This window comes from Glossina fuscipes, unplaced genomic scaffold (genome assembly GCF_014805625.2).
Source record: "Glossina fuscipes isolate IAEA_lab_2018 unplaced genomic scaffold, Yale_Gfus_2 26, whole genome shotgun sequence".
NCBI classification, from domain to species: Eukaryota; Metazoa; Arthropoda; class Insecta; order Diptera; family Glossinidae; genus Glossina; species Glossina fuscipes.
Genome location: NW_023998421.1, coordinates 3,513,521 through 3,585,609, shown reverse-complemented (window position 1 = coordinate 3,585,609; position 72,089 = coordinate 3,513,521). Strand labels below are relative to the sequence as shown.

Genomic DNA, 72,089 nt, shown 5'->3' with positions numbered 1-72,089 from the left:
TTCTCAATTACGGAATAATACTTATTGCTGGCCGTGCTATTGACTTGGAATGTTGGGTCGTTATCGTTTTTTGGTGATACGTTTCTCGATACGATCTCTGCTACAGATTCTAAATTTATTGGGGTAGATAGATTTTTTTACATTCTAAGCAGAGTCATCGTTAACTAAGAACATATCAATCATGTACTTCGACTTTCTGTACGAGATGATTTTCCCACATAGCGGACGAACGATTGAATAGATATCCGAACTTATATTGACATTGGTGCTCGATCTCACCCTAATCAAGATGACATATGTTTTCTTCATAGGAGCCTGGTAACCGTTTCTTTTGAAGTTACGTCGCGCTATATGTTGTAAATCCAAAATTTCCAATTTAATTTTTAAACAAGATACTTCTTCTTAATGTTAGCAACTTATCTACACTTTTTTTTTTTTTTTTAAATAAGAACACGCTTTCGATAACGCCTTATCAAGGTTTATGTATATGTAAATTATTCGATTTTCCCCTTTGGAATTAGGTGACACTCGACTAATATCACCAAATTATATTTCTGGAGACAATTAGCAGCCAGTCTTCAAGCACATGTGTTCTCTTTTTGTTGTAATATGACCAATCATTTTAGTCAGAAAATAGACAATTCCATTACTAAATATTATCTTAATCTTAGCCCAACCGTGAGCGCGCTAAAAATAGCTGAGTATATTTTCCCCTTTTGCCCTAGTTGTTGTTCTTGGTAATGTTCTTCAATGATGATTTTGTTTACTTGGAGAAACTCACAACGCTGTACCTATATGTCGTTGATGCTAATGATTTGTGTAGCCTGAATCAATTTGCATTTCAAATATTGTATCGTGTCCCTTTTTCTTAACTTCCCTATGGCCCAACTTTCGTCTTTCTTTTATGATCAAGTAGATTTTAAGCATCTATTTTCTACGTAAATGTAAGGAGAGGCTTTTAATGGCAGATTAAGAACAGCGCAAAATTGATTCGATAGCAAGTAAGTAAAGAAAATTATGTTCGTCTAATTATGGTTGTCCAGCCCTTTAATCAAATAAAATACTTCAAGCAAACTTTAACATTATTATTGGGTTGAGCGCAAACCTCTTTGCACAGAACATATACAGATTTTTTTTACCACATGACCAACCGTCTTCGGGCATGCCATATTCGTGTAACACGTCGCAACAACCGTCAGAAAGAAGTGAGGAAGCAAGAGAAAGGGATAGGAAGGTTTTGGTCGCTGCCTACTGGCTGTGTGCCCAATCGGTAAGCATTGTGCTCTTATCGATTAAGCATTCATTATAGCTACAATGAAAATAAAATCTACCGCGGACTTGCGATTTTTATCTACTCGAATCTAATGCACACATATGAGGCATGCCTCTGATGGACATACGTATCGAATTTTCGATGTATATGCTGAGCGATTTAGAGGACTTCGTAATCCGTATATAACGGCTCGCTTGGCGGTAGCCACCATCTCCCTCTGTCCTATTTTCTTTCTCTTTCCTCACTTTTTTTAACCGTTGGCGTATTACACGAATTGAGGACATCCGCTGAGTGATTGGTCACAAAGAAAGCTGTACCGCATTTGAGATTTGCACTTCGCTAACACTGACATGGGAATGATTGAATTTCCCTGGCATCAAATTTAATGTGGCATCATTTTTCACAAAGCCTTTGTAGAAATCGTATTATGAAAGCTGTGACGCTTATTTCTGGGATAACGAAATTATATCTCGGTGCTGCATGTACACCCTTCCAAGCGTCATTGTCGCTTGGGATTTCTGAATTTCGGAATTATATTGGGAAAGTGTATTATGAATACCTTGTCTTTTTACTCAAACACGGCTAAGGGCAATTTATATAGACTGAAAGAGAGATAAAAGAACTGGCGTAAATGTATTGACGCAGAATTGGCTGCTAATTAGTAATACTTTCCAAGTTATTCAAGAAGTATTTAATTGCACTTTTAGATTTACTTATGAACTCAGAACTACTTAAGGCTCAAGAAATTTTAGACTGTCTAATAAGAATTCGGAAGGTTATCTAGAATGAGTTTCTTACTTATGTCTTGTTGGTAAGCGATATGAGAAAATGATAATACTTTCTAGTGTGAAGGGCAAAAAGACGACTACCAGAGCTTATTTCCAAAAATTTTGGCATTTTGTTTGCATGAATTGATTATTTCTCTTTGTGCGCATTCCGATATAAATATGAATATAATAGGTGTACAAATAAGTTGTGTCACTTGATATTCGTTGCTTGATATTGACGCTTGTGCATTTATGTGTGCATAAGTTCCAAGCTGTCATTCATTGTACATCAGAGTGTTAAGAGATGGCTATCATTTACGGGACTACATATTTCTTATTTTTAACTGGATTAAACTGGAAAAAAACGCAGCTAAAGGAATTGGAAGCGACTAAATTGACTGGGTGTGAAAACGTGGTAAGCCGCCAATTAATTAAAAAGCGATTTCCGAGATTTCGTGCCAAAAATTTTAACTTCGAAAACAATGAAAATTCGCATGTGATCGCCCATTTACAGCAAAAGAAACCTGACTGACCTTCAAATTGGTTCAGAAACATTTTTCGATTGTATTCTACAAACAAACATTCGCGACGGATTCGGCAAACAAGTCTCCTTTTGATTAGCTTTGGCTCAGATCGATGCAGTGATAATTAGCGTATCAGCAGTCGCGCAAACTTGGAAAAATTACGAATATAGGCCGATGAGAATTTCGTTTCGGAACCACGGTGTTTCTACCGTGAGGTGACCCGCTAACTAATCGATAAAAGATCGTAGATAATGATGATAAATATTTCGATTGTTAATCTTTGCTTTATCTTAACTTTATTTTATATAAAGTTTATTTTATCTAAAAAGTGGCAGAGTTTATTTGCACACCTAATAATTACGTTGCTGGTAAGCGCTTTTCTTTACTTTCTGTTCTGGCTTTTTCACTTTCGCAGCTTTTTTGGTTTGTTTTTAGAAAAATTATTTTGCATTAGCCTTAAATTTTCTGAGCAGATTTTTCATGGTTTCATATCTTTAAATAAATTTTGTTATTTTTAGATAATTTTTTTTTCATTTATTTTTATTTGAATTTTTGCTATCTGCTATTATATATTTGATTTTCTTCAAGTTTTTTTCACACATAAGAATAAAAAGTACGCGCTACGTTGTTGCCTTTTTTTTCCTTCAAATAATTTTTGGAAAATACAAGTACCGATTTATATATATATATATAAACGTACATTGAAAGCGTACACATGGGCATCGTGCAACATATCGGTATCGTGTGTATGTTATTGATCAGCGTGAATCTCGCTCAGTCTACTTGCTAACATTGTTAAATATAAAGTCTATAAAGAAGTTGAAATAAAGATTTTTATACCCTACAGCACTTGTGGTAGAGGGATATATTAAGTTTATGCAGCACTTGACTTGAGTAAGACCCACCTTTTATTATGCCAATCGATTCGGAATCAATATGGTCTGTTTTGGCCATTGAAAATAATTCGGATCGAACCACTTTTTCGCCAACTACCCATGTAAAGGGCCATTTTATAATGTCGTTATACGAATGATTGCGTTTGACGAAGTGGTGTGGGTATTTAATGGTATACCGCCTATAGTGTTCCGATTATAGCGTTTTCACTTTCAATTATTAAAATGGAACATTAATGATATCTGCTTTCAGTTACATGATAACTTCATTGGCCGGTTGACGGGATGAGAAAGTCGTGCGAAGAAATACCCAATTCTTCCAATTTATCTTTTAACGAGCAGTTACGTACCGTAGCGGTTAAAGTGGTCATTGATTATTTCGGTGAAAGAGTTTACGACCTAATAGCACCGTCGAAAGTTTTTGTGGGTATAATTGCAGTTCATGTACATGAATCCATATTCTTTGACTTAATAAGACGGATTAAACTTGCGATCCTAATCACCCAAAAATTTGCCTCGTCTTTGGCAATGATTTTGTGATGTACATATTTCTGATAACGTCATTGAAACTCAAAAAGATGCAAAAAAAACGAGAAACAACATTGCAAAAACAACGTATCTAAAACTGATAATTGGCGCATGTAGTTTTAAATACGCACGCAATGAGCGAGGTCAACAAATGTTTAGCATACAGGAGCCGCAGCATTAATCTACAAAGATTGCCGTAATGAGTTAATCATAAGCATTTTATTATATTTCTCTTTTAACTTATAGAGTAATTTAACACATTTATTCGCACACGATCAATATTTTTTACAAACGTTTAATTTTTATCAAAGCATTACGCTGACTTTCATTAGTTTCGGTAAGGAAATGTATTAATATCTAAGTTCAGAGCGCAGGTTAACTTTCGGATTTTATGTATCCACAAGCGGCTCTAATATAACGCAGAGAAAAAACTGAAATATTCAGAAATAAAAACATTACACTGCTTCGCGGGGCCTCAGTAGATACCGTAAACCACCCTACAGTTACTCATGTAACGATTTCTCAAAATAGGACCTTGTATAGGAGGTGGTCGAAAAAATAGTCCGCTTCGAACTATTTTTAATAGTGTTCGTCCTTGGGGGGAAAAGACGTCAATGAACTAAATTTCTAAATGTCTCAAAATTCTCGACCTGTAGTACGGAAACAAGAAAACAAGGTGGGCAGGGAGGCAGACAAACTTAAACAGAAATGAACAAACTTAGAAATTAGCTCATTTTACAAGTGGCATGGGATAAAAAGAATCTTTGTTCATATTAAATCCTCCGGAGTGGATAGTTGATATACACATTTAATCTACTCATCACGCAGAGGCATTGACGTTACCGAACATATGCCCTATTGTCGGTATTAAGACCAGGATTTTGACGCTTAGTCCTAAGCTAAATCGACCGATTTGTTACATAACAAAGGTTCATTAACACGTTCATGAACGCGTACTTGAATGCTAAAGCGTCCAGCGCCTGACTGTTTACTACATGTTAAAAGCGAAAAAAGCGAATGAAAATACAGAACATCGGGGATTATGCCTTAGAAATTTTAATTTGTATGTAATGTTCAAAATCAAAAAACTGTTCTATAGTTAAACGTTCAAATTTAGCTCTTTTTACTCATATTAATAAAACAATAGCCGAAAAAGGCCAAGTATTAAAAGATAGCTTACTATGACGTCAACTGAAAAGTTAGTGGACGAGTAGAAGTAATCATATTCCATTCCAAATTATTATTATTATTATTATAATTAATTAAACCAGCGAAATAAATTCGAAGACTAAAGAGTTAAAACACCAGCATCTAAGGGTGTTATTGAAAAATTTACCGCACTTGAAATGTGAACCCTGGCCATTGAATTGTTAGTCGAGATTCTTTGGCTACGCGGCAATTTAGGCGTACACCTTTCGAATCAAATGCAGGGAGAGTAAAAAAGAAAGAAAGATGGCTTACGCACGAGAAAGAGAGAGAAAGAGAGAGAGAGAGAGAGAGAGAGAGAGAAAGGGAAGAAAGAAAAGTAAAGAAAAGAAAAGTAAATAAAAGAAAAGGGGGACTGAGGGAAATGACCCTACAGAACTTGATTTGGTGATTGCGCAGATGCATAAATGGTTGGTGGTGTAATTCCTTCTAAGTGCAAAATCTTCTTTATTCTTTTCACTAGCATCTCTATTTTGGCCAGATAACTTATCTCCACTTTGTTCTTGATCAGGATACAAAAAGTGCCAAGAAACTTCCTCAAAATAAGTTTCTTTTTGAAGGCGCGATAGCGTTGAAGGATTCGTATGTTAGTTCAGGATCAATACGTATACTCTACTTGGTTCTTGATCATAACATAACACATAACTTAACATAAAGCCATAAAGCCAAGAAACTTTCTCAAGAATCGGCCGTTTTTCAGACGTGATGGTATCCATGGCATTAGCCATTTCCTCAAAACTAAATTAAATAAGTTAAAATAACTGCGATGGGCCACCATTAAATATCATATACGATCGTACAGTTATTCATATAACGACTTTTTAAAAGAAGACGTTACATGGGAAGTGATCGAAAATACAGTCCGACTGGAAAAGCTTTAAATCAATTAAAAATTGCTGCCTGCAGGCGAAACACAAGAAAGTAAGACGAACATATGGATAGAAAAGCTTAAATTGATAAATATAATAAAATGTGGATTCACCTCAAGTCTGGATTTTACATAGGTCCGTCAAACTTAATGCGCCCGCGTACATGTACTTTAAATATAAAATTGGTTAAGCTTAGCTTTTCTCTTTGGTTTTTGCGATATATTGCCACGTCCTTATATACAAGAGGAGGACACAAACCTCCTTAAATTAATGGCCTTAGGATCCGATTGCTTACACTTTCTGTGCACAGTAAGCTTTTGCGTGGATAATTGGCGTAAAAAGCCGAATGTTCAGCGAGAACATTATCAATACTTATACAATCGTCTTCAATTGTAGTGATAAATGTTAATTAGATGTAGGATATTAAAATAGCCCTTACGTCAATATATATATGTATATACATACATAAGAGATATATATTAATCTAACGTAACTGTTTGGATGAGTTTGATTGCATTTGCTCTATGTATGAAAATAAAATTAGCTTATTAGGTTTGTTGATAACATTAAGAAAATGAGAAAATTATTTTTGGCGACAATAGAACCTTATTTACTCACTATCTTTGCTATCGTTACCAAACCATAAAAAAAAAAAAAAATATTGGATGTGATCGAATCTATTATACCAATCACTTTAATGAATGAAAAAACTACATTGTCACACTCTATAAAGTTGGAGGGCCGATTATTTCCGTGATAGTGCCATAGTAAATACCTAGATCAACCATAGAAAATACCTGCAAATTGTTAAAATTTTGATTTGTGTAGTTCTTGAGTAAAGACAAAAAACACAATATTTTCCTTTTGAAAGGTATTCTCAGTAGGGGTATCCTTCGACAAATATGGCCTATTTTTAATATCAATCAAGGCTTTTTCTAAGTATGAAGCCGATACCTTCACATTTGTCGCCAGGAGAATTTCTCCCAAAAACGTTACATAGGCGGACAAGCGGACCGACTTATAGTCGAGCAGACATCGATTCACAATTTAATGGTAATCCAGAGTGTACGTACTCTATACGATGTTTGAAGTCCCTAAGGGATGTTGCAAACGTCTTAACAAATTGAATAAACCCTTCCAATCTGGTAATGGCAAATATAAAGATTTCGTAGATCTTATTTAAAATGCGGAAAATAAAAAAACAATTACGTATTTTTTTTGCTGAAGGACTACTGAAAACGAAATTAATCGCCTATTTTTTGTTTACGATAATATTATAAATGAAAGCAGTCAGCTATTTTTTGTTGACAACGTCACGGAAAGCGAAATTGGTCAACTTTTCTTTTTATTTGCGACAGTTGCGATAAGCTACCCGTTCAATTGTTTCGCAATGCAGTAAATGAAGCGAACCCGTTACTTAATTTTTACCATACCAATGAAAGCTACACAGATAATAAATTCTTTGGGATAAAAAATAAAGATATGGCTTTCTTTCCTTCATATAGGAAATGGAATCGATTATCTTTCTCTATTTAATAAAAAAATTGATATAAAATTTTGCTTTGTGCTTTAATTTCTCACAACTTAACGGTTTTTGTTTTTTGAGTTCTCCTGAGCTCCCTATGTAACATATATCACATACGAGAATGTGTAAAGGCGAAGGCGAATTAATTCCAAATTTTGGTGTAAATCTGTAAATGTTGGCATTAAACACCTTTCAAAACAAAATTAATATAGACGTTGCCCGCTTAACATGGTTAATTCGTTCCGTGTTGTATCGAAATCGTGTTATACGAATTTTTTCGATTTTTATATCCGCACCCATGTAGAATGAGGGATATATTCGTTTTGTCAAAACGTTTCCAATGGCCAGAAGGAAGCTTCATAGACCCCAGAAAGTATATACAGTAAAAGTTCCTTATTCGCGCTTCCTTCATTCGCGGTTTCCCATTCCTCTATTCTCGGCTATAAATTTCTTTATTCGCGGATTCTAATAAGTACGTACATAAGAGTAAAAGGATTCTAATAGGTACCCAAATTCCGTATTCGCGGTTTCTGTATTTTACTGTATATAGTGTTGATCAAATCTTTCATTAAATTTTGAGACGACTTAAGCATATCCGTCTTGCCGTGTGTCCGTCGATGTAATGTCTATTGTACACATCCTTCTGACCGCAAAAATGAAACTATGAAATTCAGTGCTTGCTTGGAAGTGCTTGCACGCATATTGATATTGGAAAAGGCCCAAATCGATCGAAGGACACGCCACGCAAAGTAGGAACGCCTTTGTTTTTCAAAAGGAATAAAAAAAAGGATTTTCTGATCGTTACTCATAAACTATAGTAGACAAATCTACAAAAATTTAGACGCCTATTCTGCGGGAAATGCTGTAGCGTTTGTACAAAATTGGGTAAAGCGACCACGCCTACATAGTGTTATAAGTGATTTTTTCACTTTTTGGTTTTTTCTTCTTATTACTTGTAACATAAAAGATATATCATATGTCTAAATATGAGTTATTTCTAAAGTAAATATCGTGGACGAAGCGGTTTAATATTTTCTTCACAATCCCGTCAATATGGATATCAAAGAAAAGAGACATGTAGAGTAGAAGGCGAACAGGTAAGTGTGTTAATTCTAAATTAAACAGCGCGGACGTTACGGCGACCTACAATACATAGCGGCGTTGAGTCTAAAAGCTTCGGTCGGTGCCATATATAATTTTCTTACTTGTTTGAAATCGCGTTGTATCGAAAGCCTTTTATAATATTCGCAAATTTTGTGATTGATTGTTTTGGCAGCCCCCCCACCGCGTCAAGTGGGTAACGCCATTGCAACAATTCTTAGTTGTTTAGTGTTCTTCTTCTCTTTATTTGTGGTGCAGGGTATATTAACTTTGACTAAATGCATGCGATTCCTCAAAGGACTGAAGACAGACTCGCCTTTTACTGATCATTCATCGGTTTCTGCATCGATCTAAGCTTGTCTACCTGCCTGCTCGCTTGTCTGTCTGTCCATCCATGAGTTTTCCCGATATTTGGTACGTTGTGGTTCAAGAACGAACGTTGATGGAGATGGTGCGGATTGGACTACTTTTTCGAATACTTCCCGTACAGAGGCATATTTTGAAAAGTCGATGTATGCATAAATGTAAGCGGTGCTCCATTATAATGTTTTTAGTTTGTTTTTTAGATGTTATTTTTTTCATAGTAACAGTGAGTGCTTGGTCGGTAAAGGCATAAGTCTTTCTGATTAGGCGCACACCCACTATGCAGATCACTATGTTTGCAATCACCATCTCTCTATATCTTTCTCTTTCTACAGCTCTTTCCGATCGTCGCCGTGTTGCATAAAGAGAGGTGATTGGTCATATAAAAGGAAAAAAAAAATACATTAGTATATGAAAGAAGTGCAATAGGAAAGGCATTGCGCAGTATGGTTTCACATAGCGCAATGAATCTTTTCAGAGCGCTTGGGGAACACTTCAAAGCGTAAAATTTCTTACGGTCAATGCATATTTTCTACTTATCCTAGAAGGTTCGCAGCGTCTATTAAGCCATTAAAAAGTAAAATAGTGTCCTAACTGTTGTTACAGTCACTTTATCCCACAATATTAGACGTGACAAAAAACTTATTTGTTAAATTTGCATAAATTCTTATTTCTTTGAAAAACAATTTGCTGTTTTATTGACTTATTTTGATTAACGTTTTTTCAACCTTGTGAGTTTTTAATTCCTTTTTTTTTAAATAATATGCTTATAAGTTCGTGCATACTTTGCTTGGATGAGAAATTTTCTCATTATTTATTAATAATTTTGCTATGAAAAATATTATGTTAAAGTAATGTTCAGACGCGAAATAATGATTATAATGGAAACGCAGTTTCATGGCAAATATGTGCGATGGCACGTTTAAGCGACCAAATGATTTTAAATGGATAACAAAAATTCTATACGCGACATTAATAATAATAATAATCCTGGGGAAAAAAATGTAAAAATTTTTCTTGTATTCTTTGCTTTGTAATCAAAGATCATCTGTATCAGTTATCGATGTGTGAATGCATTAGCATCAATTATTCCGCCGTAGCGTCCAACGCATCGTGTGAAATACTTGTTCTCCCCTATGTCGGAGCATATCAGAGTCGATGAAAGTATTCTCAACTACGCAACATTCTTTTCTAAAACTTTTGAAAACTTAAAAAGGATTACTTGCCGAGTAGCCGAGTAGATAAGAGTCGCAACTACCCAGATGATGCTTGCCGACTTGAATGTGATTTCTTGGTTGTAGCTATAGTGGTCGTAGCTGCAGCGAGCATTCAGTCAGACTAGCCGACTGATAAGAAAATAGATAGAGTCGCGCCTACCTAGTCAGCGCCTGTGCATTCAGAAATTAATGCTCGATTGTATCTGCAGCGGTAGCTATAGGGTGCGTGACTGGGCAAACATCCACAAAGTTTTCCATTTTTTTTTTACAGGTGTGGTTTAACCTTACGGAATATACTAAACTTGTCATTCCATATGCAACATTCAAAAGGTTGATTAGCTAATGCTTTGATTGCGGCTCTGCGCAGCCGAACAGGTAAGAGACGTGACTACCAAGTGCACCATACTTGGTCGAAGCCTATAGAGTGTAGCGCTCCGTCGGCACAGGCACAATAGCCCTTATCGATCAGACGCAGTCGCACACATCCACTAGTTTGCTTCTCTCTTCCCCTGCTTTCTAACGTGTTACACGTATAGGGGACATTACTTGCCTGGTTGATAAAAACCAAAGCCTATATATCAAATTTGTCTTTGCTATTACTGCACACAATTGCAGTATTATAATTTCTAGCTTGAAACTTATTTATATATTCATTATAATAAATTAAAACAACTCTGATGAAAACTGCTTTCAAACAACTAATTTGACCCCTTTGGAGTATGTTATTCCATTTGAAACCTTAAATGTATAACAAATAGTCATTTTCAACAATATGAAATCGAATAATAATACGAAATACCGTAGGTATACCGACGATTAACGGTAATCATTAATTATTTCGTTCTATTTCGTGAGTCATCTGCCTTTAGAATGTAATTTAGACCGATAACAACTACTTTTGCTTAGGTCACGAGTAAACATACTGAAATTTACAATAAGATATGACTAATTTTAACAGAGACAGACAGATGGATCGATGCAGGTGCTTTGGGTATTTATTGTAATCAATAAACCATGTACACTTTACGAGACTTCCGATGTATGTGCATATATATATATATATATATATATGTATATATTTTGTGCTATATTTACCTTATAAACTTATCATACCTTTTGTGGTGGCTATAATAAGCATAAAATAAAACTAACCTCGATTATAGTATTTCAATTAATGTTAATGTAAAATTTATGTCATTTGTCTATCGCTTGCTGACCATAAAAGGCATTTTACAAGCAAAAAAAAAATAATTATAACGCTTAAGCACATTAAATCACAATTTTATACATATTTTTAGCTAAATGTAACACAGACGTTACCAATAAATGGCTATAGTGGGTGCCCCAGTGGGTGCATCAGTAGGCCGTGAATGTGTTGCAATAGTTTTTAATTTGCCTATGTTGCTATTCCTATATTCAAGTACGTAAACATTACTTGTTTATCTTAAAATATTTGTTTGGAATTGTTTGCACGAACCTGAATAATGAGTAGTTTTTGTGCCAATCAATCAACGGTATAGTAATAAAAAAGATTTAGATCGGCTAACTGATATGCTTATGGCTGAAAAATCTTTGCTTTGCCTTTTTATCGTCTTTCTTTGCCTTCTTTTTATGTCTCACCAATGATGGATTTGTAACGGTAGAGGCCATGAAATGAAAAAGATGGATTCTTAATCGCAATAAAATTTGGAGCCGACTTTGTTTTGGTCATCCGTCCATCTGTATGCTAATTATATGCCATATATACGTGTTTTCTTAGTTGCTAATCACAGATTAAGTGGGAAATGTAGCCATCGATCATGACTGCAAGAGATATCAAAATCACTAAAAATGCTATAGCGAGCCACGATCCACCGTCAAATACCCTATCTCGCTCGGCTTAATAAACTTTTTAATATGCTAACTATTCAAAATAAGGCGTTAGATGCGGGGTGGTTGAAAAGGTGGTGTCATCCGAACCTTTGCCAATAGTGCTCGTCCTTGGGCCATCTTTGATTTGGAGTACCAAAATTGCGACCCATAGATTGAACATGAAAAAATAAGACGCGCAGACGGGCTAGCAGACCGGCAAAGTTAGGCCGGAAAGATAGGTCTGTCTCGAGCACCTTTGGGTGCGGTGGTGTACAGTATAACAATATTTTGGGTAAAAACAGAGCAATAGGGCAATTCGAGTAAAAAATTGGCTTGACCTGCCTGGAAACAATAACCGAAAGATATTTTGAAAAAGACAACAAGTACAACTATTTACGTCTAAAATAACGTCTAAAATTAGTGGTAGTGTTTATCAAGGATCCGTCATAAGGCAAAAAAAAGCTTCCCACTTGCGTTGTATGTAATGTCTTGAGCTTTAAGGGCTGTAAACCTATCCCAGAGCATAAAAAGTGACAGTAGCAATAGTAGTAGTTTTATAATGAATCCATCAATAGTTTAAGTGAACTTACTACCATAGAATTGGTCTATGGGCTACCATATAAATAAGTGATTCTCCTACTTTGCAACATTGAATTTTTTGAAGCGTTTGAAATTTTATTTTTTATATTAATTTCTCTCACATTGATAGAGTTGCATTGACTTGCCGAATCCTTTCAGTTAATCTGCAAAGAGAAGAGTAATTATGCAATTTCTTCTTTAATTGTTAAAATTTTTATTTGAAATTGAATTTGTTGCAATAACTGCATGTGTTGGCGATAATAATTTTTAGATAAGGTTTAAAGCGTTTTCAAAGCAACAAATAAAAATTTTATAAAATTTCTCTTATCTTCTCTTAAAGTCCCATTCTCTATCTATTCGATTTTGATCTCTTTATCAATTTGTTTGTTTCTTTTTTCTTTTTTTTTTTTGAGATCGCAAAGAAATCGTTTCTCTCATTTTATACTTTATGCGAAATTTATTTTTACTCTCCTTCATAGATTGTATGCGTCATAGTTTATAAATACAATCAACAATATCAACAAAAATTATATCTTTTAGTAGATTTGAACATATAGATATATATATATATATATATATATATATATGGATATATATATACATGGATATATATATACATTTATGCACATATGTATATTGTGTGCAGCAAAAATTATATGAATTATTTGTATTTCTTGTTGATGCACTTTTGTCCGTCTCAATGCTAAGCGATGCCAAGATTGTAGTAAGAAAAGCGAAAAAGTAAAAAATGCAGGCTTCTCATACTTGTTCTTATCTTCTGGAAATTTTGTTGTCACCGCTGTTTTCCAATAAACATGTCTTGCCATTTGTTCGAGGCCAACTATCTATTAATATAAAATGATTGCGATTTTCCTTTCATTACATTAAAGTTACGAGAGTCGGTTGATGATCTTTTTCCTGAAGATTTATTATATCCATTTATTTTTACCTGAATCGATTATGCCATTCACGACGACTAAAAGCACATAATTCTATTTGGCTATGATAATGATTTAAATGGAAAGGACAGTTACGGTCCTTTTCTTTGTTTAAGAGCGGCAATTGTCGTTTGTATTCAAAGTTTGGATGGCTCCTATGTCTAATATAAGGTGCAACAATTCGACTTTATGTACAAAAACCCCTATTTGCTACATGTGAAGATTATGCATATAATTCGCCAGGTTGAAATGTATGCCGCACGTTTGATAATAATTTGAATATTTCGCAAGCCATCTAGAAGCTTAGTCCGTCCAAAGCGTAACATAAATATAAGAAGATAAATGTCACAACATTACTTGAGCAGACGCAACGGGGAATGAAGCGCATCGAGACACCTTTTTGTTATAAATCAAAATTTTTTCAAGGAGTAAAATTTTTTCTTAGTAAAAATAATTTTTTTTCGGAAGAGACGAGAGTAAACAGAAAGAATTTTAAAAATTAACTTTTCCTATAAAAGCAAATATTTCGAGTTTCCTGATAAGTTATCGGCATTTGCCTGCTATTTCGACTACTCTTGACTGTTAAAAGGGGAAAACAAAAAATGTGTTTCGCTAAAAAAAGCTGTCACCGCCAGGAAAGAGGAGAGAGAAAACTAGCAAATAACAAACATCTTCACTAGTCAAGAAACTTAGCGCAGCAAAAACCGGAAGAGAACGGAAAGAAAATTTGAAAAGAATATAATCCAAGAGAAAAGATTGTGGCAAAATTAAGTTAGTCTATCATCTATCCAGCCAGGGATTGTCTACTTTAAAAGGAAGAATTCGAAAATTTTAACAGTTGTCAGAAGTTGCAGAACGAAAGCAATTACAACGAAATGTTGAGCTGAACGAGTTTTCAGATATATTCTCAAAACATTTACAAACAAGATGAGTTTCTTATCAAACAAGCGGGGACAAAAGGGGATTTTAGTCTCAATCAATCAATGATTGCAAAAAATTGTCTAAAGAAAAATGAGCTCAAGTTCGCGTAAGAGACTAATTTCGTAACGGTGCTTGCCTTAATTTGCCTTGAACTCTGCACTTGTAAATTTTATAGTCACTTGAACCCGCCGACGCCTAATTTTATTTTCTATAGCAATTCATAGCTACTACAGCTTTACTTGAAGTTGTTCAGTTTTGTCCCATCATCTTTTTGTTTTCATATTTTCCGAATGAGAGTGAAAGCATTGTACAAGGCTTTTCGTCTTCCTCGAATCATAAGCTCCCGTCACGACGCAGGTTATAATTGCTACTGGATGATATTGCAGTAACTACTTCCATTGAGACTAAGATATATATATTTGGTTCATTGTATGAGTGATACCTCCTGCAGGAAAAGCAGATCTTTCGAAAATTAGTGCCGACGATTTACCCAACTCGTGGCAAATTTTGTTATAAAGATTGTGGCTATAACAGTTGTTATAGTTTATATTTGAAATTCTCAAAGAGAAACAGAGGAAGAGCGACATGGGCCGGCAACGATTTTTGTGCTTCCATGGACAAACACTGGCTGCTTTCTTCAGAGAATAAAGCGAAAATAAGTCAAAGCCTCAAGAGAATGGGATGAGATGCCCTTAAAACGTGCAGCAACGATTGCGATGGCAATCAGTAGTAATAACTTATCAATCGATTAAATTGAAAAGACTTTGTGAAGCGTTCATTCGAATTCGGAAGATATGAATACAACAAGATGAGAGGACAAGAGAAGAGCGTTTCGATAAGGTAAATACTCCTATCGGGTAACTGGCGAACAACTCTCTTATGAAAATTTAGTTAAATTTTATAAAATAACCTACACACAATGTATTTTTTATCTTTTTAACTTAATTTTGAAATAAAACAAAAAAGACAAAAAAAAAGTTATGCAATTATCGTAATAAACTTTTGAATCGAAGGCTTCTTTGCTTAGTTAGATATTTGCAATTATAATTGAGTACAAGAAAGTATGCAAATTTTATAATGTTTCGACTTCGAGTCCATTCCTGGTAACTTTAGTTTGGAAAAGCTCGTCACATGCCTTGTGCAACTTGGCAATAAGTAAAGTTAAGCTGAAAACATTAAGCAAAAATAGAGATTGTTTCAATTTTTGGCAGATGAGAGACAGAAGTTTCAATGCCTTCCAATATACTAAGACGAGGCGACAAAAAATGATTGGAAATAGGAATCAAAGTAAATTGTACACTTTTTTATAATAGGACGAAGCTTAAGTTTAATTTTTCTAATACTACATGCGCATTTTATTTAACCTGATGAGAGTGATAAGAAAAAATTGAAATAAATTTTTCGCCTTTCGAGGCAATTTCGGGATTGTAATCATAACTCCAAAGATTGACACATGTAGGGGCAACTACGTCGACTTCGCTTTTCATGCTCATAAATATAGATAAATATAGACTACTTAAGTTCCCATATCTTCATAATTGTTACTCTTAAAACTTATTTCCTATTTTTGATACAGGAAGTGATGCGTATCGAAAATCCGACTGATAGCAAATGTGTTTTTATAATATTACTATTATTGTAATTCATTTAACCAAAGAAATATAGTTTAGGACTTAGTCGGAAGAAACCTAGCAATTAAGATCATCGGCTCTGATAAACTATACGGTTAGTGCAGATGCAAAAGCGAATACAACTTTCTCGTTAACTCTGCCTAAGTCATTTCGTACGCGTTTTAGAATCAGAAAAATCCCAAAATTTGTGTGCTCCATTTTACTTGTGGTTTGTTTTGTATTTTTTTATTTAATATGGATCAATCATTCGCTTTTTTCTGCATGCAAATTATGTATAAATTATCAGAAGTCAGATATATACAGGGTCTCCCCAAGTCGAACTCAGAATGACTTTATGACTCTGTGTGCACTTATAAACATATAAGCGAATGTAGATAAAAATATACAGTGAAAAATTTTATATATTCTAAGTATAAAATTATATACTACGTATATATGTATGTACAAACGCTTATAGCCATGATAATAACAATAAATAAAAAAAGAAAAATTAAAAAAATAGATGCAATGAAATATGGAATATTTTAATATGCCTGCATGTGCACACATAAACACACATTGGCATGCAAATAAATAGGAAATATACCACATGGCTACTACTTTTGTTTTTTTTTTTTTCTTTTTGTTTCCAATGAACTTGATTTTTGTTATTGTGTTCGATTTAATGCACATATACGTATAAATTGTTAATGTCCTTGCATTGCGAATTAAATTTTAAATATATATAATAATAATTGTTTCAATTGTCATGTGAAATTTCTATGCATTCATAAACAAAGGATGGAGGCATGTTGATTTTGTTATTCTATCTGCAAGCTTCTGACTTGCTCATCAAAGATGCTACGCGTGAGTATAACTATTTGGGTTGGAATAATTGAAGCTGCAAAGATAGATACAGAAAATTGAAAATCGCTTAATAAGTTCTTAATTAAAATCTCATGTCATGTTTTTTTAAATCTCAAAAAAAAAGAAGTGGGATTAATTCACAATAGCTGATCAATTAAAGTGAACGTAAGAAATACTGGCTTCTCAATAATCTCTTATTTGCGGAGATCGTAGATTTAAAACTGGCAAAAATTTTTACGAGCAATATGTAAACATTTTTTGCACAAATGATCGATAATTAATTCACGGTAGGAGGTAGATAATTTCATCAAATTTTTGTAAGGCATAAAGACGCTCATTGGAAATCTGTAGAGTATATATACTTTTATTGTATTTTTTGACCTGAACAATCAAATGAAATGTATTAAGCTGTATACGAATGGTGAGTAAAATCCCTATAATTCACTGTAGAAGGTATATAATGTTATCAATTTTTAAAAGGAATAGAAGAACTCTGTGGAAGCCTGTATAGTGTTCATACCATTATTTTTTAACGTAATTAAAGAAAAGAAATTTAATATTTAATCATATCTGTATATGAAAATCATGAGCAACATTGTGTTGTCCACAGTATTCTATACATCAAAATTTTATAACGCGTAGAGGAGCCCTCTTGAAATCTGTGGAATATGCATATTTTTATTTTGTGCTTCGTGGTGCATAACGAATCGACTTCGCTTTAGCCGTAGCTACGTGTGGAAGTCGTCAGTAAAATTATAATGAATTCGTTAAAAATTTATTTCCTTTTTCTTTTGTGACTTTGAAAACGAGATAAACGATTAGTACGACACATAGAGATTTTGAATTAGGTCACCAAAATTAGGTCGCAAGTGTTAGGCTTGATAGTCATACAGGTCAGATAAGTTATATCGCCCTACGAATGCGCATACAATGTTCTAATATAGTAATAGATGCGCTTTCTATTTGACTTAGTTGACTTTTCAAGAATTGTATAAAAATATGATTATGTAATAACACATCTCCACCATCCGTTCAAAGGCGCTTAAGTATATGCAACGATTAAAATTAATTGAAATTGTCCCAACACAAGCTAATCGTATATAATTTTTCTCTTGTCTACGGATTTGAACCTGAAACGCGTTTACTTAAGAGCTAAGATCACTGCAACAGCTTAAAAAAATGTCGTTCGTTTTTTTTTTTTTTTGAATTGGAAAAATAGACAATAGTATAATTGTATTCGAAAGGCCCATTAAGCGTATGTTTAAATTTAAAAAAATATATTTTTGAAAAATATTAAAATGGGCAACCCTGGCATCATGCTCTCAAGATTCTGGGGCAAGCAACAAAATCATTCAATCGTTGTGACTCTAGCTAGACATATGCGTAGAATTTTGAAAAATATTCATTTTCGTGCGGCTGGCGAATATTTAAACGAAAATTAAAATATTCGTCCATTTTCCTGAAAGGTGTTATGTTCGAAAAAATTTCTTTTGCTGCATCTGCCAAAGATGCAGGGGCCATAAATTTCATACTTTACGACTAAGGAAATGACGTAGAGAGCATTAAGAAAGTGTACAATGCTATAACTGACTTCATAATGAACACCAAAACCTTCGTTCTAAACCTTTAATTTTTTGACGATAGCCCTGTGAGCTTTCGAATCACTTTAGCCTTTATAAGGCTACGCCAACACATTTCTGTTTGAAAATATCTTCGCTAGGAGAGTACCCGAAGGCAAAAATTGGAATAGAAAGTTAAAATGGACTCTTAATATATACTGACGCGCAGAGTTTGAAAAAGGAAAGTGATCCGTGCTTATCTACGGCTATAATAAGCAAAAGACCGCAACTTACAATTCGTGGCATATAACTGCAGCTTCAAACATATACGCATAACACAGTAGTAAAAAAGCTGGCGTGATTTGCCCGCAACTTTGATCTTATGTGATTTATTGATCCAAACTTTTATGCATATAGGACGGTACAAAAATCGTCCTCTTTTATCCGACACAACAAAATTTGCTGGGATATATATTTATTAAGATGCGTTCATTTGAGATGGTCGGAGGTGGCCCCATGCACCTTCCAATATAATAACATAACAAATTTAGTTAATAAGGTGAAGAAATGTTCATTAATTCCTTTTAAAGATTTTTCATTAATAATGCCGGCTACGCGTTGCTGCTCATTGTACTTCCATTTATTTAGTTACAAATTTTTTGTAGACTTTGATAATTATTACTTATAAATCGCCAATCTTCACCGCGGAGCAATTTAGATAAGGAACCTCTTACATATCGAAAGTCCGCCCTATTAGCGGAGTTATGGGTATTTCGAATCTATGTGCACTTCTTTGTTTTAAATAGTAAGGAAGCCGAAGCGTTTGTCAATAGATTTGTCTGTCGCACATACAACATTAATCATTGCTATTGACATGTTGCCGGCGCCTGACAGCTGACAATGTACTATTCAATTTAAAACAAATAAATTTATAATGTCTACGTAAGCAAAAATTTGGTAAACAATCTTTAAGTGAGCTTACATGCAAATAGAACTCTTTTACCATAAACACTTAAACGATTTCTTAAGCAATATAAACTTGTCTTGTTTCTTGGGTGTTTATCAAATCGTTAACTTATGTTTTCAACGAATAAGCAAAAGCAAAAAGTAAATAACAAAATAGAAGACAGCGAGCCATTAGGCTTGCAGTTTATAAAGCTTTTATTGTATTACCAAACAGATACGGAAAAATTTGTCATTTAAAAGTCATAACATGTTAGAGGGAAAATAGTTAACTCTATATATTATTTTATTAAATTAGAGCTTTATCGCTTGTAACAGCCAGAAAGACACACTAACGATTCTTAAGCGTTACGGTGTAAAACTTTGCGTTGATTTGACGGTGTCCGTCCGTCCGCCTAAAACTCCTGTTCATCTGCCAGTCTCTTCGGCGCCTGCCATTAGGCTTTTTACAACTAACAAGAATTGAGTTGAAACTTGAGCCTCCGAAAATTAGGTTTAAAATCAGGCATCTCATAGCAAACCGTTATTGATCAAAATGACATATTTGTTTTAACATAGTTCACCAACAACCTAAGAAAAATGTGAAAAAGGCCAAGAACTTGTTCCTTATCTATTATCGAACATATATTTCAAAGAACCGGCAACAAGTTTGGTGTGAAATACTTCATAGACTCGGCAACCAAGTTAGTATGAAAATAGGTTCGCATGTCTTAGATTAAAAAGATTTTTCGCAAGGTTTTTATCTATTTAAATGGATTCTTGTATATTCAAAAATAACATCTTAAAGTTTCAAAATTCGACGTTTCGAATGAAATCATTGTTAATACGTTTCCGCTCGTCGGAATTATTTATTTTATGCTGGCCGCGTTTCTTGAATTTTCAATTCTCAAACGATTGGCTTCCAATTTCAACTATTCCTTTATACCAATATTCTCTATTGAAGGATCTTCTTTTGGTTTACTAAAATCGATTTCAAATGCGGTTCTTCGACGAAAACTTTTTTAACATAAAATTGAATACCATTCTAATACCTTACACCACTTGTGGTCCTGTAGCATATTAAGCTAGGCTGAATGTATGCGAACGGAGAGGCTTGAGACTTTATTATACCGGTAGATTCACACTCATTTTCTGAAGCCTTCAAAGTCACTTTAGGAATCGATAAAAGCTTTTCTGTCCATATGATCGTATTGTTTTCTGGCGTTCAACCTACAAGCCGCAATTTTTGAAATATTTCGACAAGATTTGGTACATCGACATCTTCTCACCTGAGGATGAACGCTATTGAAAAGGCTTCGGATCGGACAATTTTGTTGATTAGTTTTCTTATGACGTTTTATTTTCAAAAGTCGTTTGATTAATCGCCATAGGGTGGTATAGAGTATTTAAAGGTGAAAATAGTTTTTTTGGCTCGGTGTTTCCTCTTGTCCCAAAATAAAACTTTAAAAAAAAATCCTACCCCGTTATTTACTAGATATACTAACACACTTTCAGGAACCTTTCTAGTTTCTTGTTTTAAATAAAGAACAGGAACCAACGAAGTGCTATAAGAAAGCAGTTTGTTTTGCAAGAGCCGCGGCGTCCCTTTGGATCTTTAGTAAAATGTTTTTCGAAAAATGTTGTTAGTTTCTTCATGTGCCCTGTGAAAATTCCAGAACGTGGCTCATAATTTCGCCAGTGTTAACTCCCAAGTTATCGCGAGTATCGAGAGTTCGCTTTAGTACCATGTGACTTCGTATCTTCTTTCTTAGGGTTGCCAACCTCATTAACGCAAAATGTACTTTAACAGGCTTGACATGAAAATTTTCACACATTTAGAGGAATAAAGCAAAGGATTGGCTGCTAACGAATATTCATCGCCTGTTCAAGGGAACTAGGGATATGTCTCTACAAATATGAACAAATTTTATTTATTTATATACATTCAATTTTACCTAGTAAACAGTCAATACAGAACAACGTTGGACTATGCCGTGTAAATAAAGGTTATCCGCATTAGTAGCTAAGTTAATAAAGAATCTCGACTACCAAGTTCGCGAGTTCGATTCTCAATGCGGTTGAGTTTATTTTGGTCATACCTATAGTGAGCGTCCAGCCGGCAAGCGTTTTGCCTTTAGACTGCTGACGTTTCCCTTTCTCCTTCTCTTTTCGCACTGCTTTGCGTCCCTCGCCGTGCTACAGGAATTGGTGACATCCCCTGAATGATTGGTCATATAAAAAAAAAAAAACAAAAAAAAAATATATATAAAGACTATACGTACAGCAACTAATAACGTAGATAATGAAGAGTAGAAATTAGGTCTCGTAAACAATGAAGAGTATAATGAAGGTTCTTCCATTACAACGGCCCTTTAGGATGGGATTAGCAACTGAATAAAAGACAAAAAACATTAAGAGAGTCGTAAAAATATCGTAAATTCCAAAGATTCGCCTTATGATGAATTGAGCTGCTTTGAGTGGCACTTTAAGTCGTGTAGGTAAAGCAACAACGATTTCATCGCACAACAAGTAGTAAACATCACTAAATTATTTATATATAATGACTTAAAAAAGAGTTTATAATTAGTCCTACGAAAGGGAAGGAAATTCCTTGTGACTCTAAACAGAATGTCAAAATCAAACTTACTAAGCAAGAATTTCCATTAGCAAGCTTATTCCAATCAATTGCGTGCGCTCGCAATAGTTATACCAACGTATCAAAAAATATACACATCGATATAATAGCGCGGGTATTTAAAAAAAAAATACAGTCTCATTGCTTTTTGTCCACAGTTATATGTTAATGTAAACAAGATCAACTTCTCAAGTTTGAAAAATTTGGAATTTACAAGGGTTGATAGTTTGTACATTACGGGAAAATAAATAAACATCCGCACAAATATTTGCCGAATCGGTATTTATATGGAATCGAGTAAATGGATTGAGTGAGTGTTAAATTTTCGATGTTTTGTGTGTTCGATGATTTTTTTTCAATTCTCTTTCTTCGATTTTTCTGACGTATGTGCATATGTTCATGAGCATATTATTATTATTTAAAAATGAATTAAATCTTCAGTGAAGAAATTTGTGATAAGTTGTTGTCATCCATTCATATTTACATACATATATTCAAAGATATTTTTTGTTTTTTTTTCTCCCATTTTGTTTTCTTCATTTGGAAAAGTTTAACCATTGAATATATTCTTGGTTTTTTTTAACAAAACGTAAAAAATTGTTTTCGTTTATATTCTTTATGTTTATCTTGTGTTTTCAGTTTTCGAAATAATAGCTACCGAACAGATATTTAGTCAATTGTTTGCTGGAAAATGTTAGTTATTTTGGACAAGGTTTCGAGTAAAACAGGAAAATTTCAAACGCCTATATAAACGAATTAATCTATAAATTAAATCAGTTACAAAAAAAAAAAAAAAAATTGAAAAAAAAAAATTGCCAAGGATTCTGCAAATTTCGTAAAATCATTAAATTCGTAAGTTTTTGTAGATATGAAGAATAAATTGTAAATAATTTTGTTTCCTATTTTAATCTTAATTTAAGTTTTTACTTACTTTTTTTTTTGTTTTTTAGGAAATATAAGAAATAAATTTACCATTGATCGGTCAAATATTACGTGATAGAGTTACATCCAAGAAGACGCAGAAAGGCAAGCATTTTCTTCTAATCTTACTCTGTGTAGCATTGCTTGCTTAACATCGATTTGAGTAAAACATGGGCAAAGATTATTACAAAATTCTGGGTTTACCTAAAACGGCCACTGATGAGGAAATTAAGAAAGCTTATAGGAAGCTGGCACTGCGTTACCATCCTGATAAGAATAAAGCGGCCAATGCCGAAGAGAAATTTAAAGAAGTAGCGGAAGCGTACGAAGTGCTTGCCGATAAAAATAAACGCGAAATTTACGATAAATATGGTGAAGAGGGTTTGAAAAGTGGGGGTAAGTCTTAGACAGCTTAAATGATAGCCTATTGAATTTTACATTATTATTGATTTGTTCCTATTTACGTAGGCGTTCGTAATGGTGGTAACACGAACGGAACATTTACATATCAATTTCATGGTGATCCCCGAGCTACGTTCGCCCAATTTTTTGGGTCTAGCAATCCGTTTGCTTCATTCTTCGATATAAGCGATAATCTTTTCGATAAGAATGTTTTCGATGTGGATACGGATCATGATTTTTTTGCATCACCTTTTGCCGGTCTAGGTCCACGGCAAGGTTTAGGTGGCGCTTTTAGGTAGGTTTACATATTATTTACTTATATTAATAATTTATGGATATATAAAAAAGTTAAAAATATTAAGACCTACTTCATTCAGATCGCATTCGTTTAATGTTCACACGCCGTTCAAAAAAGAGAAGCCGCAAGATCCGCCCGTTGAACATGATCTCTATGTGATGCTTGAGGAAATCTATCATGGTTGTGTTAAAAAAATGAAAATCTCACGGCGTGTTCAATTACCGGACGGTACATCAAAAAAAGAAGATAAATACGTAAGCATATCCATAAAGCCAGGTTGGAAGTCAGGCACAAAAGTAACGTTTCAGAAGGAAGGCGATCAAATACCGGGCAGAATACCGGCCGATATTGTGTTCATAATACGTGATAAGCCACATGGTATGTTTAAGCGGGAGGGCAGCGATTTAAGATATACGGCCCGCTTAACATTAAAACAGGTTAGTGCCTTAGAATATTGCAAAAAAAAAAAAAAAAAAAAAAAAAAAAAAACCAGAGATTAAGCATTGTATTCTCACGCCGAAAAAACCCGTGTATACTTTTTGATTATAATCACATCGTATTTGAGAAAAAATGGCCGGTTCGGTCCATATTAGCTTATCTGTGACAACCGAACAATACACAACATACACAAATATATTTAATTAAATTAAAACACATTTTTGTGTTTGACTTTTTTTCTTCGCGTTCTTCCATATTAATCAATAATAAACACTGTATAACATTTTGTCGTCAATCTGTGCTGTGTTGTTATTTCCACAAATTTTTTTAAAATTTTTTTTATTGGTTATACGGTCAATACACAATGCACAAGCGCGTATACAAACTATTTATGAGAATTTTCCCATAGTGCTAGCTAGCAAGCAACTGGTAATGACATAAACTACAGACTCATGTATGCAAAATGCAAAAAAAAAAAAAGAAAAGAAAAACACATCCTAGATACGTACTGTGCATATACATGCATATAGACATAGATAAAAACATGCTAATCTGCATAGTTATATATGCATATTGATTTAACTAAAGTGACATGTTTGCTTTAGCTCTCTTTATATTGATCAAAGGCAATCAGAAATTATTGTTGTTGTTCTTGTTTTTGTCGCTATTGGTGTTTTCATTTTGTGACTTCTTTTTTTTTTAATCTACCAGCGAAAGGAATATAAGGGTTCGATAATTTTGTTAATCTGTTTATCACTCAAAAATCATTGTCGGAGCATTTGAAGGAATTTATAAACATCAAAAAGAGGAGAATTCGCAACAAGTTAGTTAGACATAATTTATCCAGCCGTTAGTCTATATGAGGCTCGAAATGAAAAGACGTGCTTGACTTCTTGGCATTACTTCATCAATGTACAAAGGGGATTGTTTCAAGAACGACTATCCTGTAATTTGACGAAAATCCTTGCAATTTAGACTAACTAGTTGTGTTTGATTGGCTAAAGGACATGCCCATAGGACATAATACGCAAGGGTAGCCGAATTTCATAAAAATATCTCCAAATTTGCGACCTGTAGGTTAAATATAAAATTATAAAACGGATAAACGGATGAAAAAGCTTAAATCGGTTCAGAAAGTAAATCTCAATTGATCCGTGCAGTAAATAGTAGCTCTATCTCAAGTACTTCCGGCTGTTGCTGTTGTACATTTAGACAAGCTTAATATATCCTTGTACCCGTATGAGTAATTGGTACGAACCGTGATTACCAATATCTCAGAGTTTATTTTGGTCGTGAGTGTCATGGCGAGTGCCTAATCAGTAAAGGGCATAACATTAGCCGATTGAGCACGCACGCCATCGCCCATCTCTGCCTTTTTCTACAGCCCCATTTCTCTCTGACCATAATCCTCTTACACGCGTAGAGAGCATCCCTTGGGTGATTGGTTGTATCGAAAAAAAAAAAAAAAAATAAAATGAAAAGAAAAGAAAAAGTAAAACCTATCCTTGATGATGCAAATCTAAAAGACTCGTCCGTCATAAGGCGACTGAAACGTTTTTTTTTTCTTTGTTTACAAATTTTATTTATTGCGTAGTTTAGCTGGGTGGCATATGCACGTACGTCCTCTTACATGTCCAATAAATGTGCATACAAGCACCTTCTCTATTCGAATACGTAAAACAACATGACATACAACTCAACGTTCATTCATTCATGTTTGAAAAAGATGTTAAATTTTTCACACTTTACTTATTTTGCTATTAAATCAAGCTTCAATATTGGAGATACTGGAAAATTGTTAGCTATAAATGTTTTTAAAACTACTAACTAACATTTATAACTATGTTTGCAGCATATATATATATATATACACATATATTTGTGTGTGCATCCATGTGTCCAATAATAGTTCGCTACGAGAGAAGCCAATTGTGTTTTTCTGTATTTCTGCTTTTTGTTTCGAATTTTATTTTTGGTTAGTTTGTTTCGCTTTTTGTTTAAGTGGAAAAGTTAATTTGATTTATATCGTTCATAACGCTTGTTTTAGTAGCAGGTATATATGTATACGTACATAGACAATTATGTACTTATATGCATACATATCAATTTGATCAGCTTTTTTATTTATTTATTTATTTGTTTTTTTTGGTTTTTTTTTTTTCTTAATTATATTTACGGGTGAGAATTTTAAAATTTGAAAAATAAAATATTTTCTAAATTGTGTAATTAATTAACGGTTTACTTAATGGGGAAACTAAACATTGCCATAGTAATTTTTGCATTTTTAAATGTTATTATAGCTAACAGCATTATGGAGAAGTAAAATTCATTTAATTAAGAACTCATTTAATTTGTATCAATTTCTTCCAAGTTTAACTAAGTGAAGCGCGTTACCCCTTTTTTACATTCATCACAAAATGAATTGCTGGTCTTTAATATGCTGGTAAGAGATGTAACAATTTGTGAAGATGCAATTCTTGCTAAGAAAAAATATGCTCACAGATGAAATTAAAATAAAGCTGGATAAGTGAACTTGTTCATATGAAGTGGTGGGAGTAATAAGTTTGGAAAACTGAGAATCTAAAGCAGCCCATATACGTCTTGAACTAGAATAAAAATAGGGTAATCGTTTTGCATGAGATAACACTAGTATTTTGTTCCAAATAAGTTTAGTCGTGCTAAAGTAGTCCTAAATTTGCAGCCCCGTATTAATAAATGCCTTTCTTAACATTATGTTTTCTGTTGTTTCGTGATCTTGCCAAAAATCACGAGGTACTGATTGCTGGTACAAGAAATTCATTTCCATTGTTCTTGTCGGTCTTTTCGTGCGTGGAATAACGCACCATACACTGCATTCAGATGACGACCCTAAATGATGATAATATTCAGCTATGTCGTCGATGCTAATAATTTTCTTGATTTTGATCTTGCTTTTTTGCTGCTTCCCTGTAGTTTCATTTCGCTTTCTCGCCGACGGTGTGGACTCGATTTCTTTGCAAGTTATACAGTGTTTTGGGTATCCATCGCTTTAAGCAAATATAAAATTAAAAAAAAAAGCCTAAGGATTATCATTCGATTGACAGGAAATATTTTTGCACAGAACAAATAGATGGGACCTCTAGTAAAGAAATTCTGGTATTAAATTTTTGAACAAGATTATATTTGGTTTGGAGAAGTTCGTAATCCTCATACTGACTATTTTTGCTATTAACCTTTATTTTGAAAAAGTTCATGGGAGTACATTTCATCCAAGTTAATGTATAGATATAGCAGGTGACGAGTAAAGTACAATGGATAGACTGAAATCATATTAAGGCAGAGTAGTCTTTGTTAAATTGGTTTTATCCTTATATAAAACCAAAGCAGTAATCTTCACACAGTTTTCTACATCTTATGTAATTTATTGACAGTAATTTATATGTTTATTTATTTACTTTAGTTTACACTTACTAGCTACATTAGAAAATTCAAATAACAGAAAGAGCAAGGAAAAGAAAAAAAACAAAAAAACAAAAAATAGTTATAATATTACACTTTTCCTGATAAGATCAGAGGAGAATAGTGATAATATATTATATAACCAAATGGTATATGCGAATAAATAATTAATTAATATTTAAATATCAATTTATTATCAATTAATTAATTATTCTAATAATATAACTAACCAATTAATAGCTAAGTTTGACCGTCGATCACTACAAATAATGCATTTAATGGGACAATATGGCAATCAGAACTATGATCAGATAAATAGTTTTATCGTTAAATACTTTACATAGTACACACAAATGGAATGTATACAGTTTTTGTAGTCTTATGGATATACACACTCTTTGTAGTATTTGTAAATAAATGTGTTAACATTCAGATAGATTAATCTTAAATAATTGACATAGTTTGCACAAACGGAAAATGCATAATATTTATATGCTTATGGAAATATGTATTCTATATAATACTTATAAATGTATGTGTTGCTATTCAGATAATCATACTCGTATGAATTGTAAAGTATTGAATGACTGCTAGCTGCTGCCAACAAATGTGAGTGCATCAACACTACAATCGGGAAAGGATACCGTTGATTGGATGCATTAAACCCGAATCTTGACCGAACCATAGGTATGACTCATTATGAAGAGGCTGAGACTCATTTGGGAAGAGGCTGAGAGAGGAATCGAAGCTGCTATAACTAATAATTTGTGCGGCATTGAGAAAAGTTAATGCGATCATAGTTTCTAGTGCGTCTGTTAGGAACGTGAAAACCCATCACGCCAAGTAGAACTGGCGAATTCAAATGGCGTATTATCATGTTAGAGAGGAAGGTAACTGCTAATACTTTGTGTCTTGTCTGCAAAGATGGTAGGTTAACCAGTGTAACCCCGCGCTCATATGTAGGCAGCATCACCGAGGTATTGCAACGCAAACTAACGAGAGCAAATAAAAAAAATACAACACAGTCGACGTTTGACTTGTAAGTCGGTAATTAACCCATGAGCAAGTATTCTACACACAAGCGTACAGATCGTTAAATTCCTTAGCTCAACGTTTCATAAAACCAAAACGCTTTATTAACACAGACAGTTAATATAAAGGTGGATTCGCAACTTAGGATCCAGTAGAACAACAAAGTTACTAAAGAACTGCGCGTTAACTAGGCTGCAGTTATCAACAACGTAATGCGAAGGCAATTGATTAAATCACGCAAATGAAAGCGTTCGTTAGATTAAGTGACATGCCATTGGTGGCATATCGGACGTGCAATGCGTTTGAGCCCCACTGAAGGAGTACACGATTTTCAGTTGAATTAACTGAGCCATTATTGGAACTTCTAACTTTGTGGATTTTTTTACTAATTTTATAGACAGACAGTGCGCATAAGGAAATTAAAGGCGACATGGGTACTGCGAAGGGACATTGGATCCCATCACTTATGTTAGTGAAATTTCAGGCAATTAAGTCGAAACCTGTCCATAGCAGTTACGGTGATGTGGAACGTTCGGCAGGCGTAGAAAGTGTAGCCAGTGAGAAAAACGCCGACCAAGTTTACCGCCGAACTGAGTTTACGTATATAATAGAGGCAATGAACATGACCAAAGGACGTGCTTGCCACATTTTAAATCAAGTTTTAGGCGTGGGAAAGTTGTCAGGGCATTAGAGGAGATGTTTGCTCGCAGTGGAGTGTGACCACCAAGTGATAGTTAAAACCTCGAAATTGCATAAATGGAGGCTCGATTTGCTGTTCTACGCACCGAATTAAAATAATTCTTTAGAAGTGATTTGCGTCAAAAGATCGGAAGAAATTTTGGAGAATTGTGAGACCGACGGCACCATTGATAAAAGAGATCATGTTGACTGCTTAGATTGGAAAGCCTTCCGATAACATTCGCATGTTCTACCCTATTAAATCAAGAAAATATAAATCGTGAGCGTGGACTCATAGGATTTTCGCCCTCGCCGCTAATATTGATGTTCCGCTTCATTCTCTCATAATTTTTTACAATTTATGCTATATACTACCTATTTTTTATCACCACCTGTTATACCACGGAAAAGATTTATTTGTTTTTAATCAGCTAACTGTATCGACCTCTTCAGCGATGTACTTGTCAAGCGCAGAATATACATAAGGTGAAATTAATGAAACGATTTGACAAAATGGCAAAAATACTTCCTAAAATGCATTTTTATGGCGAATAGACATTTACAGTGAACAGTTGTGTTAAAAAATCCGACAAGGATGGATGGACGAATGACGTGTATTTTCGCCATACTCAGTTATTTGGTTAAAACAATAATTCACAAGCGAATAAGACAGTTTCATCGACTTTATTTCGAATGGCTCCAATGTCCGCCTACTGTTTGCTTAATTGCTCAAGTGATTTATTATGAAGCTCTTCTCGACTTTCATGTTCCTGGAAAGCAACTTTTAGGCTTCGTTAGGCCGGCTAAGCCTTCCTTGTCTTTCGTATTAAAGTTATAATTATGTTATGTTTTTGTTGAAGAGCAGTGTAAACAGCTAAACAGCGCTGAATGCGAAAGCGAAAGATAACTTTGAGTTACGTGATTGTCCCCCGGTTTTGGTATTCGCCGCAACAGTCTCATCTACACTGTCTCACTCTCACTCTCACTCTCACTCTCACTCTCACTCTCTCTCCCTCTCTCCTGACCTCCCTCTCTCCATTTTCTCTATTAGAATAAGTGCTTTTCATGCAAGTGGAGACTCAATAGCTTTTTTGAAGAGACAAACATCTCTGTCGACGAAAACTTCTTACATTTTTTCTCGTTTAAGAAGTCTCGGTAAAAGATGAAATTTAAAAAAAATTTGACAAATGTCTGCCAAGAGCCGAAAATACGCCCTCGTAGTAAATCTTGAAGAAAACACTTTACCGCAGCTGTAATATTACATACGACTTCTTTTAAAATTTCTTCAAAATTTATTTATATGCTTAATAAGTGCGTCATTTTTGGCACGTTCATCATTTTTTCGTGATTCTTTTTAGTTTTTATTTTTTTTAATTTTAATAAATGCCTTTCATACGCACCTCAATGTCATGTATATATGAATGAATGAATGAATGAATACATGACAAAGTCAATCAATATTCAACAAAAATTGTTTTTCGGACAATTTGTTGCGGCCATAAAATAAATAGAAAATTAAATAAATGCAATAAAAAGGAGAATAAAAAATTATTTAACACCATAAATAATTTCGAAAACGATCAAAAAAAAAAAAGATTAAATAAATATTAATGAAATTTACAGATTTATGACAATAAATTAAGGTTATTTAGAGAATGTGTAATGAATATAGACAACAAAAATAACGCGAACAGAGAGAGATACAAACTGGCAGACAGATCCAACTATGTAGTTGGGCACAGTGTGATTAATAACACAGCGATTTGTACAATATCTTGTTATAGGAGTTGTTAACGCAGCACAACAGCAATCTACAGTTTATTTTTGAATAAAATGTTAAAGAAAAAAATAAAAAAAAATGGGCAGAAAAAATGTGAATATAATGACGTGATCACATTAATGTGTTACAACGTTTTAAAGTAGTTCGCTTTTATGTATGTTCGTTGTTCACTATTCGCTTATGTTATGTTGTGGCCATGTGTGGCAGACTAGCTAACATGTAACTGCAGTCACATATAGAAAAAGACAATGCAAAAAAAAAAAAAAAAAAAAAAAAAAAATACATTACATTTTGTCTTCGCCTTAAGGCATTAAGAGTGCAAAAAATAAAAAAAATAATAATAAAAAAAGACTCAATTGAATTTCTAATTAAAATTTATTTATGTTTATAATGGCGAGATAGTAATACTTGGTAATCATTAAACTTTTACTAAAATTGGTAAATCATAAATCATTACAATAGGCAGTGGATATAATAATGAGTCTTTGAAAAATGTCTCAAAAATTATTTTTAGGCATTCGCCACGATTCTTCGATTTTTAACCAGAAGTTTTTAATTGAATCTTAATATCACACAAACATATGCATGCGTTGCAGCAAGCAATCTTTGCTTAATAATCTCTCAATCATTACCGGCCCCGATAATATTAAATTACTTGCCATTTATAGTCATTTGGAATTTATAATTCATTTTTTTTCCTACTTTTTTTTTTCTTGTTCACAAATTTTTACTAAATTTGGCTCGAGTCTCTAACAAGCAATAAAATGTTAAAAATTTGTTAGAAAGCCTATAGACTATGCATTATGCACATGATGTTATTATTTTTATCATCATCAGTTATCTGCTTTCAAGTTATAAATTATTTATGATTTTTTCTCTACTTTACGAGACAAAGAAGATTATATAAAAAAAAATAAAATAAATAAATAGAAAAAACAAGTAACGAAGGTGTTCCCTTTTATGCCAATCTCAGGTACCGATAACCTGAATAATTCGAAGGCTTTTTTCGTTGTTTGTGGGGGAGCCAGTTGACCATTTCGAACATGTTCATTTTCTTCTTAAAGATTAAAGTGAAGTATTAGATCTATAACCGAGTAGGCCTATTTTCAGATTTTTTTTTTGCCGGCTAAAGCAAAGTCATAGTTTCCTATCTTTTTAAAATTGATTGAATTGGTTGAAGGACCTTTAGAGAGAGACCGATCGCCTTGCATAATTCGATTCGCGCTTTTGTCAATCAGAAAGATATGTATTAATCCCTAAAAGGTAAGACTCCATGCTTGGATGTTAGAATCAAAACAGCTTAGCCTATCCTAAGCGTGACTGCCAAGTCGGCATACGTGGATTCAATCTTCAGTCCGGCAGATCACGCTTTAACTACGAATGATGTATGGCCGTAGATATATTGTTAGGTAATCCTTATCGATCGGGTAGGTGCCGCTCAGGTTGCGCTTACTCCCTATCTCCCTCACTGTCTGTTTCTCTCTCCTCTTCTTGCCGACTATGACTGTGTTACACTTGCAGGAGACACACCCTGAGTAATTAGTCATTTATAAAGAAAAAAGGAAACCTAGTACACTCCCATTCTATAATGATAAACGTAGATGATGAGTTATAAAGGTTGAAACAAAAAATTTTATTACCGAATTTTTTAAAAGCCTTGTTAAAGTTATAGCTTTCTATTTTATTAACGTTAATTTTGGCAACCGATTCACGTTCCTCCACAGAGAAAGTATGGATGGGCAAGCTTGCATTAATCCAAAAGATATATACAAGATCGTTGCAAGATCAAAGAATTTAAATGTGTTTTTTCACAGCCAACTTCCCACTTAAGTCGTATAATCATCAGATATTTTGACGGCTGATATAACAAACCTTGCTTATGACTTAAGGTAAAATGAAAAGCAAAATTTCCGATATATTTTACTTTTTTACTATCGAAGAAAAAAAAAATGCTTGGAAGTGCTTGGAGAAGATGTATTGCCAGAACGCATATTTTCGATCCGGTAATTTTAATCCTGAAGATGCACCATATTCTCGAACGCCAGTTGAAGCTGATGAAGAGACAGTAAAGGCATTAATTGATCCGAACTGGCGAATCAAAATTCGTTAGATCGAGTATTTGGGAATCGCGCTTCTGGGTGTAGCACTTATAATGACATCGTTAAGTGATGAATACTCGTGTTGGAAGGAATCGATTCCAAAGAATTTGTTTGTTTTTTAATCCCAAACGTATCAACAGACTGATTAGACTCGTTTTCAATTCGAACATTTAAAGTGCTGAGGGAATATCTGAATTCACCCATCAGGCAATCGTGTTTGTTCAGTATTACTAAAAATAGTTGAGTCAGTAAAACTCGCGAAGCATGCTAACATCTACTCCGGGTTTATTTACATCAGCCATTAACGTTAGTTGTACGAGCAAATGCCGCCTGAGGTTTGTTCACGAGAAAAATGGTGGAAAAAGTGTTTTGTAAGGAAGAAGGGAGAGAAGCAAAGATGGACAGATAACTGTTGAGGATGGGGATCTTGAATATCCACCATTTCCAAAAATTTACTGTAAGTACTTTTAAGTTGCAATCGTCAGCGAGTCAGCCAACCAGTTAGCTATATTTTTAGTTTGAATATTTAAGCGCCTGAAGTAAATATTTCAGGTCATTATGATATGGCTTGTTGTTTTACCCAAACAATGATAAAATTAATATGCCTTTACATTTTGGTAGCAGATATACGTGAAAAAAAACCTATGAAAACGTTAACACCAAAATCAACCGCAACAAACTGCAACAGTTAGTGTTGTAATAATATTGTTTTATGTATAGTTTATGAGCAGTTTTTATGTTTATCGCTTTAAATTTTTTTCTCGTTACTCTTATATTATTTAATGCACTCTTGTCAACATTCAGTTAATCCAATTACCAATTTTAACATGACAATGAAAACAACGTGACTGGTATATAAAAACCAATTAGAGTATGAGCATCAGTATCTTGGAACATAGCAAAAAGCATGACAACGACGACTAAAAAAAAAAATTACATTTATAAAAATTTTAAAAAGTTAAAGATTATATATCATCACCGATAATAATGCATCACCGGTTAATACTGATTTCGTTTTGATAAACGAAGAAATTGTAATATTCCCTAATATTAAGTAGGCGTGGTCGATTTTTTTCATTTTTTATAGGTGCTGTAGGACACCCAATAGAATATAAATGCTAGTTATTATTATTGTTGTAGCTGTTCTTTTTTTTATATTTTCTTTTCTTTTGAGAACAGAGGCAGTCTCGCGTTATATTGTAGTGCGGTTATGTCCTTTGTCGATTTGGCTCAATTTCAATTCGCATGAAAGAATTTCGAATCTTTATGTCAAACAAGAAGCCGTTTGCTGTAAGTTTGGAACCACGAGAATATTTGCCGCATACATTACACAGAAAGACAGACCGACGGACAGACGGACAAACTTAAACCGATTAAAAAATTGATGCTAATCAAGAATATATATATTTTATAAAGTTCTGAGGCCTTCTGCTGTGTATTGCAAACGTTCTGACAAAATGAATATAGTTCTCATCCTTCGGTGATTGGCTTATGTAAATATTACACTAGACCTCAGAAATTAACTTCTTTGAATACCCGAGTAATATAGATATTCTCATTTGTAATCTAGAAAATGTTTTGTAGCAGACATTAATATCAGTGAATTTCCAGTATTAGTGCATAAATAAGCACTGAATGCATGAAACTAATACATAAATGTTGGTGTGCTTTGCAAAACATTAACATTTTCCAAAATTGTTGTTCTAATAGATAAATATTTACTGAAAGTATAGGACGCTCTATTTCCTTAGCATAATAGTATCTGACATCCTCAAGTATTCTTCTTTTTTCTTTTCAGAAGAACATTTTGAATTTATGTCCTTGTGAAGTAGGTTGGTCTTTGTTGCATTCATTAGCATTAGTTGGAATAAATTGAAGATAAATTGAAAATAAACGAGAATAAAAATTTTATCATTAACCGGTCGGCAGTATTTTTGGCTCGTACATGAATACATATCACGTTACATATATAGAATAGTTTTTCGGAAACATCTTCATAGTTCAACAATGAAAGTTCTACAGGAAAACAAGTGAGAACACTATAGGAGATAGGGCCCACTCTTAAAAATCCTACGTATTCCTATAGCTATTCATGAATCACATAAACATATCGTATGTGTCATGTGTATCGTATGTTACAATGTTTTTGAAAATCAAATGCACTACGTGAAGTGGCGCGATCTGAATCATTTTCGAGGGGATTCGTACATGGATCACATCAGTGTACCAAACTTCATTAAAGTATTTAAAAATTACGACCTGTACGTTGAGCACAAGCAAAAAAGACGGGCAGATGGGTAGACAATGTTAGATCGGCATAATAAAAGATTTAAAAAAGAAAAAGAATGTAGTTCTTACATCCACACAAACTTAATCGAATTTGAGTTTCATATACTGATACTTGCGACTATGACAGCTGCACAAATACAGAGGCTCCAAATAATCCATTTTAGTAGATATAGGTATATGTCGCCGGCATACCGGAAACTAGGACAGATAGAGAAATATTGATCATAGGCATTTAAAAGTCTTTTCATGTAAACGACAGTCATCAAAATATGTCGATACATAACGTGCGTCATCATCAAGTTCTTGAAGTTTGAAAATTTGAAACATCAGAATGACTTACCCGGTAATTCTAGTATTCAGACTATCTGCTAGATTGAACATTCTTGTGATTGATGCAAATTGTATGAAATGTATGAAACTTACGTATTAATAAAATTGATGGCAAAAAAAAATTACTAAGTTCGGAAACTATGAAAAAGTTTTTCGCACCGTGTTAGACTAAGCATTAATATAAATATATATGTATATATATCCTACTATAGTGTTCTTGTTTGTTATACCCGCCGCTGTAAAAGGTGGGTATATTCATTTCATTCTTTTCCAACCGAAATACCCGAAAAGCAAGCTTCAGAGACTCTATGAAGTACACATATTCTTGATCAGCGTGAAATCCTAAAGTGAATCAGTTACGTCTGCACCTCTGTATGCCTGTGTGTCGTTGGCATTCTCCTGGTTGCAAAAATGAAGATATCGACTTCAAATGTGGTAGAAACATTAGAAGTTTCTGCCCGCAGATTGGTATTGAAAATGGGCCAAATTGCGTCAACTGGACGCAATTTCGTTTTTCTTAACAAAAATTTGTGGATTTTTGCTCGTTACTCGTAAATTTTTAAAGTTAGAAGATTGAAATTTTCAACGTTTACTTTACGAAGCACTCTGCTCTGTATATTCTAAAATGGAAACAACGGGCAATGCCAGCACACGGTTACAAGCGTTAAAATTTTATTTTTTTCACTTTTTTGCGGTTTTATGCAAAGCAAGACAGAATGTTTAAAACTATTTTGTATCTCAAAATGAATGCGATAGACGCCGAGATTAACTTTTTCACAATAATACCAGCGATATGGGTATCACATAAAAGAACTTGGAGAGTAGAATGCGAAAGAATAGCGATGGGTAGGTGAGATTCGGCCCCCACCGAATATAACTCTCTTTCTTGTTTTTACTTTTCTATGTAATTAACCCTCTAATCGATAGTTTCAATTGATATTGCTGGTCCTACTTTTAGTAGTCCTATTAGGCTTAAATAATTATGTAATAATAATAACATATTTAGTATTTTTATCTTAAATTCCTATGCAATATATATTGTACTTGAAGCTTTCGAATTTTATGACTTGAAATGTAAAATTTGTTCTCAAACGAAAACTTAGGGCTTTATGTTAACAACGGCGATTTTGCAATCGTGAAATGTATTGTTTTGTATTTTACAAAAAGAACACGCGCAGACTGTGTATGCCAGCGGAAACATCGGAAGAGTATTTAAAAATTGCTTTAATGTCGAGTAAAAAAATTGCAAGAGTCACTTAGTGATGCTCGGAACACGTATTTACATTGAGAAAGAGCCAAACGGTATAAAAAAAAAAAAAGGAAAAAGAAATAATTTCAAATAATCCGTGTGCACGTGCAGAGCAGTAACAGTCTGCATGCAAATGTTGCATTAAAAAAAAAAAAAAATTCCACATTCCTTTTAGTATTTTTATTGCCCGTGTTCTATTGTATCTTTTCGCATTTTTTTTTTTTCGTTAGTTTGCTGCAATACTAAATTGTCATCAATGTCGTTGTTGAACAATCACAATAAAAGCAGCATTGGCGTATCAGAAATCATCATAGTCATCATCAAAGTGCCGTTGTTGTAGTCAATATCATCATCAAAGGCATCTTTATCATTGCTATCAACGAAAGCTTTATTGCTAAAGATTTATTTATGTGCGCTTACAGTATTGCATTGAATATGTCGCGATAAAAAGTTTCAGGAGGAAGCATTAATGTTGTGTGTGTCTGAAAAATTACTGCTTTTTTTTTTTTATGTATTTGCCGTGCAAATTTGAATTGATCTGGTCATTGAAACAGATTTATTCGCATGTGGCCCTATTTGGCTGCTTTTCTTATTGCTTGGCCTTAAAACAGAACAACTTACATATCTGTATTTAACGAAAATAGGAGGATCCACTGAATAGAAATTAAGTACCAGATTAATAGATTAAGTATACGGACGTATGCCCAGATGTTTTACGTGCTGTTTGCCTCTCATGGTATGAAACCAGAGGTGGATTTATAGTCCTGGGTATGGAGCTAACTCGAACGCAACCTTCATCTCTGAGAAAATGGCTCGCGTAATGATGTCGCTGAAGATGTCAAATAACATTATATATGATATGATATAATCCCTACTTGTTTGCTTCATCACATACCCAATATCGTAGAACAATGATTCCCACTGTTACCTGCGTTTTTTGCTTCTTTGATTTGGATTCCTTAGAATGCTATCTTTACTCTCATTTATTCAGTTTTCATTTATTTGAAGAAGAAAGAATGGATTTCGCAGCCTAGTGACAGGATTTAAAGTAATTCAATGTAATTTTCTTACCACTTTTTTATATCGGCTTTTAGTTATTTTCGTAAACTCATATGTCCATATGCTTAAGTCAAATGGTCTCACAGCATCATCTACGCAAGCCTTAAGTGTTACATTATTTTTCTATCATAAGCTGATGCTCGTCTTTGGTCATGCGTTTATGTCATACACCATTTCGGGTAATTTGTGCCATACTATTAAGTTATCATAAATGTTTATATATACAATAATAAAATTTGAAATTTTTATTAACACTTTGACTTACCTAGTTTGCAATGTGCGTGTGCACATTTTAGGTATGCCATATATTTAATAAGACCTGGTCACTTGTAATTTGTAAATTTTAATTAACTTTAGGTTACACACATATACCCGGACTTGGGTACATATTTGGTTTCAAGTCTAGCGTGAGAGTATGTTTTGTCAAAACAGTAAAACATGATTGATGGGTGTGTATTATTTATTTTTCGTAGGAATGTTATTATCTTTAGTTTTGGTCGAATGTTGAAATCTCTTATTTGTGTATATTGTTGCGATGTTTACATATTGTACCTCTTTCTAAGGCTAATACACAATTTAGAAGCGATCATGAAAAGCTTGATGCCGGCGAATTGAGGCATGCAGGTATCATCACTACAGCTCAGTGGTTCCTTTAAGATTGTGCGAAACCTTTTGCGATTCTTTTTTAGACTAAAGGAAATGCAGACGGTTGCTAAGAAAATTAATTAATTCAATATAATGATCCGGTTTTTGCCTGACTTTTAAATTCTTCAGTATTTCCTCGGTCTGACATAAATTGAAAAATTTCCAATTTTGTCCGGGATTCACTTCGCCACAGCCTAACAGCACGGAGTCTTTAGGTAAGGTTTGCAGCAAAATAAAATTGATGTTACGTCTCTTGCTCGGTGCCCACTAACCGGCGTCTAAGAAATTAAATTTGCTAAGCGCTGTCCCATAACGCAAGGTGCATTTGCTGAAAACGTGCGCTGTAATCCGATCTAAGTTTTTCGGGTGTCGGGAACTGAGCTTCTTGCATATACATATTCATTGGGATTCAGTTTAATTTTTGATGTGTGATTGATGCTTTTTTTGAGTCTTAAATGATAAGATGTCATGGATTTCAAATCCGCTAAGTAAACCTTACGATTTATAATTCCGTTACCTCTTTCTAACCTAACTTCGAAGTCGTTTAAGCTTGAATTTTCTTCCTCTAATTGCGGTTTTGTTAAGTCACTTGTGATATTTATAGTGGTGGCTTCTCTCAGTAAAGGAAACACACGCGGATTTAATTGAATTAACTGGAGCTGTATACGATGAGCCAACTCATAAGCGGAAAATGTATTTTGTGAGGAGTTCAAAAATGTTCTGCGTGTTTAGGAACTTTTAACTAAGGATTAAATTAGTCATCGAAACGTAATGCAATGCTTTCGTGTGAGAGATGTTGGTCCGATCAAAATCTACTCAAGGGGAGTCTGGTCATGAAAATTTTGTTACAAAATTCTGAAGAAAATTAAATGTTCAAGATCGTACAAATTTCAATAATATACTGACGATACATATCGGTTCAAGAATAGAAAAGTGAAAAAACAACAACAACAACTTTCATTACATCATGCGAAATTTGAAAAATAGATAACTTTTTCTTCTTATGCATGTGATGAATAGAGTACAGCAACGGAGCCATTCAGAAAGTAAATACTAATCTGGGAAAACAGAGAATGTTATAACAAAAAAAAATAAACGAGATATATTGAACACATTGATAGCAATACTTTATTTTAAAATGATTAAATTATTTCTATTTTCTTTCATTTTCGTAGGCGCTGTGTGGAGTGGTCTTTCAAGTTCCTACCATGTCCGGTGATAGACTCCGTATCAGTACTATGCAAGAGATTATTAAACCTAATACAGTAAAACGTATACAGGGCTACGGTTTACCTTTCCCCAAAGATACGACGCGTAAAGGTGATTTACTGGTGGCCTTCGACATACAATTTCCTGAAAAATTAACTGCCACCCAAAAAGATATGTTACGAGATATGTTATGATGTGTTTTTTTTTTTTTTTTTTTTTTGAGAAAATGTTGCATCAAAAATACACAAGTTCACGATAGGGCAACTATAATAACTATCTTTAGTGATAAAATAGCAGCGACGACAGACACATAATTATACATCCTCATCGAAATACATCGTTCATCTAAAGGCTCTTCGCTAATTATATAATAACATACACATATAAAGGAAACATGTACGAACGCGATAGCGTTTTAATTATAACGTTTTGCAAAATCACAAAATTTTTTTCATACTAAACTAAACTGAAATGAAATGTAGAAAGAAAAATGTGCAAATTTAAAAAAAAATTTTTTGTTTATTATTTTGCTGTTAGGCGCGTAATTTTAGTAATTTTTGTTTATTATGAATTATAACATGAATAACAATTGTCCGGTCTTTGTATAAATTTAATTCCAAAAAGAAAAAAAACGTATTGAAAATCTTTGTTTTAATTATGATTATTTTTGCATAAAAAAAAAAATAAATTATTTATTAAAAGAAATTTAAGTTCAATTTTATGTGGTTTCAATACATCCCTTAGGTAGGTGCAATTACCTTGGTTAAGACTTTGCGAGGACGTACTTACTAGGAGGTCTAGAGCGGGACGAAGTTGAATTGTCTAAATGCTTGCTCTGCTTTTGCCTTTCTAGAGGCATTTTGAGTAAACTTTTTACCAGATTCGAAGATATTTCACCAACCGATGTCAAAGACGACAAATCACATAAAGGCCTGATGAATGGTGACTCGATACCTCATATCCGTTGCAATCGGTCGAGCTTTACTTAACTCTTGTAACCCTTCTTAAGGTAGCTCCTTCCATCAAAGAGGTTTGAAAGTGAACCTATTGTCGACTTGACATGAAAACTACTGTTTGCTCGTTGTGGATGAAATAAGAAGTATTCCTTGTTCCTCCCGGGAACATGAAGTGCGTATAGACCCCATTCTTTTATCATGCTTTACGACTTGGGACTATATTCGTGTCGATTGAAGCTGTCCGTGCATTTGACAGAATAGCTGAATGAATGCTCAATTATTCAATTAAGTGTTCATTCATCTTCTGGGCAAAATAAGACCTATATTAGTTGGCAAACGCAAAGTGCTGTTCGTAAAAATGTAAAATAAAAAATATTAATTAGAGCTGCTGGTTTTGCGAAATATAGGTATGCACTCCTAGTTTGTTATTGCTTACAGTGCTTACGTGATTTTCTGCATTTTTCGTAAACGCGTGCATTCTAATGAATTATATAGGGGATAAATACACGAAGGGATGGAAACCTGGGCATGGATAATCGATTTGAAATTTTACGCAGATCAAGAACACACACGGCTTAAGAAAAAAGCCGACGATGAAACATCTTTTATGCGGCCTCTTATGATATAATTAAAAGCGAAAAGGTACCGAAGTGCCACGACTGATCGATTGAATGGAACGCGACCTAACCGCCAAAGATGTCAAAGAGAGTGTTTAAATACACTACGACGCACCGTTAGTCGAACTCGGCTCGATAAGATTGCTAACGGCCATGTCAACGGTGATGCAAATACAGATGAATTAGCTGGACATTGTCGGTGCTTATCTAAGCGACGAAAAAAAACCTACTTGTGCCTATGTGTCCAAACGACAAGTTTTATACCTTTACCGACTAAGCACTCACTGTAGCTACGACCCAAGTAAACTCCGCCCCATTTGAGATTTGAATCCACGAGAAACGACTATGTGGTCGCAAATCTTGTCCACTCCTTTACTCATGCGGTAAATATAACAGAGCGCTTGCAATAATATACTATAAATATTGCAATATTGAATTTCATATTAACTTGTTACTTATATCTGAAACCCGCCAAAAGCACAAGGCATTCATAAGAATTTGCTTAAAAGTGTACAGTTTCTTATGCTACAGCAAGGAGTTAGGCTGTCAGGTCTCCCCGAGATTATATTTTATTTATTTACATATTTTATGGATATACTTACAAATATCCGTAAGTGTAGTTGTAAATCCACATATATTTATATAATATATATTATATTATATTATAGATTATATATATATTATATTATACTATATTATAGAATGTGCTATATATATATATATATATATATATATATATATATTATTTGCGCTTTTCTATAAATTTTCGGCGATTTAGTTTAGGAAATTCCCCCAAAGTAATGTAAATTTTTGTAAAAATTTCGGAGAAATATTTTCAATTTATAATTTCAATGATGTAAAAATATATGTTATTGTATTTATATCTGCAAGCCCATACTATAAAATTCATTGCCAATTACAAAAGGATCTCTTGGTTATAAACATTATTTACATTTCTGTATGAAATTTTAAGCTTTGATGTGTTAATGAATGCGCTTGAATATGCATAAATATGTATGCTATTGTTGCCAATGTGTGTATGTGTGTGTGTTTGTTTGTTGTACAGCAAATGAAATACTAACATTGCTTTAAAGCAAATACACATGCATGCACAACGTAATAAGTAAGTACTTATGAATGTATGCGTTTATGTATATAGATAAGTTTATATGCATATTTACGAGCTACAAAGTGCCACAAGTTAATTAAAAACAGTACTTAATTAGTTGTGTAATTGTAGTTAATTAACGTTTTTTTTTTTTTTTTGTTTTTGATTAACTATTCAATGAAAATAAAACTGGAGCCAGCGCGGGAGACTGAGGCTAGAAATATATTCAGGACAAACGTATATTTGTTGTTAATCGAATTTTTTTTTAATCACATACTCGCTAAAATAATATTAACAAACCATATTATAACCATATCCTCCCCTTTCTGTGCCGGATAATAATAGATAAGCTTACAAAAATTGAATCATATAAGCCCAAATTGGTTCTAAACTAGATCTCTCATAAGCTGATGAAATTATGTAGAAGAAGTACATAAACGTTTTTCGGGCAAGCCCGATTATTGGATACCTTATACTACCTCGTCTGGTATAATTATTCATTCGTTTTGGTAATAATACAAGAACTATACATTATATCCTAGAAAGCCATAATTTTGATGAAAGTTGGCATATTGGAGGATTCCCAAAACATCACATGGCAAGATCGAAATTTAGTAAACTTAATTTGCTCCCTAAAAATTTTGTGTATTTTTCAATTTTCATTAAAAAGAACTAGAAACTAAACTTTGTCTCCATACGAGGGCTTGCATTTCATGATAATCCTCATATATGCTAGAGTTTAGCAAATAGACCTATATGATCCAAGTTTCCTATCGTGAATTTTTTTGCTAAGCTGCTATTGTGGACCGATTTTCATCATAAAATATTGAAAGTTAAACATCAGATACACAGCCAGACAGACAAACTTAAATCAATTCAAGAAGTGATTTTGAATGAATCTATATAATAGAAAGCGGATCTATCTCAGGCCGTTTTGCTTGTTACATACGTCCGCAAAAACTTAATACACCCCGTATCACAAGTGGTGTCTTCCTTGGCAATTCAGAAAATCCACCACAAATGCTAAGCAGATAATATTAGCTACAAACACTATTGTATTTGTTATCTTATCAAATATCTGTTATATATTATATGAATCGACTTTCTAACAATTGTAATTTTTGAACATATTTTTTTTACTAATTAGCTGCGTGATGACGCGATAACGTATCTACATTGCATACCTTCGTCTAGCATCTTTTGACTTTATTCCGTAAATGTTTTCAGCGAAATGTTCCATCTTATAATATATAATGTTTTTGGGTTAACTGCTGAAAATTAGTTAAAATATTTTCAGAGGAAATGAAAGAGGAAATAATAACAGTGTAAACAAATCGCTCATTATACTACAATTTGACAATAAGGCACACGTTTTGTGAGTTATTGCCTTAGGCCGCGATCACCAATTAACAAATAAGAAATTTTCAATCTGCCTCTTATTTGATGCCAATGTCGTCTTGATAAAGTAGGTTGAGGAGTCCATATTACCGTCTCATCAAAGAATATTAATTTTTCATTTCTGGTAGCGATTTTGCAAAGAAATGGATCTATATGAAATGAATCGACGAATACTTTTGCCTTTCCAATTTCGTGTAAGTATCTTTTATTGTATAATTGATCATTTACATCCAAGGGTTCTTGCATATTTAAGTTTGCGTTCGCTTCAAGCTGCAGCAAACTTTTTAATCCAACGTTTAGACAAATACGGCAAATTTTCTTTGTTGTTACCATCGGAAACCAAATGAAAATTATGCAATGACAAATAAAATCATCGGACGAGATGGATGCTGTCATTTTATTACAGGATTTTAAAAAAAAGTTATACTTTTTGTACATGTACTTGTTTCCGTCTTCAACGATCGCTGCGGAACTAAAGGCAAAGAAAATTCTTTGCAGATATTTGACTCCTTCAAGATTCACGAAAGTTGCATGCAACTAATTGGTACACAATTTTATAAAAAATCTAAAGACAAATAATTTTACATTCAGCGGTAGAATAACAATATTTTTTGTTTTCAGTTACCCAAGGGATCTCCCTATAGGTGCGAACATGAAGGTGATCATATTAAAATTTGTACGCATGCCCACAGAGGAGGTATTGACATGGACCCATCTTCTAATATATCCATCGGGTCCGAATCACTTTTAGTATCGATTTGGGCTGGTCTGCCGGTGTTCAACCTGCCCCTTAAATTTTTGAGATATTCTGACGAAATTCGGTGCGCCGACATGATTTGGTCCAAGGGTGAATAGAATTGAAAACAGAATGAATCTCATCACTTTTTCGATCATTGCCCATTTAATTCTATTACATAAAAAACTACAGGGTTCATAGTGTTTTTATTCAAAAATGTCCCGACCCGTTTAAAGCAACGGTATTTAGTTGGCATGATCTCCAATGCCAACTTCGAGCTCCTCTAACGTTAAAGCATTTATTTTTTCAAAACTGTGATGTTAATACATCGCACATATACACACACACACACACACACAAAACAACGCTGTGAAGAAATTACCGTTTTCTCTTATCTGAAAACCTTTACTCAATGTATTAAATCACAATTTCTTAGCAAATATTTTATTACGATATCAATGTAGAAAAGCATATTACGTTATGACTGTGCCTTATGACAGGTAAAGAAAAACAAAGAACAAATTTTTTTTTTTTAAATTAAAGAATGTTTTGTTAAATATTTCAAAAAATAGTAGAAAAAAGAAGCAAAGTTTTTAAAAATTAAATCAAAAAATAAACAAAAGATGGAAAAATATTCAGAAATTTTATAAAAAAAGTATAAAAAAAAAAAATGGCCCGCTAAAGTAAAATTTGCAATATTTATAACAACGTCAGTAACCACAACACCGCGGTGCTTACTCGACGCAAGAGAACCAAGAAATAAAAAAATCAAAACTGCTTTAAATAGAAAGAGAGAGAGAGAGAGAGACAGAGAGAGCGAGAGATAGATAGAGACAGAAATAACAAGAAAAATTAAATCAATGGTTTTTTTTTGTTCAAACTGCTGACGAGCGAAGTAAAGTGGAATTGATATATAAAAAAAATGGAAGAAACCAAAGTCTTAGAAACCGCTTTAAGAAACTGTCAACTATTAGAGACCACTCTACAAGATACAATTGAGATCGTGCGACGTTTAAATATACGCTATAACGTGGATTACTTTTTGAAAAATTACAACAACTACATAGCTAATATATGGAATCAGTATCAATGCAAATTGAAAAAAGAAACGCCAATAAAAAATATAGAGGAAACGTCTCTTCCTTCTAGCCCTTCATCAATATCGTTGAAATCCTATCGCCGAGTAAATCATCCAAGTCTTGCGGGTCGTAGTGCCAGCGAACTAATGGGGAACAGTGTTCGAATAAATTATACATTTATTAAGATCAAGCGCAGCATGGAAACGGTTCTATTGGAAATACATCGAGCTATCGATATAGCTAATCGGCAACGTAATTATACGCATTTTAATATCAACGATCGTGAAAATTATATATGTTGTCATTAACGTGGGGAAGATTAGCTAAAAAATGTGGCAACTTTTTTCTATGTATTATATAATATTTCACTTTGTATATTTTTCCGTAGTGAAATAGCCATTGAATGCGCATGTACTTAAATGCATAAAATTATTTAAGTTAATTTTTAGTTATCGTTCATAAGCTGTTATACATATATGCATATGTACGCGCGCGTATATATATATATATATATCTATTTATGGTTTCAAGTAAATGAAATTTCGGGCTTTTGTGTATGGCTTGTGTCCTATTGTATATAATTGTACACGTGCGTACATTTTGATAAAAATAAACCAATTTTTTATTTATTTTTGATAAAGTAAACAAAATCTATTTTGCACTGCACGGTAGAAGGATGGAAAATGTAGCGGAAATAAGTTATTTAGTTTTATTATGTTGGCGCGTGCATCAGATTGTTGCTATTGGAATCATTCTGTCATGGCATCCTTTATATGCAACTGGAAGGCTTTTATCTCACATCTTTCAACGTAATCCGGCAGTCGGATTTCTTACATAGTGCGTAAAAGTGGCTTTTCTACCTGTCGCAAAGAATTATGTATAAGATTCTATGGAAACGTGCCATTGCGTCTTGTTGGCAAATGCTTTTCGTCACAAAAGATTTGTAGAAAAAGGTCGGCTTAGCAACACTTTTTAACAAGTTAAGTTTAGATTCCTGTGCATATGCTGTGCATATCTTGTGATGGTCCTTTTATGCTATAGTATAAACGCGGATATTTTCAGAAGTTTCGTGCCGAGAAATTTTCAAAGAAAGTGGCGAGATCGGTATAACTAACGATTTTTTTAGGTTCTCGGCTTTCAAAGAGCCGCACCGCACCGTTGGTTTGTTTGAATCATTCCTGATTTTGAATTTAATGCTTTACGGTTGTTCATTGTTCGATTGAGTGCGGTTTAGATCTGACTTCCTGCGCTTTAGAATGTATCATTGAAAGAGAGTTCCGGCCCCATGTATTGATCGTACATTCAAAAGGTGGTCGCCGCAAACCAGACCTCGGAATGATATCTGCTAGAAGGCATCGCTTATTGATTAACATATATCATAAATCTTTTTTCGACGTTCCTTAGTACCTATGAGGTGATGAACCCTAAGTTCAAATTAAGCCATAGACATCAGTCAACCATCTCATATATTACATACAAGCTTTATACTTTTGATGATAAGAGTTTTAAGAAACGGCGACGGAGTGATAGATCGTTCACTTTGATACGGAAAATTATCTGTTATTTAATAAGTAAGGACAAGAGGAAGAGTCAGAAGAAAAGGAAGAAGACGAAGAAATTGAGTCAATATTTATATTATTCAACATATTTATGCAAGCTGTATGAGTATGAGTAGTAAAACTTTGTCCTTCGCTGGTGAATCAAACGTTCGTTCCTTTCCTATGAATATAATTTTTCTCTTTTCTGAAAATTATAATAATTCAAGTTAATTTCTATGGTTTTCTGCGCCACCAATGTGCAAGAAAGATGAAATAAATTAAATTAATGAAAATCCATAATAAAGACAAGAAATTATGAAGTGTGCCAGTCAAACTGGATTGCTTATCAACATAACAAACATTGTTGCACCATACGACTGAAGAAATGTTGTTAGCAAACTCCACCAGTCATCTATAAATGGAATTCTATTGAAAGAAACTACTATTGATAGTAGCTCCGAGTTCATTCATTTGCTTCCAATGAAAAGGAAAATGATGACAAAAGGAATTCATGTTAATGAGATTTTAATAAAAAAAATGGAAAAGGCAGAAACTTTATATGAATTTAATAACAAAAGATAGTATAATGCTTTCATTTATGTTGGAATTTTTTGTTTTATTTGTTTTTGTAAAGAGTATGAGATTTAGATATTTTTGTCAATTGTTAAAAAATTTTCTTTAAGTCATATCACAATAATATTTTTTCTTTAATTGGTTTCGTTTTTATAAAAAAAACAGGTCCTCCAGGTGTTTATACTTTGTCTGCATAAAATGTAAGACTTGAAAAAATACTAAAAAACAGAGAGAGAGAGAGAGAGAGAGAGAGAGATAGAGAGAGAGAGAGAGAGAGAGAGAGAGAGAAACAAAGAGAACCACATTCGTGTGGTTATTAGTAGATTTATTGGCCAGTTCTTCTTGGTTTCATTGCAGAGTCATTCATTTAAATGACTCGTCTTTTTTTTCCTTTTTTTCAAACTCTTTTACATATTAATTGCACAGTAATTGGCATTAGTTTAAATGCGAATTAAAGTGCTGCGTTGCTCTGTGTGCGGTCAGGTGCATTAATTATTGGCTCATTCAGAAAATAAGAAGGCAAATTAATTGAGAAAAACTTTAATGTACGTTATAAAAATGCACGGAAAATATTCTTAGCTTCACCAAATATGGAATATGAATTTTTTATTTATGCCCTTTATGTTTTATTTTATAGTTTCGGGATAACTTAAGAATAAAATTATTTGGGCGTTAAGGCAAATTTTTGATATTTATCAACTTATTGCAAAATTCTATGTTGTTAGTCGTTACTGTTTCGACGCAGAATATGTACGCAATCGAGAATATATTGGCACACGTTGACGTTTGGAAGCATAGGAGCGCAATATGTTGATATACTCTCACCTTTTGATGGCAGCTATGAAATTTACGAATATTTAGTCGATAATACAAGAAAATAAAACCATTTAACAGCTGCGAGAGTGGCTCAACGTGAATGCCTACTTGGGCGGCTTAACCTCACGATGTCCACTGAACTGGCGCCCACAAATAAGTGAGATAGTTCCCATAAGGTATGTACCCCACTTACGAATGGAGTGACAGATCAATTTAAGGGCAGGAAAACCCGCTCCGGGGAATGTTCGAGCCTTATCTTCACCTCATTATATATAGCTGTCGCGATTTTACGGGATGCTCCTCCGCGAGGCCCATTTAGCAACCAAGACTTTTGGGCGTAGATTTTCTAGTCATTCACAGAGGTATTACTTTTTGTAGGCTCCCACAAAAAAAGAAGCCTTTAGCATTTGGTCTTGCCTTTGAATCGTGCTTTAGCCCATCAAAACTATTCCTTCACAAGATATATACGTTGGCAGAAACCAACTGACACGGCCTGCTCTATGCTCTCGGCTATCACTACTTCTCAATTCTTTACGACCAAATCCGTTCTGCTCAACTAGTTTGCATTTCCTCCAAAGCAGTATACCCTAGCGAAAGTAAACAGCACTATTATACAGTAGACTGCCCTACAATACGGTAGACTCGCTCCGTCTAATGTGAATCTCTGTTGTAGATTATACGAATACATGGGATATTCGCAGTTCAAAGCGATTGACTTACTTGTTAAATTTAAAAAAATTTTTTTTAATAACCAAGCATTGACAGCAATTGTTAGTTCAATAGCACACGTTTTTTTTTTTTCACAAAAGGGAGAAAGGGAAATGTATAAAAATTTATCAAGACGTGTATTGAGTCCCATTGTGCTATTCAATGCCATACGAAAATAGTCAAAATTTTTCCACCGCGATATATGAATTCGTCTTATGTGTGTGAGTGTGCTGAACTGTATGTAATGCTATGTTTATGAACAACAACGAAACTATTTATTATAATTAATGTAATGCAGCATACCTACGTTTACTATTACGTACGATACTTAATTAATATTTTATATTAATGATTATGCTGCGTTATTTGCTTGAAAGCATTTATAAACAAAAGTTTCTTAGCATACTAGATCATAATTACTGTAAGTACTTTTAGAAATAGTTTAATTAGAATACTAATGTAAAATAATAAAAGAAAAATTTTATACATTACAAGCAATGTAATAAAGGACGAAATTTAAAAATCATTTCACTTCTAGGTCTTATCAAACGTGTTCAGACTTGATTGTTCTATGTGTAGAGATTGCTCCTTAAGAAGAGTAACTTTCGAAACGCGTTTAGAAGCCAATAAAAAATGTTATCAAACTGGCAATGGTAAAGTCAACTTCTCAGACGAGCAGCTTAGCAGCTTCGTCAATAGGTAAAACTGACGTGATTGAAACGGGAGAAGTCCACGAGTGTTCTAACGCACATAGCTAATGCTAAGCTCGATTTGCCGAAGAAGATGCGGATCATCTTAACAATGGTGCAACTTAGAACTGGAGCCATTTTGTGCGTCAGCGTGTTCGTAGTCATGGTGGATCGCTACATGTAAGCTTTAATATAAAGCACTACTAGCTTTGATATGTTGTATTTTATTTTTCAAATTCCAAAAAGAGTCACTCTTGATGAAAGGCACTTTACAATATGCGTGCTTTTTATATTACCATTACCGAAGGATGAGAGGTATATTCATCATCTTGTCGAAACGCTTACACCATTTAGCAGGAAGCTTTACAGACCATATAAACTCTATCTATATATTATTGATTAGTATCAAGTCTGAATCGTTCTAGAAATGTTTGCCACTCTGTCTATAAAGTAATGCGGAGTATCAATGTGCACAAGTATTAAATTTGATGATTTTGACATTTCTGTACATAAAATAAAAGAAGAAATCTGCTATCGAAACCCATCAACACTTTTGGAAGCTTACAGCAATGCTGATCCATCGTATCCCTTTGTCTGCTTTGGTTTTAACGGTTTAAAGGCGGTGATTTTGATATCAACGACAAAGAAAGACTTGGAGGACCAAAAAAGGTCGAAAGCAAGAAACAAAACTTATTGAATGAAAACCCAGATCAACCTTCCAAAGAACTTTTGTACAGCTTAGCATGTGATGAATCAACTGTTTCTAGAGGTTTACATTCGATGAGAAAGATGTAAAAGCACGGAAAATGGTTACCATATGAATTCATTAAAAATGTCATTTCGAACCGTTTCATCATCGACATTACATTGCTGGCCAGGCAAAAAAAGGAAGAGAGCGGCGGATAATGGCTGGCGATGATAAGTAGGTCTGCTACGATAATCCCAAGCACAAAAAGTCATCAATCAGTACAAGCGAGCCATCTACATCGATACCGAAGCGGAATATTCATAGCCATAAGGTTTTGCTGCGGATATGGTCGGATATGCAAGGTGTAGTGTACTTCGTGCTGTTAAAATCGAATAAAACTCTTACTGCAGTTGTCTACCAATGTCAATTGACCCAATTGAACGATGTGTTGTTGCAAAAACACCAACAATAGCGGCTAAAAGACGCAAAGTTATTTTCTTGCATGATAACCACACGCTGCCACGCGTTGCAAGAGTAGTGAATGTTGCACTGTTGCAAGTCAAATTCTGCTCCACCCAGTGTAGTCATCAGACATGGCGACTTCTGATTATCCCTTCTTCAAATCGATGCAGCACAGCTTGACGGGGTTGCGGTTTTGAAGTGCTGAAGGAACGCGAAAGTTGGTATTTGGGCCATATCGCAAGAAAGATAGGAGAAAGTTATAGAAAATGATAGAAAATATTTTGTTTAACGTATATTGTACTAAATTTTTCTCAATTAATGAATGCCTTTTTCAAGTGAAAAAACGAACAAAGTATATGCAAGAACCAACAGCTGCTTTCGTCAGTCTTTTCATTTTGCGGTCGTTGCACATGCAAACACCGTTATCACGTTCCCATATACCGAATTTAGGTGTCAATATTGACGATCACACAATTCAAGTTTGATACCTGTCGTAAGCATGATAATTTCTATTCTAATCCAATGGGCATTTCATAAGCACCCGGGGAATGCAATCCTAATTAAATATTTCATTTTGTTAGAGCGACTAGATCGACCATCTGATCAATCTTGTCCAAAAAAGAGCCGTTAGTCTTAGTCATCCCACTTTAATCCTAGAATATTTTTCTTTTCATTCTAAATATATTGTAATAATATTTCTATTTTTCTCATAATGAAACCAACGGAAACCTCTTTCTGTACAATTCTAAACAAAAAAGTAATACTTAAAATTTTGTAAAAAGTTTTTATGAAATTTTATTATAAATACTCTGCAAACATCTAGATATTGATTTGAGCTTTGTGTTATATATTTTTTTTTTTTTCAGTGCTTTTGGTGAATGTTGAAATGACTTTAACTATTTCGATTAAGTTCTATGGAATAAATTTTCCGAAAGCTATTGATCAAATATGTACAACGAACGAGAGAGAAGAGTGGCAAATGCAATAACAACAATAATAGCATGGATTGTATGGAGATGTATCCGATAAAAAACTATATGAGCTTAATTTTAATGGCATAAACTTCCGGAACGTGATTAAAATTCGGAATACGTGTTAAAATACGAGAAAGAGTAGTTGCGTTCAGAGTGAATGAAGCAATGGCCATAATATGAAAGCACATAGATATACCAAATACAGCCATTAAACACAAACTGTAACGAATATTTTTAACAGACAGACAGCTAGCTGTACATATAGATGTGTATAATATGTAAGTAAGTAAGAATGAAATCAAAACCAAATAGAACCAAAAAGCAAAACCAAATCAAATCACAAAACCATTTGAAAACAAAACATCAGGAAGCGCACACTTACGCATTCACTTCTGATGTATTAGATGCAAGGGACCTAATGTAAATGTTTTTTCCACTACAGTTCAGTACAGTACAAATACTGACTTGTTTTGATATATGATAGACGAAACTCTCACACTTACTCACAGCATATATATATTCGCATACAAGCTTACAAATTTTTGTGTATAAACAATTTGAAAGCAAACTTTCACTGGCCAAGTAGATGAATGATTGCAATGGAGGATGGTTCGAAATGGAGTAAGAGGAAATAATAGAACGATATGAGGATGAGTGCAAAAAATAAGTAAAATTCTCTATTTGTTTTGATTCGAACAGCAGCAATTGAGAAGCTAAAAATGTTGGTAGCAGTTTTAGAATGAAATGGATGAGTGAAAAAGAATTTCAAGTATTTAAAAATTCAATTCACGCACACACAGAGTGCTGAAAAAATGCCAGAATGTAAGTACAAAGAATAAAGCCGATCGCCTCCTAGTACCCTCTTGTGTAGATATCGATGCCATCAGTAATGATGACTATGATTTTGTTGTGATTTTTTTGTTGTTCTTTTCGTTTTGCAGTTACGACTGCTCTGTGTTCTGTTCATCAGCCTTTAACTACTAACTTGTAATAATGCCCAAATTGTGTCTAATCATAATACATGCGTGTGGATGTATAACTTTGCCGTACATGTGCACTCGCAGTACATGAACATTACCAAGTAAGTGGAAAATTTTCAAAATAACGACAACGTACCGATACCATTGATCTGGGGGTATAATGTTGTTGTCGATATCGTATGATATCAATTGCACGAAAAAATATACTTGCAAGACTGCTGGTAAAATTCTAAAATCATGACAGCGCAAGAGAGTGAAAATCGTGGTCCATGTGAAAAGGAAAATAAAAGGAAACAAAACAAAAAAAAAAAAAAAAAAAAACGGAACGAAAACTGCTTTGTATTCGTAACATGTAAAAGCCTCCAAGAATTTAATTTTGATTTTTCTGGCATTTTTTCATTGTTTTCGTTATGCTATTCGTTGTTAATATTTTTTTTTTTTGCCTTTTTTTTTTCGTTACAAGTTTCTTACTTTTCAAAGTCTTGTTAAATTAATATTTATTTTAACTTTCGCTTTGATGTTTTTCTCATTCGAAGTTTTCTCTTTTTTAAGGTTGCTATATTGCCAAAAAAACAAGCGAAAAGAGTAGAGCTGTTTATGACTTTGAATAACGAATTTTCGTTGAACATAAGCAGAAAGTTTTTAGACCATTCCAGTATTTAGTTTTATTACATTTTAATGAGTTAACAAATTTTACAAGTATTGCGTAAAAAAAAAAAAAAGACGAAACTTGGACGTTTTAAGTTAGATATATAAATAAATGAGAATTTCGTAGACGTTACCTTACTTATGTTACTTATACTTACGTTATATAAGTAAAGTAATGAAAATTTTCGGCTTAAATTTAATCCTTTGATATGTTACTCTATTCCGAGTGAATCATTATACTCTGTATGGCTTGTGGTGCAGCGTATGACAGGTTTGTGCGAACTTATGTTCGTACCACCTGGAAGGGCTTGAGACAGACGCATTATTATATCTATCGATGTAGAATCATTTTCAAAATCGCACAAACTGGTGAGGGCGTCTGTTTGCCTCTCGGTTTAATGTCTAATCTTGTGTTCGTTCTACAAAACTCAATTTTTGAGATATTTTGATGAAATTCGGTGCATTAACGTTCTTTGACCATGGATTTCCATCGAACTACTTTTTCGACTTTAATTTTTATTCTTCTTGTGCCATAAATTGGTCCATAGTAACAATTTGGCACAAAAAGACATTGTAGGAAAGCTGGATTACGTACGTCTTTTTCTTACAGCTCACCATGTATAAGGGTTCTAAAGAAAGGCGAGCCCTTACGTGACGGTAAATTTTGTTTAAGCATCCTACAGAACTACTTAGAGTTTCTCTTTGAAATAGCGGAGTTAAATACATACCTGCACTATATGATGCAGAACCCGCATTCGAAGGATGTGATTTCCATAGAAAAGCATTGCTAGCAAGGAGAACCAATTTAGCTGAGTAATAAACTTATTCAATTTTTAAGTTACCCAAAGTTTCACTTGAGGCACAGTTCATTTAAACGCCTTCTCTGAATTGTTCTTTCTTCGTTATCAAAACGCTGACGCCTTAAAAAGTAGTCGCTATCAACTATGTTCAACTAGTGTGAAAAATGCAAACGTATATATACGAGATAAAAAAAAAACAAAAGTTTTAATTACCTGAATTGATTGAAAACTACTTTATTTCGAAAAATGCAAGTGATGATTACCAGCAAGGCTTAATAACAGCTTGTGGTATTCTGGAATAATGCCGATTTAATTTATTTTAATTTTATTTTATTAATTTAATTTGTGTTGTATAAGCTCAATTTTTATCTTAATTTTTAATCTATATTTGTATCGGCAAAGAGATGGCGTTAGCACACTTGTGACCATAAGCAAAGATCAAACAAGAGAGAGATAAAGCGATACTTCATTATTTTAGCGTTGCCATCACCTTCGTCCTTATCGGGTTACCGTCATGCAATACGTTACATATACACTCCTGCCAAATTGATAATTTTGTTGGAGAGATTATTAAATTTTTTAAATGATATCTTATAAAAATATAAGTAAGTTTAACTGTTTGCTCATTGCTGTATCCGTCGCAATGCATGGTTGAACCTAACTGGAGTTTAAAGAAAAACTTTAACGGCATATACAGGTTTGATAATTACATAACGATTATTACTATTTATGTGATCATAGTTCTGATTGCCAGCATAAGATTAAATAAATTATGCGGACTAACTAATGGGAAAGTTTACCTATAAATTATTTACTCTTGCATACATATATATATATATATATATATATTACCATTATATGAAATGTCATAATATATAACCATTTCCCCATTTTTTTTTTCGTATTAAATGCACGCACATATTATTCTACTCTGATATTAGCAGTATACAGGCAACGTTAAGTCGATTCGTTTCGTTTTGTTATCCCGATGTTAATTGCACTTTGAAATGCTGCTAAGGAAATTTTATATATATATATATAAGAGAAATAGAAACGAATATAGCACATCTGAATAACCAACTTGACAAGATGTTTATATATTTTATATATAAAGCGCGTCAAAAATAAAATTGAGCATAGACAAAATTCAAACTAAAAGGAATGGGGACAATATATACACAATTTATTATTAATAATTTAATTTTTATTCGTTTGCGCTGATTTAAAATAAGTATAAAAGTACGAAAATTGAATAAATTATCATTCGTTGCAATCAATGATCAATGAAGCAGCAATTCGCTGGTTTTATTTATTAGTTTTAGTTCATCGTCCCTGAACAAATTTTTATTGGAAATCAGAGAGCGTCTTCGCGGAGTGACTGCTTTGCTTAACTTAACATCATAGATCAGAAGATCTCCATTTTGACATCTCCTGTTGCATAGTGCACACATATTAATTTAATTATCCATCTAAGAACACATCTCCAATCATTATAATATGCAATTACTATTACCATCAAAGTTTTTATCATAAAACTTAATTTAAAGGCGCATCTCTTCAATTTTCGAAAAGTCAAAAAACCGAAACGTCATCATGAGCTAGCAGCTTTCTTTTAGTGTTAGATACTGAGATTTCACTTATGCGTAAGATATTATACTCTACAAACGAGTACATTCTTATTTCCACTCACGAAATTGTGATATTTAAAAACTTTTTTGTGAAAGGGAAGTGTGGATACTTAAAAATTAATATTTGTTTTTTTTCTTATGTCACCATTTAAAATATAAGCAGAATATGTCCTAATCTTAAACAAGCCTAAAATGAAAGATGACGAAAGCTCCAAAAACATCTTCTACCTCCACATACTTTGTTATGCTAAGGTACCTACAGGGCGTATGAAAATGATCGTAACAAGATTAGAAAATGATCAGTCATGATGCCAGAAAAATTTGTATAACTCTCCTCTTAACGAACTCGAGCAATTTCTAATATGTTTGAGCAAGGGAGAGCGGATGAATAGCTTATGGTGGTAATTATATTGGGAAAATATAATACGAAGAGTGTTTAGCGACAAAGTCGGCAATTGACTGAATGCGTTGAACGATATAAATTGAAATGACAAAAAATTGTAGACTGTTCAAAAGTGATCGTCCACAAATGGAATGGTTGGATGTAAGTACTTGGAAAAACTCTGCCTGGTGGGTTTCAACAGGCCGAGCATGATTTGCTGGCCCGATAACTTACACTGTACGCATCTGGGAGAAATTCAGAAAAATTTACAGGTCAGTCATATAGTGCGCATTACGCACCAGATTCGCAATCATCTATTCGTTTGTGCTTTTGAAAGTTTAGAATGCTATGAAGTTAGTTTGAAAAGATGTCGCTAAACATCACATCTCATAATTAATTGAAGAGGCATCAAAAAGTTGTCAAAGCTTCAAGATTTGTTAATGTTACCGCGAAGGCAGGCATATCGAAATGAACTATGCATTTATGCAACGTTGCTCTCAGTTTTGACTTGAAAAGGCTCAAACAACCTATCAACAATCCAACGAATTAAAATAAATATGAATTCAAGATTTTCCCTCAAGAAAGAATGTTTGCTTATACTTTAAGGATATATCCCGTTTACATTATAGCTCTCAAATAAGTTTTATTAACCACTTACATACAGACATTTGGTATTAAACATTTAAATCATGTTAAAGAGGTCTGTGTGTAAAAAAAAAAAAAAAATAAAACACACACATATACTGAAGAGCTGTACGCATACTTAAATCTTTATTTATGCATAAAGTGCTTGTACAGCCAATAAAATGAACACCTGTGTGTACCTATAAAACACCATTTACTCATATTACCATTTGAATGCGTGCGTGTATATATTTGCTTGTTGGCTGGGGATATGGTGAATATGCTAGTGTTTTTGTGCGTGTGCGTGTTTGTGAAAAGAAAATATTGTTTCACATTCACACATGTCAACATCAAGATATACGGCTTTCAGAAAGTGCTCATTAAAAAGGATTTCCATTTTACTTGCCTTTGCATGGGGAAAGTGAGTAACAATGTGCTTTCTTTCGTTTACTTACTTGCACACGCAACGAGCACCCTTCCTTGGTCTGCTTATGTTATGCTACATAATTCACCTGAGTCTTTGAGTTTGGCTATATTATGTACATTTTTCAACTGTCTACCGTTGCTATTGTGTTATGCTGGAAAGAAAAAGTTAAAAGTGAGTAAAATAAATTTGCACCTTTACGCCTTACAAAAAAATAATAGAATGAGCGTGCATATGGTAAAGCAAAGAAAACAAAAAACAAAAAAAAAAAAAAAAAAAAGAAACAAAAAGAAAGAATCCCCTCCTAACCAACGGCTGAATATCAAGTAAGTGATTGTATATATGTGTACATACCAGTGTTGCCAATTATTTGCAACATGTGCTTAAAGTGCATATAATAAATTGTATATTATGCCCAAATGGTTCAAGAAAAGCGAGAGAATTCGTACTAAATTTGATCAAATAAGGCAAAACGCAAACAGACGTACGCACAAAATGAAATACGAGGTTTCATTTTTATTTCAGGTACATTCATTCATGAGGAAAGACACACGTATACGTACACCTAGCCGCTGGTAGCTTTTCAAAAGCAAGAAATCATTTTATTATTACTATAAACTTTCTTTGCCCTCTTTCTTTGCCCTCTTTCTTTGCCCCCCGCCACATTTTCGAACACAAAAAAAAAAAAACAAAAAGTCTTGAAAAATTCTAATATATTAGTATGTCAGGACATATGCGTACGAAAACTTAATGTCTTAAATTTGAAAATCGAGCCACGTAGCAAGCATCTGCGTCCAGTTTTTTTTTCTTTTTTTGGGTAAGAAAGATAGAAATGATGAAAAAACAAATTGACACAAGCAACACTACAGCAACGTTACAGTTTTCTTTAGACAGAAGACAATGCTTAACCTTTGGATAGTTGATAGTTTAGAACTATTGCATATTATTGGACAGCCCTGCTTTCTAACTAATGATTTGCGATGTATAAAATTCCTTAATATGCAACATAAAAATTTGCGAAAAATGTTAGAGTAATGCTTTCTGTGAAAATGGAAGAACTAATGTGAAACTTACTTTACAAAATCTTTTTTTTTGGGAAATTATTTAAATTATTTAAAATATAAGTTTTTCTCCAAAGATTATAACAAAGGCATTTGTTCTGAACCGTACATATGCTGTCGAATGTACTCAGTCGATATTTGCACAAAATATTAAGGATATATCCTAAACCAATTTCAATTTTGTAATTAATCCTTAATTTATACTCCATGTGCATTTGATTTACAATTACAATCTTCACAACCAGAGTACACGGGTTCAAATCTCGGTGAGTTTTGTTCATAATTAATCATAGCTGTGGTCAGTGGAAAACTTTCATTTTGCTTTAAGTCAATGCATTATTTTTTTGCTTATAACAAGAACATGCTTCTGTTTCTTCGCCAAACTAAGGGCGAGGAATTGTTTCTCCCTCTTCTGTCATTGGAAAATAAAATTATTCGTGTTTTGTCGTTGTGCCTTAAGCATGCACGTCAAAGATCGTCGAATTAATGTCAGTCAACCAGAAAATTAGCGTATGTTAGGTTCAATGATGAAGTATAGAAGTGTGAGCAAATTTACAATTGTTAAGCGAATGAAACGAATTAAAAAAAAAATTTGACTCCAATACCGAAATCTTTCAAAAATTTGATGCATATAGATAGAGTTATCCTGTAGTTCCGAAAGTGAACGTAAATAAAATGCATTTCTAACTAAGATTTGGATCAATTTCTTTTTTCAATACGTTGTTCGGATTTTGCCATTATTTCTGGAATACAATACCATTCAAATGTCCTCCACGGGCCATCTTACTGAACTAGATTCTTTTGATGTCATTGTCGACGACTCGTCTGCACATAATTGGCAATACTTCGGCCATAATTGGACGGAAGTTCGTTTTCAAACGAAATAAAAAGTTTTTTGGAACTTTTCTTTAAAGAAAACTTGGAGATGGAAAGGTGTCAACCAGGAGGTAAATACAATCAAGCCGACACAAAAACTGATTTGCGGCCCTATTTTCAAATTTAACTTTTCGACCGATTTCAGGGAAAATTTGAAATTGTCTTCTTGTCGATACCGTTATGACATTGTAGTCGAGAGGACAATCAATCTGTAATGCATATTTTTAAGCGGCTCAAATATTTGATAAACTTATAATAGAGCCGTATTCACACGGAACATGGTGGATTCATGCCCTGTACGAGTCATTTAGATTATACAAATGCAATATTAATGGTCATTGAATGTTTTTTTTTTTTTTTTCATAAGTAATGTATAAAAATTTATCAATCATATTTGTTATCTTTTCTTTCAAGAACTTAATCGTTAATAGCATCAACTATTGATGGTAAAACGTAATACAATCGTAACATGTGTCTCATTTCTTCGAAAGAGTATGTTACAAGAATACGATGCAAATTTTTTCATCGTCTTATTCGAAATCGCGCTTACGATTGTGTACTGCAAGTCGCATCGCAAAAAGAAAGTAGTCCCATGAAAAGGTGTAACAATCGAATCTACAACTCTTACTTTATGAGGTGTCGTCAAGCATAGCTGCATACATTTTAGTTTTCATTTCTTACGTTTGTTGTTTTCATGGGCATCTTTTTAATTGTAAAGCCCTAGATTTTTAAATTGCGCGCAAACGCACACACGCACATTTGTTTCGAAGCAAAGCAAGTCGACTTGAGCTTTAGCTAATTAAGTTGAGCTAAGTCCTGGAGCTTTGCTAGTTAATTCCATTGTTTCCACTGTTTCAACTTTTTAGACGCATTACTTAAGATTCTGCAAATCATCTATAAGCTTTTTTCGATCATTTTGGGAATTATTATAGTTCGTCAAATCGAATATTTTATGTTTTCTGTTAAGCTCTAATTACAGTGCAATACAAAAAGTTTTTATTGAAAATTAATGATAGACTTTCTAAGCAAAATCAATATTGAAACTTTTCTTTAAAAAACCCATTAAAAGTTGATTACATGAATATTATTAAGCAAGACCACATTTATGCGTATAGATGTAAGAGATGTAGAAGAGAAAATGGATTCTTTTTTTTTTTTTTTTGTTCTTGCTTTTGTTGTGTTTACAAATACATAGATTTGGCTCTTGTCCTATACCTACATCACAAACACAAACGCATTTCTTCTCTTAACTAGTTCAAAAGTCTGTTTCACTCCAAATCTATTCTATTACATGTAAGCGTATATATATATATATATCTCTTTAATTATCGTAAACATAAGCCAAATAAAAGTTTAAAAAGGAGAAGAAAAATAAAAAAAGAAAGTTAGGCTCATTTTAAGGCGAATTTTATATACCCGGTATTAAGGAGTTTAAGTATAGAAAGTCTTGAATCCGTTTTACAATTGAGCACAACGATCGGATTCCCTAGATTACTTTGGTGTAAAATTCGTTGATAAAATTATTTACATATATATATATTTTTTTTAATTACTTGCGGTTGAATTAGTTAAGAGTAAATATACTGAACCTGCCACTTCCAACTTAATATTCAGAGTTCAGAAGTTCGGAATTTAAATTTATACTTTTGTAAGGATAGAGAGATATAATTAATTAATCTTTCCAAAATACAATAACAAGCGATACTTCTTGCGCCCACGATCTCCCATGCTCCGTTGTTCCACAAACGAAATGATAAAACTAGCATATCTCTACCATCTATGCTGTTTGCTAAAATGGTACAGAAGTCTATCTGAATTGTGAGTATATGTATGTGTGTGTGTGAGTGTATGTGTGTGTATGTGTGTGTATGTGTGTGTGTGTGTGTCTATCTGTTTGAGTATGTTTGAATGTGTTTTTTTTTCTGACCAGGTGTTTTTATTATATTTAATCTCATTTTCTCGAGGTTAGAGAGCAAAGGCGATGTGTTCTTATTGCTTAGCACGGCCAAAATAAGGAAAAAACTTTTATGTTCATTCATTCATGATGTTCTGTCATTAGCTAAATTAGGTTTTAACTTTTTTGTATATTTTCAGGTTTTTCTCCTTTTTGTTTTTTTTTGTTTTTTTTTTTTTTTTTTTTTTAACCAAATTTTTTATTATTTTATTTAGTTTTTGTTTTTTATAATTTTCACTCATTGCCCAGAGTTGGTTTAAATGCAGAAAACTAAGCCACATTTAAATACTTCTGGCTTTGTGGATATCTTTTAGTTTGCTTTTGTTTTTAAGCCTGAATAGCTTGTCCTTCTTTCGAGTGTAAGAGTAAAAATTAAGAAGAAGAAGAAAAAGAAAAAAACGAAAATTGTACAAACGAAAAGTAAACCTTTGAATTATTTTGTGTGTACGCGCGTGCGTTTGTATGTATGTACGGGCGCGCGCGCGTGTGTGTGTGTGTGTGTGTGTATGTATGTGTTTGTGTCTCGAACGTCTTAGCATTATTAAATACATTAAATTTTAATATATTTTCTCTTCCTCCATAACGGAGAAGACAGAAGAAAAAATATAACTAAATATTACACTGTCGGCTTTTTAGCTTTTAATATAATGTTAACAATTTAGTCAAAGTGATTTTTATAAACGACAGTTGATAGTTTCTATGTTCCAAAGTTTTTAAAATATCGAGGATATCGGATGTAGATGCAAGATGTGGATTAAGTGAAAAAATCTTTCCAAACCTCTCCCCGTCCTTTCGCTGAAACCAATATGTAAAGAAAAGAATTTGTTTTCTTTCTTCCTATTGAAAAGACAATAAGTAAAATATTTCTCTTTATTGCTTTAGCCAAGTCTCTCTCACACATGTATAGCCAGGGACACACGTACATCACCTGATTAAATTATTTCTTTTCGTTTTATTAGTTAACAAAACCTGGGATCTTATTAGACAAATTGAAGCAACCCTCCCACACCATGCCGCATCATGTCAACAATAGCGTAACAATAATTGCACAGCTGTCCTTTAACAACAATAATACACTTTTCTCTCCAAATTTTCAATACCCTTTGTATAAATATTGGCAAAAATTGTACATATTCCAAGACGAAACTTATTTATAAAAAGATGATTAATTAACGATGAGATTGTATCCAATTTTTGTCGCCGACAAACGCCGTTTGCAGATAACTGATATATTGATAATCCAATGCAAAAGAAAAGTGGTCTTCAAAAAGGAGAAATGTCTGATGTACGTGATTTAGTTTCCTTTCTCCTTAGTTTAGTTTAGATTTCTCCTTAAATCTGTGTGTATACGACACTGATTTAGACAAATATTATGATAAAAATTTTAGTTAAAGTACTATCTGCTGGCGTCTAGTACATGTCGGAGTTTTGTATTGAACACCAAGTAGTTCCAGTGCTACTCACTTTTTTATACCCTACACAGCTTGTGGCACATTATTATACGATAAAATATACGATCGATATATTGATTGCATCTTTCAATCAAACTCACAAGCCGTTTGTGCGCATTACAATATTCAGACCAAGCTACATACGGCTTGTTTCGTTTTTGCACCCTACACGACGTGCGGTGCAAGTATCTATCCGCCTGTCCGTCTTGTTTTCTTGTGTTCAACCTATAGTTCGTAATTTTTGAGATTTTTAGGCGAAATTTGTTGTATAGATGATTTCGATCCAACAGAATGAAAAAGGTTAGGAAACGTTAGGATCGGATCACTTTTTCGATCATTTTCCATGTAACGCTTTATTTTAAAAAGTCGTTATATGACTAACCATAAAATGGTGTATGATATTGTACGATGACTACTATAGCCTTTTTATCTGATTTTTATTTATTGAACTAATTACAAGAAAATCAATTATAGAAATTATTCAGCGCAAGTGAGATGTACACGCGTATATAGATTAAAATGTTAATCATTAACTTTGAAAGCAGATTCAAAGAAAAGAGCACATGAAATGAGATAATAATGAAGTGTGAAGAAAAACTATGCAATCGAATAAAACCTCAATGAGAATATATTATATCGGGATACGTAGTAAATGAATTCAATGCGGAGAATTATTAATTAGTTAGTTGGTTACTGACTTAAACGAGACAGATGCGAACGAACTGAAACATCTTACATGTTCAATTATAAAATACCTTGACTACATTTACTGTGCATAGCAAAGCATATAGCGGCTTGTGTCGTTTTTCTTTCCTTTTTTTTCTTTGTCATTTGAAGTATATATCCACATATATAAGTCAATTAACGACAGTAATATGCGTAAAAGATCATGGACGAAGATTCACATTTTATGACAATGTGTCCGTTTACATTGAAGAAATGTTATCCTTTTACATCGGGCAACAGGTTAGCATGTAGCCATAGTTAGGACAATCGTTTAGGTAAGTAGTTGAAGAGAAAGCCCTGGAGCTTATCAACAGAAAGAATGTTATATATTACGTATCAGACGGGACCGTAGGCGTAAGTACGGCACTGATATATAGAAGTTCAAAAGAAATGTCAAGAACTTATCAACAGGAAGTGTATCGTATATCAGGCTAACATATAGCTTCTGTTTATTTTTTTAATGAGCCGCCGAAAATTGCGAAAACTTTAATGAGAGATTTTAAAGCGCCCATTTAAAATCGTCAGACTAGTTTCGCGGCTTTTCTCAACTCAACAAAATCCATTAAGTGCAAACTTTTAAAATCTTTTGCTCTGCGGTTTCTGCGATTTCCAAGTATTAAAGGCATGGCAAGAATACTTTACTTACATCTGCACGCTATCCATAGATATAAAAGTTGGCAAAAGCGTTGGTGAATATCTATTATAATAAAAAAAAATACAAACGATTTTCTTACTTTGTTGCAAAGTTCGAAAGAACATTAAGCTACGAGGTCATTAAGAGCACAAAATACTTGAATTTATATTATATCAGTGGTCATTATAAAAACTAATTTACTGTTTTTAAAGAGATAATGGTAGTCACAAAAAGAAATATGTTTTTAGGCTGGTAATATGTATTATAATCAAGAAAGAAGAGCAAAGAGAAAAACATTATTGAATTTCTGTATCAGAAAACTTTACCAAGCATCAGCTGTTTCCTAATGCGAGTTATTGATAGCTTTTATATTTTTGGGAATAGCTATTGAAGTTACATTGCTTTATAAAGTAATGAAACATATGGTATCAAGAATATAAGCCATACATACACACACACATACAAACACGCGCGACTTTATATGTTACGGAAATATCCATTGCCAAGACAACGCTTTAACGGTTACTATCGACATATAATAGTTTACCATGGCAATCAACTATAAATAAATAGGAGGCAATTGCAAAATCGAAGAAGCTTAGATTCACGGATTATTAGTTTGTCTTAAACATTCATATCGATATAATTTAGTTTTGGAAGGGAAAAATCGAAATAATGGACACGTCGGTAAATCTCTTTCAAAGGCCTATGAATGCTTTGCAAAAGCAATGGTATCGTTTATTATTGGCACGTAAAATAGGTTTTCAGGTCGATGGAAAAACTAAAGAAATTCCCGTAGAAAAAACTTAGTAAGTATATATATATATATATTTAAAATTCAATGGGATTTTACAGTATTTGATTTCGTTGAATGTGTGAAATTTTTTATTTGCAAATGTGTACGTGCTCAACGTATATCCGGAAATTTTTCCTTTTTTTTTTTTTTTTTTTTTTTTTTTGTTATCTATATGCTGCCGCTGCTGCTGCTTTCAGTTCGACAATTTGCCAAAAGCGTTATAAGGAAGCATTTCATCGTTACAATCAACAATTCCACAAGGAAATTAAACAACTAGAAGCTATGCAACCGAGTGCCATGGATGCTATGAGAATTCATAGGTTAGTTGATTGCTTAAAATATCCTTTCATTTTATCTATTTTTTTTGCTTTTCATCTTAAACATTTAAAGCAAGCTTCTCAAGACAGAATGAGTAAATAGTTACAAACGTATAAACAATTTTTTCTTGAACTCATTTTTAGTTTTACAGCCCATTAATTATCTTTCCTTCTTACCCTTTCTCGAATGGGTAACATTTGTATAATATTATGTACTGGACAAAACTTTTTCTTGCTAATTTAATATTCGTTTTACTTTTTTTTGTTTTTTTATTTAGAACGTTTGCCATTACCACTCTTTGGCCGCCGTTGCACTCGAAACGTGAGATCAACTTGACACTGGCACAACTCGAGAAGGTTTTAAGTGTCAACGAAAGACGACGCTTGCAACAGATACTAAAATATGGCCCGGACTTGAAACGTTTTTAAGTAGTTTTCTCTATCCCGCTCTCCACTTATTTTACTTCGCTACTCTATACATTCAGTTCTGTTTTTTTTTCTTCTCTTTTTTGCTTTTCGTTTTTTTTTTTTTTTTTTTAATCGGCTTTCAGTCAAGCACTGTAATTTGAAATCCGAAAACAGTCAAAAGCTTGTGCAGCGTATAAGTGCAAATAAAGTGAAAATGAAAAACAATTTTAACGTCAGTGCATTTGGCAAAAAGAGATTTAGTAACAAAAATTCAAGAATTTTAACCATAGAATCAAACAATTTTAAGTGTGATTTTAAGCACGAAAATGAAAAAAAAAAAAACAAACAAACAAACAAACAAACAAACAAACAAATAAAAAAGATACGTGAGACATAAAGTGCATTGCGTATATTTTTCCTTATATTGGCTTTGAATTAATCACAAAGCGCGTTCGTTAAAGAACGCAATCGATTTTGTGGGATTGGAACGTGCGAAGAAAATGTTAATGCTACTAAAGATGTTGTGTGTATAAGACGCTTTTCGTTCTTGTTATAAAGTCGAAAAATTCTATAAGAATAATTTTGCTTTTAAAGATTCGATGGAACTTTCTGGACGAAGTTCCTTTAAATATTTTAAAATTTTTGATTAAAACGATTAAATGAAAACGTTTTTACTTGATTGCGAGCGTAGTGGCCTATTTTGAAACAATATCTCTGGTATAATATGTAGCGCCGAACTTTATTTTTTACACAAAGCTATATGAACAGGGTTGGGGTCCGGGAGGGAGAAGCGTGAAAAGAAGGGTTGGGATGTAGCTTCAGCACGTGAGGTATACAAAAGATCAGTAAACGTTGTACCATTAATGAACAATATCGGATATGTCCAATCATAATTAGCCTATGCATCTCCAGTTTTGAGTTTGCGGAATATCAGATCGTAAATTTTTTCAATCGTTTCTGAATATAGTAAAATTAATTGGGCGACTTGAACATTGTTCATTAATTGTGCTTATGCAACCACGCTGACATTCAATCATCCACATTACCTACTGTGTACCCACATTTGTGCCTTTCGTTGAACTTCAGGCAAAGTACGTGTGCATGCATTTGTGTTCATTTTTTAAATTATCCCAAATAAATAAAGCCTACGTTTCCACTTAAAACTTGTTGTTAATTGAGGGTATGATTCCCTAGCGTCGTCGACTAAACCTCAGAGTATATAATCCCTTGAAGCTAACTAAATATGTGAATCTAAGGCGGGCTATATCTATAACTTCAAATTATGTTTACGAAAAGGCAGTAATTTCCAGAATACAATAACTTAAGTATTAGCGCTATATCTCAATAAGTTTATGCTGATGAATTTTATGATAGCCTAGATTTAGCGACGGGTCAATACAATGTAGGACGAAAATCCTGTGATACTGTCAGGATAAACCGTGGATTATCTGTCATACTGAAGTAAATAACTCTGAATGTGAATGAATGTAAGTATCTACGAAATTACGAAGAAGTACTGCTGGAAATGTGGAAACCCGACAAAAATGAGAAAATAACAATGATTTCAAGAATTTATCGAATTTTTGACTATTTTAAATTTCATCCGGTCATCAGAGAAGCTTTTTTTTACAAGCTGAATCGACTTGCTGAATGTTCTGAAATGTGACATATGTCCGTCTGAAAACATTCTATCTGACACTAAATGATTTTTTTTTTATTGTAGGTTCCTTTGATTTCTGGGTACGCTTGAACCATGAAAAAAACTTGGAGCTCTGCTTTGAAGAGGTTAATGCCGATATTCAACTAACGTAATTTCAGAGTAAGGCTTTATAAGGAAAGAAAACGTCGTCCGATCCGAACCATTTTCAAGCGCGTCCGTCGTTGGACCAAAACGTGCCAGTTTACTCTACCAAAACATCTCAAGAATTACGGCCTGCAAGTTAAACAAAAAAAGAATGCAAGAAACACAGACGTACCGACAACCCTAAGTAGGCGAAGAAAGTGACGAGTGCTGTAATTACAGGCTGTGTCTATCTCAAGTCCATCTGAGTGTTGCATACATCCGCACAAACCCATATAACTTTGTATTACAAATGGTGGACGGTATAATAATTATTTTTTAATTGATTTTGTGAAATAATTGCTTAAACATAAGTAATTTATTTAAAAAAAAATTTCTTTAAGAAAACTTAAAGTTCTTTATTTTTACAAATATTTGTCTATTAACACGAATACTCATTTAATCGTAACGCTCAAATGAAGTTTAAGTATGTTTTTGTTTTCTGAAATAATATGCTGACAGGGAAATAATTTACAAAAGAAATAAAAGCAACAAAAACAGCAGCTGCTGTACCTTATTTACATGTTGTTTACTTAGGTACATGTGTATTTGAACCAAAACTCAAAACGCTGAACGCATTTATAAAAGCCAGTGCATATATAAACGCACCTTTTGTTTAAATTTGTCTGATTATATGTGTGTGTGCGTATGTGGGCGTATTATAACAAAGAAGAATTTCAAACACTTACTAAAAATATAATTTTCTTAAAAATTTTTACTTGTTTTTTTTTATGGATTTTTATGTTAAATAAAGAAGCAAAAAAAGAAGAATAACAGAAGCCCTTACCCTATTAAAAAAAATAAACAACTGCGTAAAGTAAACAAATGAAATGTTTAACAAGAATAACAACAAATGGGTAATAAAGCCAACAAAGAACGAAAGATCTGAAAGTTTCTTCGAGAATCAACGTTTCACAGCAGCAGCAGCAGCAACAGCAACAAAGGTTGGAAAAAGTAAACATTCGATAAAAAAAAGTCTATACGGTGGTTGGTTATATCCAGGGTGCGGTAAACAATTGCAAAGATACTTAAGACCAAATGAGTAAACATAACGGTGGAGGACATCAGTGCGTTCTTATATATGAGAACATCTACAGCAGCCAGAATACATATATATATATGCTAGTGTTGTTAATGTTCTTTGTGTTTTAAACGAACGAGCAGTCATATTTTTAAGGAATGAGAATATATAAGAGTGAGAATATATAAACTTTCGGACTTGGTTTCTAAACCGATTTATGTACCTGAAATATATGCGATTATCTTTGAAGTTTCTATTCAATTTAAGTCTTGTTTGGTTAATGTTGCAGCAAAAGTTAGGAAATGTTACTCTCTTCTAAACTGTAAAGTAACTAAATGCGTAACAGCGTAAGGTATCAAGTTGTGAAATTATTCTATAATTAATGGGATTAAATTTACCATCTACCATTTGGGCGTTTGGGTGTCAATGAAACCTACTTAAGGTTCCTCTACTTCTTCTAAAACAATCGTAGCCACTACAGCCTGCAATTATATTAACGTTAAGCATTGCTTGCAACACTACTCGTCCACTCTAAGAAAGTAAACGAAAACAGAAACAGAAACAAACTTTCTCTTAGTTAGAGATATGTTAATTAAATGGCCTAACAATTCGGAAAGTTGGCGGATCAAAACGACTTTAGAATTTCATTTGTGAAGTTGAAAGTATATTTGTTTTGCTTCAGCGCTATGAGTAAATTATTGGCAACTTTAGATTTCCAACGATGAAGGGAAGGATGATCGGGACAGTTATTTGTCTGCGGTAGAAGTGTTGCTACGTTTTGCCACCATTGCTTTCGAATTGTCCATTTCTACTTATTACTTATTTACTGTAGGGCTTATGATGTCAGCGACAACATTTTGAGATTTTATATGATATGATATGATATATTTATAGCTGTTTAACACGTTCAAACCAAACTATGTATTTGTCGCATCTATATTAAAATACCCTCTTTGGACAAAAGACAAATCTAACTTGAAGTATTTTATCTGGATTGTGATCCTGAAAATGACAGCAACAGACATATGCGAACGGTCGATTACTTTATGGAGTTTTCTATACTCATATCGGGAAAAAATACTTTATTTTTCGTGTTTAAAGCATTTTTCGAAGCATAGCAGAAACGATAGACGATACAAATCGTCCATTGTATGTGCAAACAATTGTGAGATAATACAGGTTTGCTGAGAAGGGTATCGAAGTTTCGTCATGATTTTTCACATTTGTGTATATAAAATAATTTTCAATGTATTTTAAATATTACTCTTTCTGCATACAGACTTCATGAAGTGCAACGCATGTTCTCAATAAAAACAATTTGCAGGGTAAATAATTTTACCCAACACATGTCATTTATGCATAATTTAAACAGCTTAAAACGACCTGTAATTCAATGAAAAATTTAAAAATAAATTCCAATAATTAATGATATTTATGGGCATCAAGATGCAGAAGCTTTATTATATTAATTTTTTCGTATTAGCATCAAAGCCCTCAACACAGTAATGCAAATGGGGATTGCAATCCTTGACGCAGCATTTTTGAAAGGGGAAAATACAGAAGAAAGTATCTTTGAATTTAGAATTAAGTCATGGATTTTTAAAGAGCTACGGTAGCTTTTTGATACTAAAAATCGGTTTCTTATATCGTATATTTGTCTATTTTACTTTAAAGAACAATGCAATTGCATTAGCTGCTGTCGACAACGTTCCTTAATGACAGTTTTGTTGCTTACGAAAAGCTCGTGATATGCGATGACCATCTTATCCCACCAAGAGGTAATCATGAGCTTGGAGACTTGGGCATTGGATAATGTCGTTGACTATCGCAGGTAGCTATGATTTCTTGTCAGTATGATTTTATTGTTTACCATCAGCTGAATTTCGATGGAAAATTCTCTTTATTGGCCATTGTTTAGATATGAAACATGGGTCTTCGGACGTTTCTTCGTGCGATACGAAAACATATTTCTTTTTTTCTTTCTGGCAGTTGCTCACGTATGAACAGAAGATCTTCAATGTTTCTTAGCATCGGCTTGTAAAGCAGCCGATGAATCTATTCTGTTCAATTTCCAACGTAATAAAATGGTCACTTCTATAACCCGCAAAGAGATTTTAATTTTCTTGGGTTTGTATAGCCCTTCTACTGGCAATTTCTTCAATTCTTTACTTTTAAACATTTTTCCCCCGCGCCTAGACGGTTCCTGTCTCTCGTGTCAACGGCACTCCTTTACGGTGATATATTAACTCTGTAAATGGTAGATAGAAATTGATAGCAAGTAGTACGCTTCCTTTGAATTGAATAAGGAGAGCAATGCTTTTTGCTCAACGCATTTACTGTCAATGTCAACCTTTATTACTAAAGGCTTTATTATAAGTCGAATATATAAAAGAAACTTCGTGTATGAATTACGTATTATTACAAAACTTTAATTAAAATCTCTTCTGAGTCCCGGTATATATTTATCGAATGCTTCAAAATTTATTTTTTTGCGCTTGAAAGCTACAATTTCATATTTATAATATTAAATTGAATTAAAACTTGTTCTAAAGCAACCTAAAGATCACTGCAAAAAGGTTTCAATACAACCGTGATTAAGAAAACACTTAAGACTATTTTTTTTTTGTGTTAGATATGAAAGATTTACGAAAATGTGAATTTCATGCTTGCTTTTAAATGTAATTGTGCCATTAGTTTAAGTGCTGTTAGCAAAAAAATTTTTCGTTGTAAAATTATTTTTTAAATGCTTATATATGATGTTTTTTTTAAAGCTATAGTTATGAAGGCATAGCACTTTAATGAATTTATTAATCTTCGGGTGAAAAGGATAAGCAAACAAGGGAGTAAAATACACTTTTTTTTTTTTTTTAAATTAATGGATAAAAATTCGTTATATATTCGACGGAATATTTGAATTAAAAACTCAATTATTTTACGCACGAATAAATTTTAATGAAACGCAACAATAATAAAAAATGAACAAGTTTTCAAACATTCGCCAACATACGCGTAAGTATGCACATAGACTATGAATAAAATTTCATTTTCATGCAAGCGAAGGAAAAACATAACAAATGAAAAAGAGCTACAGGTACACTAAAACGAATCGTGGATATCCTCCGCATCGAGTAAAATTGTACAA

At 33.3% G+C, this 72,089-nt stretch overlaps 3 protein-coding genes across 4 annotated transcripts; all 3 read left to right on the top strand.

Moving 5' to 3' along the window:
- The first annotated feature begins 22,816 nt into the window (after positions 1 to 22,816).
- Positions 22,817 to 40,269, top strand: LOC119635553 (dnaJ protein homolog 1). 2 transcript variants are annotated; one of them, XM_038030408.1, is made up of 5 exons: positions 22,817 to 23,020; positions 23,119 to 23,485; positions 23,558 to 23,786; positions 23,869 to 24,226; positions 40,002 to 40,269. In XM_038030408.1, exons 2-5 carry the CDS (start codon positions 23,260 to 23,262, stop codon positions 40,227 to 40,229), a joined length of 1,041 nt encoding a protein of 346 aa, XP_037886336.1. In that variant the 5' UTR covers positions 22,817 to 23,020; positions 23,119 to 23,259; the 3' UTR covers positions 40,230 to 40,269. The 2 variants fall into 2 exon arrangements, with proteins under 2 accessions (XP_037886336.1, XP_037886335.1); XM_038030407.1 differs by having other exon boundaries at positions 23,854 to 24,226.
- A 3,927-nt stretch (positions 40,270 to 44,196) lies between these two features.
- On the top strand, positions 44,197 to 52,576 carry LOC119635523. Its single transcript, XM_038030350.1, has 3 exons — positions 44,197 to 44,308; positions 44,736 to 44,961; positions 52,270 to 52,576. The coding sequence occupies exons 1-3, from the start codon at positions 44,258 to 44,260 to the stop codon at positions 52,389 to 52,391; spliced, it is 399 nt and encodes a 132-aa protein (XP_037886278.1). The 5' UTR covers positions 44,197 to 44,257; the 3' UTR covers positions 52,392 to 52,576.
- A 12,606-nt stretch (positions 52,577 to 65,182) lies between these two features.
- LOC119635423 lies at positions 65,183 to 66,107 on the top strand. Its single transcript, XM_038030230.1, has 3 exons — positions 65,183 to 65,374; positions 65,559 to 65,681; positions 65,957 to 66,107. The coding sequence occupies exons 1-3, from the start codon at positions 65,241 to 65,243 to the stop codon at positions 66,105 to 66,107; spliced, it is 408 nt and encodes a 135-aa protein (XP_037886158.1). The 5' UTR covers positions 65,183 to 65,240.
- The last annotated feature ends 5,982 nt before the right edge of the window (positions 66,108 to 72,089 follow it).

Excerpts from the sequence above, each read along its gene's own strand:
- LOC119635553 (XM_038030407.1), top strand. The coding sequence starts at position 23,260 with ATGGGCAAAGATTATTACAAAATTCTGGGTTTACCTAAAACGGCCACT. Across the intron at positions 23,787-23,853 it reads GGTTTAGGTGGCGCTTTTAG|ACCTACTTCATTCAGATCGC; the intron begins GTAGGTTTACAT and ends AAAAATATTAAG. Across the intron at positions 24,227-40,001 it reads CCCGCTTAACATTAAAACAG|GCGCTGTGTGGAGTGGTCTT; the intron begins GTTAGTGCCTTA and ends TCATTTTCGTAG.
- LOC119635523 (XM_038030350.1), top strand. The coding sequence starts at position 44,258 with ATGGATCTATATGAAATGAATCGACGAATACTTTTGCCTTTCCAATTT. Across the intron at positions 44,309-44,735 it reads TTTTGCCTTTCCAATTTCGT|TTACCCAAGGGATCTCCCTA; the intron begins GTAAGTATCTTT and ends TTTTGTTTTCAG. Across the intron at positions 44,962-52,269 it reads CGACATGATTTGGTCCAAGG|TGCTTTTGGTGAATGTTGAA; the intron begins GTGAATAGAATT and ends TTTTTTTTTCAG.
- LOC119635423 (XM_038030230.1), top strand. The coding sequence starts at position 65,241 with ATGGACACGTCGGTAAATCTCTTTCAAAGGCCTATGAATGCTTTGCAA. Across the intron at positions 65,375-65,558 it reads ATTCCCGTAGAAAAAACTTA|TTCGACAATTTGCCAAAAGC; the intron begins GTAAGTATATAT and ends TGCTGCTTTCAG. Across the intron at positions 65,682-65,956 it reads GATGCTATGAGAATTCATAG|AACGTTTGCCATTACCACTC; the intron begins GTTAGTTGATTG and ends TTTTTTATTTAG.